Below are 58,770 nucleotides of genomic sequence, written 5' to 3'. Positions count from 1 at the left end.
CTAAACCACTTATTGACAGTCATCTGTGGAGGAAGACGGTGAACTCCTACAAGCTTCACAGCCTGACCCTTGACCTCTGACCTTCATGTAACAAAGGTCGGAGCAGGTGAAAACAGAAAACCCCTGCGTGGGTTTCTAGAGAACTGCATTTTAATCACGACGATATAATTAACTCAGGAAGTTGACTGTGTTTCAGCGCTCGCGGTGCAGCAGCTGAAACCTGCCGGCAGGTGGCGCGCTGCTACTTTCTCCCAAAGCTCAAAGCTGGTTTGTTTCTGACAGGATGACTCACTCCGTTGGTTTAAATGCTGAACAGATCTGATCTCTCAAAGTGGGCGTTCACACCTGCCCGTGCTCCCTGCTGTTTGACCTCAGACACAGTGTGCAGGTGAAAAGCTGTTACCATAGAGACCAAACAAAGCAGATCTGAGACACATGCTCCAGATACACTGGGTTTTAACTGATCTAAAATTATCATGAAATAAATGAATATAGTGATATTTATATTAATGGATATTACACTATTTTGCCAGTTGGCAAGAAATTTTTATTACAAACAAGTCAACTGTCATTTAAAAAAATGGAAAACTTATATCATGATGGATTACTTTATTTCTTCATGATTTTCCTAATAATTGTTTATTTTTCATCAAGCATTTGAACATGACAAAGAAGACAAGTTTGTTATTTATTTATGATTATATATTTTATATATTTTTCTGGTTTATTTCATTTCATCATTGTCATTATTTTGTTTAACTGTTTTTGTCTTTTGTGTGTCTTGTATGTTTTTGTATTTGTTTGTTATTTGTTTGTTTGCCATACCACATCGAACTCGTGGAACTAATCAGGTTGTGTGAAACTGAAGACAAATAAGATGAATATGATGCGGACACGTTTCCTGAGATTGTTGTAAGAGGCCTATGCGTTTTAAGGACTGTGACATTTCGGTGCCATTGGCTGAAGTTTCTGGTCCCCAGAAGCAGCTGCGGAGTGCGAGCTCTTCACTTCGTCGCCCCCTCTTTGGTGAAAATCGTTCCACTACGTCAAGTCGTCCCGTCCGCTCGGTGAAGATGTCTGCGACGGGCACAGGCGGCTGCGGACCCGGACCCGGACCCACCTCGGGCACCGGGTCCGGGGCTTCAAACCCCCGAAAGTTTAGCGAGAAGATAGCGCTGCATACCCAGCGGCAGGCCGAGGAGACAGCCGCCTTCCAGGAGGTTATGATGGACATCACCTCGACCAGGGTAAGTCTGAGACGGAGGCAGGAGGAGGAGAGCTGCCCGGAGGAAGAGAGGCCTTGCCTGGGCTTGCCAGGCTCCAAGATAACGTTATCTGCTACCTGTACATGGCGCTCTGCTTAGATTTGGTGCCTTTATGGCGAATATCAACTTAAGACGACAGAGTGTGTGGTTTTTGTTAGATGTTCGGTGTCAGCAGAAGAAGTTGTAGCCTCTTGATGTCCATTTCCGATACGTCGTTAGCGTAGTTAGCCAGCGTTAGCTACGGGGGCTAACTTGGCTTGTTTACTATGTTACGTGAACGTCGCTGTCACCCTGCTCGCCCCGATGCGTTCGCTCGGCCGCGGGGAGGAGGTCCCGCCGAACTCCGTCAGAAAATCTGCTGCTTTAGTTTCTTATGGACACACGTATGTTTAACTATCACGGCATAGATTTCCCTAATAATTCTGCTCTGCTGATAAATTCGGAATTCATTTGAGACACTTTATAGCGGCACGTTTCGTGACAACCAGAGCTAACTTTTAGACCTGTAAACGCCTCTTTTGCTGTAGCTAAATGATAACTAAAGCTAATAGAAAGGTGCATGTGTTATTTTTTTAAGTTGGAGCTTTGCCGTTTTGAATAAGAGACTCACACGTTGCACTTAATGAAGTTTAAGTTGTGAATTACCCGCCGTACAGCCTTACCGGGAATGCTTACGGTATATTATCATTTTTTTTCAATGGAATTTGGCGTAACGGTTTATGTATTCAAGTTAGGACGTGACTGTCGCGGCTTTTGCACAGCTGTGTTAAGTGTCGTGAATTCAAATCAGTCAGGTTACATTTGGCAGTCAGTTAGCAGTGTAAACACTGAGCATTTAGCAGTTGTTATCTGGCTAAACCAGGATTTGTGGTTTGAGTCTGTAGGGATCCACCTGTGGAGTCAGAATCTAACTCACTTTAATCATTTATTTATGGCACGACGTCCTTAATCAAGACTTGATTAACATTTTAAAGGTAGACACCAGGGGAGCATGTTCAAGCTTGACTGTCTGGGTAAAAGGTGAAGTTAGGACAAGCAGCAGAAGTCCAGCCCAGGTTTGGTGTTAGGTGTCATGTTTACTATGTTGAGCCTTTAAAGTAGAGCAGGTAGGAACATCGACTGTAAGCTCGGCTGTGTGTGTATTAGTGTTGAGGATTTATTATTGTCATCTATCAAGTTAAATGTAAATAACATTTGCTAGTTAAAGCTTCACAAACGCAAAGGGTTTCTTTTTCATAACAGTATAAATAGACTGGTTTGGGCTTTCTGGGCAGATGAAACTGAAACTGACATTTGATCAATGTTTTTGACTTTTTAAAGATGAAGTAAGTGAACATATGAACCTAAAATAGCTTTAAATTTGAGCTTAAAATGAGTCTAACTATGACTGAAGTCTATCCCGTAAAGTTGTTGTTGTTTTGCAGGTGTTTTCTGTGTGACTTTACGCAGCAGTGGTGCATGATGGGTCAGCATTAGGAATCTTTGGGTTTATAGTCAGGCTTCAGTTTAAATGTACACTGATGTGGTTGTTATTCATTAGAGCAGAACTGCACAATGAATCCACAACCTTTTCTCAGATGTGATAGCTGTTGTGATGCTGTGGTGCATCTAGTGGAGCGCTGCTCATGGACAGGTGAACTGTTGGACCAATCTCAGCCTGTGTTTACTTCAGCCTACTGTAATTATCTGCTTCTCAAACACAGATTTGGCTTCAGGCAAGTGTGTTTTATGTGCAACAGACACATAGACAGACAGAATCCTCTTTACAAGGATACTTATCAATATTACTGAGTCACAACTTTACTATTTAGTGTAGGACTCAAAAATTAAAGCAATATGGCCACGTGCAAAAGATAGAGCTTCAGTTTTTGATGAAGGTGAAATGTGTCACAAAAGACAATAAATGAAGAACCGTGCTGCTACAGAGACACGCAGGCCGACAAGTCATATTCTTTACGTTTAAAATATATGACTTTACGTTTTCTTTACATTTAAAGGATCAGGTGTGGTTAGTACAAGACCCAACAAAAATTCCACCATTATTTTTATTTTTTATTTTTTTTCAGTGAAAATGAAATGACAAAAATCACCATTAAAAGTGTAACTCATATCACAGTTGCAATATCTGCCAAAATAATGAAAATATAATTTTTTTTACTTTTTGCATATTGTTCAGCTGTGGTTTAGAGCGTTGTGTGCACTGCTGTAAATCAATTAGCAGGACGGCTTTTTGCCAGTACTGGATTTTGATATGATCTTTTTCAGTGATGAGTGTGGTGAAGTAGTTTGATGTGTCAGGTATTTGACTTGTTGGATTTACCAAACCAGACATCCTTGGCTGGTTATTTCATCCAGTAACAGTCAACAGAAAATTAACCTGCAGCTGTTTAACCTGCGATTAATTGTTTGATTAATTTTGTTATCAAAGCCAACATGTCAAACATTTGCTGGGTGAAGGACTTGCTGCTTGTCTTTGCAGTATCGTACAGTAAACTGAATGTCTTTGGGTTTAGGATTATTATACAGAAAGCCTTGTGAATACTTAACCGCATGCTGTGGGGAACTGTAATGGGCAGCTTTCACTGTTACCTGGCATATTATTGACAAAACAAACAAATTTATAAAGAAAATAATCTCCAGATATATCGACAACACTGAAGCACAAGATAAGAGCCTTAAAATGGACAATGATACAATCTGTATCAAATCCAGTTTAAGACCTTCATTATTTCACTTGATGCATTTTCCTGAATTAAAATGTTTAATCAAATTACTACATAGTAAATCTGAAGCCAGGTAGTAAGTGTTACACAACAGGGGTTAATAAGGGCCAAGCAGTGCAATTTTGCCCATGGGGCAAACTGGCAGGCACTTAACTTAGTAGATCAAAGAATCAGTAAACATGAGCGAGGATCTGACTGAACACTCAGTCAGTTCTCCAGAGTGTTGAGGTTTTACCCCACAGCCCCACTCATAAATGCTTGTGATCTGAGTGGCAAGGAAACGATGTGAGTTATTGTTTTAGTCATGAATCACGCAGCTGCTCCTCTGGAACAAATAAGTCTTTGTCTCCAATGACAGGAAGAAAAAATGACACAGAAGAAACCCAGAGATCCACTGATATTCAGAGTAAAGTTACTGGAGAAGAGCAGCAGAGGTGAAGCAGCAGTGTGTTAATGATGCAGAGCTGATACCACACACACACTCAGGGGCATCACTGTCTCTGTCAGACTGAGCGATTTGACTGAAATCATCATCAATAGAGACATGTTGTAAAATCAATATGCAGCTCACTGAGTGGTCAGTTTATTAGGTACACTGAGCTAAAACTGACGTGGTCTGATCCAGCAGCGCTGCAGAAATCCTGCCGTCAACATGCTCAGGTTTGGTTAAAAATGAGCAATAAGTCTTTCTGGGCTGTGGAAAGTTCAAACAAACATTTTCTACTATGTTTATTTAGTTTTTTTAGCTATGCTAATTTTGCTGCTAACATCACAACACAATACAGTTTGTCAGCAGCACAAACTGCAGCCTCCAGAACGACCATGAAGGTGAATCCACACTTTACTGAGAAGTTTCAGGGAAACTGAAGATTGTAAACTTAAATAAAGCTGAATAAAAATTTTGCCACTGCAGCCAATAACATGGATCACTGATACAAGTCCAGCTGTTCACTGTCTGACCTCAGAGTAACTTAAACCAGAAGCAGCCTCTGCAGAGTGAAACGTGTCCAGCTGGTGATCATCAGACTAACTTCAGCCACTTTTCCAGATGATCAGAGGCTTTTAGTTTTTTTCCGAATGAGACCAGTCCCGATGCATCTCGCCTCTTTCTTCACTGATTTTGCATTAATGGACCAAATAATTCTTCAGTGTATCTCAAAAGTAATGGATGTTAGAACTGCAACGATTAGTCTGTTAATCAACCAAAAGAAATGTTCAAAAATGCCAAGCAGCTCCTCGTTCCAGCTTCTAAAATGAGTTGAAGAATTGATTATTTTCTCTGCTGACAGTGAACTGAATGTCTTTGTGTCCTTGTGAACCACATTTGAAGACGGCACGTTGCATTGTGGGAAACTATTTTCTGTTGTTTTACAGACATAACCATTTATAAGATAGAGGAAATAACTGTCACATTAATCAATAATGATTAGTTGCAGCCTTAATGGATAGGTTGAGTAACAATGTCATGTCAGTCACTGTCAGATTCAGTGTCTGAGAGGAGTTCATGACAAACACACATCCTCCTCCTCGTCCTCCTCCTCGTCCATGTACTGACAGTACCACCCTGTTCAGCTCTGTCTTTTCTGGGAATTTATCTTGCCCCCGTCCCTTACACACACACACACACACACAAACACACAGCAGCAGCAGGAGTGTGTGGGTGGTCCAATCAGCTAATAGTATCAGGGTGTGTGTGTTGGTGGCAGCAGTAGTTCTGTGGCGAAGCTGTTCAGCGTTGATATGCAGCTTCTGTCAGAGTGAAACATCAGACAGTTTGTATTTTCTGCAGGAGAGAACAGAAATCAGAGTCACACAGAGCAGCTTCTGAAAACTTCTTTCACACATCCATCATGTGTGTGGACATGTACTGACTTCATCAGGACGTTTGTCATAAGGTTGTTTGAAATAAATAAAGCGTTATCTGTGCAGCAGCTGTGTCAGGTCGATCCGTACCAGTACATCCGCTGGTGACTGATGGATAGGTCAACCTAATATCAATACATCTATTATTAAATAACTGTTGCAACTAATGATTATTCTATATCAGAGTGCTTATAGGCAGGTCCCTCCATGGCGGCCATCTTGGCTCCAATCTAAATGAATGGGGGGGGGGACTTCACTCTCAGTGGTCACTGGGAGAGAATAATTGCATGGAAAGAATCATCCGTCAAAGCTGATTAAAAACAAAAGTTTGGCCACTTTGCCCCACAAGTTCTGGTGTAAAGCAACTTTTCTCCCGCAGCTCTCACTTGGACTGTGCAACGTTTCACTTCGTCTCTGACTCAGGTTACAGCGACAGAGGCAGGAAACGCTCTCATTTGAGAAGCTGCATTTCAGCTGGAAGAATAACTTCAATGACTAATTGAGTTAGGGCTGCGACTAATGAATAAAGCCAGGTCTGATTTAAGATTGATGATTTTAGTGTTACTAGGTTTTAGGTTTGATTATTATCAGTTATTGATTTCTCTCTTTGCCCCAGAAATCCAAGATCAGGCTGAGCTGCAGATACGACATTTAAGAACCCAGAGATGAGAAGAGTGTGTCGATGATGGTGTTTTAGATGTTCAGAGGCGTGATGATGTAAATGGAGATAAAACGGTGCCACACCCTGCGCTGACAGAAACACTCTGGTTACAGTATCTGATCTTCAAATGAAGCTTTCAATGTGAAATGGAAACGGTGCAGTCATGTTTAGCCTAAGATTATCTATGGTGGAGGTTGTAATTTAAATCAATTGTTCCAGTATAATTCATTAGAAAAATTTCTTTTTTCTTTCAAACCTACAAAGTGATAACAACACCTTGAAGATATAACTTTATTCATCATTGCAGTTATTGCACTTCATTTACTACTTTAAGTTTTCAAATGAGTTAACGATGCTGCTTTATGTGAGACAGTAAACAAACTCTAATTTTGTCTATTTTAAGAAATCTTCTCTCACAGGACTGTGATTCGCAGCTACAGGCAGAACACTGACTGCTGGAGCCTGAGGGAGGAACAGGGACTTTCAGAGGTTTCATTGGTTTGGTTAACTGGGATTTAGGATGTTGCTCAGTTCAGTTCTGTCCTGTCTGTGTGATCTATAAAACTTTTACTGATCCACAGAAGGTCGACCTTTTGAATAGTGTCACACAGACGTCACCAGAACTAATACTTTGTAAGAAAGTCGATGCCAAACTTGTGAAAACATGATGGTACTGGTTTTTCTGCAGAGCTGTAGGTGCTGAAGGTACCGTACAGTAGATGTCGTAGGTAGTAGAGAAGTGTCGAAGGCTGACAGCAAACATGAAGAGAAGAAGAAGAAGGCCGAGCTGAGGCAGTGCTGAAATGTCACTGTTGTTGTTGGTCAACTGTGACAGCTGACGTCTGTCGCAGCAACACTCCACACACAGCGTTAGCTTGTTTGGGCTAACTTTAGCTTGTTTAGCGACAGCCCACAGTGTTAGCTGGGAGCTCACAACATTAGCAGCTACAGTCGTCACTGTTCATTCTGTCAGAATTAAACACTTTTAAATGAATATTTTCACTGTCACCATGTTAGTCAGTTTTAGTTAGTCTGACTACGTGAAGGTGTGTGTATGTATGTGTGTGTGCAGCAGCCTGACTTCTGACATCGTGACCTCCCTGATGTCAAACTGGAAACTGACCAGTACGACCACCTCCACACCAGATTAGTGGTTCCCAAACTTCTTCTGACCTGCCCCCCCTGTATTGGCATTATGCCCCCTCAGTGGGCCTGCCCCCCCCCAAGTATTAGACCCCCTGCATTAGTTGAGTCAGTTGCGGCCCTGCTTCGAACAGTGCAGGGGGTGTCTTTAGTGGAGGTGTGTTGTTTCATGTACGGGTGGGGGAACAGATTTATGTGTGAAAAACGTATTAGATGCCAAAACTCAGCACAGTGGTTTATACTCAGACAGGATTTTACAACTGGAAAGTCATCACCGTGGCAACAGTTTAACCTTCCGTCAGCGTCCATGTTACAAAGTAATCCAGCAGGAATCTGTGCTTGCGTCTCTGCGTGATCGCCCTGCCCGGTGATGTCACAGTGCATTGCAGCAATAGTTGAACCAGGTTCAACATTTTCTACCACACGACACCAAACTGTCTGCAGTGCTGTTGCTTCAGACCTCTGAGCTTAGCCAGGACGAGTCCAACCTGGGAAAGAATAAGATCAAGATGCTGCTTCCATGTGGAGCTGGGGTGTGTTGGTCCTGACACACTGTTGTTCTGTCTTAAGTCTGAAGTGTGTAACAGTTGAGGCTTGTCCAAATTTTGATTATTGTTACAGACGGTTTATAAAATGTTGTTGTGAAATTTTATAATGGAGCTTTATTGAAAACACATCCTGTTTAATGAAGCTGTGTTTTGTAAAACCTGGACTCTCCTGTCATCACTGCAGTCACTTTATTAATCTGCTCTTGAATGAGGTGCAGAGACTTTTTGTCAAGTCATGTTCTCCAGAGACTGAACTGTGCTCTCACTGTGGCTGAATAATCAGTCATTTGGTGTTTGTCACTTTGAAAGTGTTGTGTTGCTGTATGCAAACAGTGGTTACTGTCTGCGTTTGGCGTAAACAGCCTGAAAGTAGCTGGGTTTGTATGAGTCACCGTGAGTTTGTTTTTTGTTTTTTATGGAAGATGTGCTTAAAGAAAAAGCTCGGTGTTTCTTCATCGTCTCATCTCTGCAGATGAGATGATTCCCTTCCATATTTTACTCTTCTTCAGTGTTTTATCTGAAGTGTTGATCTCCATAAGAAGATTTATTTATGGTTTTAAGAACCAAAAGTTTCAATGAGTAAATGCCATCATTGTCAGCGAGCCAATTAGCGTGCAGCATACTTTGACCAAGATCTAATAACGCTGTTGATTGGCTGTTTATTCACACAAACATGTTTGAGGTTGTGTAGAGACCAAGCTTGTAATTTTCTTTTTGTTTAAATGGATTTGACAAAATTGGAATTGAAAAAAATCTTGTGGTATCAAAGTCAACTTTTTTTTGAATGATACCCAGTCCTAAATATATTAAATTAAATAATTTATGTTATTAGAGAGAGAATAGGCCTCCTGCATTAAACCTGATCAGTTGTGACCTGATGAACTACCTCAGAAATGATATTCTCTGGCAGCCTGAGTGAGTTGGTGACAGAACATGTTCAGACAATTGAGTTTCCAGTCTGTAGCGTAAACAGTGGAGTTCTTCAGTAAATGACTCAGCTCCTGTGATTTTTCAGTCTCTCCTGTCATCAAAACTGAGTCGGCTTTTTCTCTGAGTCCTGTTTACTGTCCGAGAGCAGCTCTGCAGCCAAAAACCTATTTCTCTCTCGAGGAGGATGATTAAAGCTAAACTCGACCGTCTGTTTACTTTGGGAATGATTCTCCTCTCTGGACAATGATTAGTTCACTGGCAGCAGCAGGACTCAGACACTGGGGCTTTTATGATGGCTGCTGCATTAACATTAACACTGAAACAGCTGCAAAACGAAGCTGTTGATCTGAGTTTTTTAGTTCAGTAATACTTGCCAAAGAGCCAAGGACATGGACAGATAGAGAAGAAGGACAGGAGAGTAAACAGTTCATCACACTCTCTAAGAAACTGGGCCAGAGCGTGTGTGTGTTTGTGTGTGTTTGAGTGAGAGAGTCCACATGTTGTTAATGTATACCCATATTTGTAGGTTTGCACACTTCAACAGTTTTATGTTTTCAGTCCATTTATAGTTAGATGGAGAATCTGGTTCACAGCAGTTTTAAAGGTCCATATTTGACAATTTTCCATTGTTTTATCTGAAGTGGTGATATGCATAAGAAGATATATTTGTGGTTTTAAGAACCAAAAACCATCTCAGTGTAGTTTTACATCTCCTCTCTCAGGCTTCTCTCTTGAGCTCTAGTAACAACAAGCAAGTCAGCCAATCAGAAGAGAGGATCTTTGCCTCTCTTCTGATTGGCTGACTGTTTTCTGAGTGATCCAATAAAAATATAGCAGATTTCAGGTAAACACTCAGAGAAACCAAATCCTGCAAGCTTGGATGGTGGGTCCAGGTGGGCGGGACTTGGGGCATGGCTGAGAGCAATGACTACTTTGTTGTGACATCACGAAGTTGCAGAAGTCCTGACGGCTGGTTTTAAGGCTCAGTTTCTGAATACAGGCTGTGTGCATTTCTCTGTGGACTGAGGCTTTGATACTTTCACAGTATTAATATAGAACCTAGACCTGCTTTATAATCACAAACACATGGACATCTACCTTTAGACTGGATGGACCTTATTAATAAATCACATGGCGTTAAACGAATGTCAGACAGTTTTATTATTCAAGACACAGAGTCCATACAGCATTTGCTTCATATGTTGTGAGGAGAAGTCAAAGGTCAGAGGTCAGCAGTGAAACTTGTTTTGACCATTTCTACAGCTCTGTGGTCTCTGAGGACTTTTTTTCCACCTGTCATATGATTTTGTGAGACGCCTTGTCGCACAGCAAGCGCCTGCAGGAACCTTCTGTATCTAATATCAGAGGAACCAACACACAGAACCTAAGATGGATTGTATCATATTTTAGCAGTAAAAGCATAACACAGATTTAGGAAACTACCAGTGGATTACCACAGCAGACTGATGAGAATATTTGTACAGTTCATGAATAGATTTAACCCCACTGCATTGTCCTAAAATCAGCAGATGCATCAGTGACGTCTCTTCAGGTGTGGTGATCAGCATGACCCAGACTCCATCATGGTGGAGAATTTGGTTTTGTTTTGGATTCTCTCCGCAGAGCTGATTGGTCTGTACATTGGTGAAAGTTTTTTTTTTTTTGTGGTTTTTCTTGAATAGCTGCTGATTATTCTCACGACAGTGTGACCTCTGACCCTTGGCGTCCTCGGTGCTGGTCACTGTCCTATTCATTGTTAGTTATGCAGTCTGTGTATGATTGAATGTCCTGTGATGTGTATGATGAATTGTTGGCCTGGAGCGCTGGTTGATCTGCGTTATAGTGTTGGTAACGTCTGAGGTGATGCTGCTGCTGACGTCACTGTCAGCCGCTCTGATGACAGACACTTCAGCAACCGCAGAAAAAGTGAAGGATTGCAGGAGAATCATTTATGTGCGGCTACACATGGCTGTCTGGTGAATAGGAGGTTAGGACAGGTCGCCTTTCAGTGGACGAAATCTAAACAGCTTCTGGTGTCTGAGACGTTTAGTTCTACCACGGTGTATGTGTAACTCTCATATAGAGCATATTAAAATACAAAACAGTCACAAACACATAGATACGTAATCTAGATAGATAAGTATAGTTCATGCATCTGCAGGGCTGAAGGAAATGAAAATTAACATCGAAAGAACATAAATCTGATTTAATCAAAAATATTGTAACATAATAATGATAATTGAGTTTATATAAAGAGCAAAATTAATTCATGAAATGCGACACAAAGTACTTAGCACAGACAACAAGAATCATAGCATTTACAATAAAATGATGAAACAAGGATAAATATAATAAAACAAGAAAATAAATCACACAGCGTTAAACGAATGTCACAACTTCGTTCTAACTGTTAATGTGTGTTTTTTTTCCTCTCGTTTGTCTCTGTTGTGTCAGCTTCAAGCTCAGAAGCTCCGTCTGGCCAGGAGTCAGGGTCCGTACTATGGCGGCTCGTTACCAAACGTCAACCAGATCGGAAGGACCCCTCAGGATTTCCAGGTGACAACCACCAGGCTCCACTTCAGATTAACTCAATACCTGCACCTCCTGTGCTTCTTTGGTTTTTACTTGTGTCTGTTTTTTCTCTATCGGTACTACATCTTTCACTACCACGAACATTTCTACTGCTACTACTGCTTCCATCTCTTTAACTACTGCTGCTTTTATTATCTTATTTTACTGTCGATTATAAAGAAATAAAAAAAACAAGTTCTGCTCTAGTGCAACCCCCTTGCAAATTGCTGATGTTTTGCTATCCGCTAATGCTACGCTGTACACCAGAGGTCATTTCTTCTTCACTGCTCTAAATCAGTAGTTGCCAATGGCTGCAGAGCGCAACTTCCTGTGCAGTTTTAGAGCGGCCAAGAAGAATTATTTCCAGGAAAACTGCCATTTTGTTTGAGTGTGAAACTATAAAGTTTGTTAATAGGTTACATGGTACTGGATCGTAGTGGATAGACTCACATTCTTGCTGACACCCAGTGCCGTATTTTGGGCAGCGTCGGAGGCATTTCCGATACTAGAATCAGTATTGGAACAACTCTGCTGCCTCTCGCTTCTTTTACTGGGACCTACTTCTACTTTGAGTGATTTGGTTTCTGTTGTTGCTGCTACCACAACAGCTACACCTACAACCATTGCACTTACCACCAACACTACCACTATTGCTGCGGCTGCTAAAACAGCTACCACATCCACTAAAGTGAAGAAGAAGAAAAGCAAGAAAAAGTAGTTATTATTATCAGGAAGTTGTGTGTTGGCGTTGAACTTGAGGTGTTTTGAGGTCACAGTCTGCTGTGTCACTGCAGTCTGCAGCCTTCAGCTCATCAGCTCTGAGTCATCAGAACTTCCCATCAGCTCTGCAGAGCATCACTCGTTCTGTAATGGAAGTTTTTCATCAATATCATTGTCTCTCTCTCTTCCTCCTCTCCACGGATATCACAGCCGACTCTCTGCCTCCATTCATCTGCACTCCTCCTCCTCTTCCTCTTCCTCTGTCTCTGAGGTCAGACCAAGATGAAATTAATTTGGTAGCAGGATGTTTTTGGCTGCTCTGCTCCACTGAGCAGAGGAATTTGGGAGGTTGACATCGCCACTCAGTGTAATCGCATTTCTTCCAGGTTTTTGATTTTGAAAGAAAGAAGTCTGTGAAAGCGACACTGTTAAAGGAGCAGACCTGGAAGAAGGCTCTGGATGTTGGCTTTTCACCAGCACATTAATGCAACATTTTAGTTTTGACTAAAGAAAAAAAAAACAGATCCTGTGTGGGGATCACAGACTGTCTCTCCAACCAAATCTCAGCCAAATCTGATGCAGATATCACTAACACTGAGTATAGAATATAAAACTATTTAATACAACTTTCATCAAAAAGGCCTGGAAGACGACAAAATTGCCAAAACAATCCTCTCCTGGAAAAATAATCAGGCTGTAGCACTGCTGTATTTCACCTTCAAATGAATCCTATAAATGCTACAAATCAAATGAGCAGCAGTCCAGTTTTTCTTTTCTGAACAACCTTGAAAATGAATGGCTCTCAAATGTCCCTTTATCTGAAACAAACCAGCTTATTATTTTAGAATTCAAATCAAAGCCAACCGCAGTAATTGGTTTTATGGCAGACTTACACGGAAACTATGTCCTCCAAACTGAATTCTTAGAGAGTAGCAGCTCTGATGAGAAAATAACATCTGTGTTACACTTTCTACATGTTGCTGTTTCCTGTTTGCCTTTTTTTTTTTTTTGCTTAAAGAATGTTAAAGCTCCATCCAGTCTAAAGGTAGACGTCCATGTGTTTGTGATTATAAAGCAGGTCTAGGTTCTATATTAATACTGTGAAAGTATCAAAGCCTCAGTCCAGAGGGAAATGCACACAGCCTGTATTCAGAAACTGAGCCTTAAAACGATCTTTAAATAAATGTGTTTTCCTCCCTCTGTCTCCTCAGGGCTCCTTCCCCTCCACTCTGGAGTCCAACCGGTCGACCCGGCATCACGGCCTGGTGGAGAGGGTCCAGAGGGACCGACGGTTCGTCTCACCAGTCCGACCGTACCGCAACCGACAAGTATCCTTTAGTTAATTTTCAGACTTCCCTCCTCTGTCTGTGGCTCTCGGTTCAGTGCCCATTGGTTCCTGTTGAAACACCTCAAATACATACCGTATTTTCCGCACTATAGGGCGCACTGGATTATAAGGCGCACTGTCAATGAATGGTCTATTTTCGAACTTTTTTCATATATAAAGCGCACCGGACTATAAGGCGCATTAAGCGAAACAAAACTGTCAGATAAGTCAAACTTTATTAAACGCGTTCACAATAACTGTCAACATTGTTCAAACATTAATGAGCGTATTCACAATAACTCCCAACCTTGTTCGGTTGTAACACGTAAAAAAAACACAGTCTGATACTGCTAAATCAAACGTTAGCGTATTCACAATAACTCCTTATAGGTCCTTATACACACACACCGTAATATTATGGTGAAGCACAGTATGTATTACTCCGTGACGCTCCTGACTACGATAGCCGTAATGCTGCAAGCGGTGCGGCTTTGTAGTTTACCAAAGTCGTACTAAAACATTTTGACAGAGCGCCGTGAGCGACGTGTACCACACAAAATCGCTTCGAGGTCAGTACGCACAACCAGAATTAATCCATATATAAGGCGCTCCGGATTATAAGGCGCACTGTCGTTTTTTGAGAAAATTAAAGGCTTTTAAGTGCGCCTTATAGTCCGGAAAATACGGTAGTTTTTGTAAAACAGCTGCTCACTGTAGATTCTGTCAAACAAAAGGAGGATATAGTGCATTCACTGGGGACTATTTTCAGCGGCAGATGAATCCACATTTGGCCACATTAGTGAGTGTGAGACTCACTGTTTGTTTTTAATAGTTTCTGGAAGCAGTGGAGCTCTGTGGGTCCGAGGAAGAAGATATATCAGCACCTGTTAGGAGCAGACATTCATGGCTGATTTAAATCTGCACATGAGATTTGTAGAGAAGAAGAAAAATACAGAACATCACTACACTGATCCTTTCCTCCTGTTTGCCCCCCGTCAGTCCCACCCAAACCATTTAAAAATGCACCGCTGTGAAACCTCACACACAGATATTATTTTATCGTGTTTGAAGTTTGCTTTATGACATTTTGTCAGCAGGACACTTATCTGTTCTGAGATCACAGCAACAACACAACGTGCTGTTTTTCCAGAAATCCTCTGCAGGCTTCTCATCGATCTGGACTCAGCTTGATTCTGATTTATGCTCTTAAGCACGACACACAGGGCAGCATCAGTATAATTGAAACTGGAAGTAGTCTAACAGTTTAGTGGGTGATAATGGGATTTCTTTTTGTTTAAGTCGTGCAGTTTTACAGATTAGTCCCAAAGGACAGTAGCTGTGGAAAATCTAGCTGTAAAAAGATAAAAGATAAACATTACAGATTAACCTTTTAATTGTAGTTTTAGAGAAAAAACGACTTAAGCAACAGTTAATAAAACGATAAAAGTCTTGTTTCTGAATGATTGTTTGGAGAGTGGATTTATTTCTCTGTTTAAACATAAATAGGAGTGAAGGAACAAAAGATAACATACATCCAGAGTCATGGGTTCTTCTCTTGTTTCCACTGTTCTCCGGCAGCTTCCTGGAACTAAATTTATGCTCTGCTCAGGCGGTGACACAAACACATCACACATCACAACAAGGACAACAAACACAATAACAACCGATCCTTATGCTGCGTTTACTCCTGGTGTCCAAACTGCGCCGGAGTTTTAGTCTGGACGAGCAGGAACCGAGACTTTTGGAAACGACAACGCCTCCTGGTTGAGCTAAAACATTTGTCTGGACGTTTTTGTTTTAAAATCAAAAAGTATTATTGTGGACGTGTTCTAAATAGAACAGTGAAGAATGACTGTTGGACAAACCAACATGTCCTGAATACATTCAGGTTTGTGGAGAAAAGAGCAGGTTTATTATCAGATTTTGGACCCCTCTGTAAATCATCTTTTAATACATTCAGATTTCCACTTCTTTGCTGATATAATAATCTTTAATTGATGTGTTTCATTGAATTACTACACAACAAAGCTGGGGTCAGTGATAGTACATGTCACACAACAGTGGGTGGGATCGAGGGGTTAAAGGGGCCCTTTGGCTGATTAATCCTGACTCACCTGATTTCAGTGTGAATTTGAAAATCATTGCCAATATTAGCAACACTGCTGTTTGTCCCACAGCCACTGACTTCACTGCACTCACCTTCCAAACAGATCATTAAAGTGATGAGGTCTGTTCAGCTGTTTCATGATGTCCATCCAAAATACCCTGGTCCCATGGTTCTGAGGAAATCCAGGTGAAGAGAAATCCCGGGTTAAAGGATGTGAAGAAAGGATCTCAGAGGCTCTTAGGCCAAATGAAATATAACTCTAGTCTTGATTCACATAAAAACACTGCGAGTCAACATTTAAAGGCAGGAGAAGCATAAAATTTTCTCACCTCCCCCTGAACACGTGCCTTAACCACCAAGTGTTCAGGGGAGCTGCAGGAGAAAGTGTGAAAATGTGGAACTGGAAACAGTTGGTGCTGAAAACTGAAAAAACAAAAAATGTAATTAGACTAAAAGCATTCGTGTTTTACCTCTGATTTTTCAAATCAACAAAAAAAAAAACACAACTTTGCCTTTCAGGGCTGCCGTAACTATCCCTAATTTTTCAACAGAACTTGTTAAAGGACAAGTTTGAAACAAAAAGAAAAAGGTTATAAAAAGGATCATGTGTCATGTTTTTCCTTAACCAGTCGTCTCTTCAGGTGGACAGCTCACCGTATAACTCTGCCTACCTGTCCCCGCCCACCGACCCCAGCTGGAGAAGGTAATGTCTGTCAACCTCCTCTAACCACCTCTATCCCCCACCTGTCTGTCTCCCTGGAGACGAGGCTCTGCGGGGACGCTTGTTTGTTATTCTCAAAGCATCTGGCTGGAGCCTCCTCTGCTCCCACTGCTCCTGAGCCTTTCTGAAGCCTCTGTCACACCTGAGACGGTTTCAAAAACAAACGACATGAGCTCATGAGTAAATCACAGCTGGATGAGAGAAAGAAAGACAAAAATGATGACAGAAACTTCAATGGTTCATCTCCAAGTCAGATTAAAAATGTATCATCTTTTAAATTATCCACAGATCATAGTCTTATTGTTGCCTCCATGTGCTGTTATATGAATCTAGAGCAGATACAATCTGGGTCCTGGCTGCTTCCATAAACACAGTTATACATATTCTACAGTTCAGCATCATAACAATAATCTGATGGTTCCATACAAGTACTACCAGTAAGAAACATGAGATCCTGTGCCGACACCAAAGTGGTATTAGTTTTGATTCCTCACTTCAGGGAATATAGAAATATTTGTTTGTGTAAATGCAACCAACCATAGAGGAAGTGTTCAAATGGAACTGAATCGAAGTAAATGCTCTAGAATAAGATCTGGACGACCTCAAGAGAAGGCTGTTTATAGCTTATTGTCCACTATTTCTATATTTAATAGTTTTCTTAGCAAGTTGTCCACTGTGAGCTCACCAGAGCTTAGCTCAAACTAAAATCACCTCAAATGGGTAAAATTGTGATTTAAATAAGGATTTACCTGATCAGAGAGTTTTATATAAACTATAAAACTGTTTAGTCCCTAATTTGTCTTCAGTATTAAAAAGTCAGTCTCTACTTCAAACAGAAACACAGTAACAGTCTCATACACATGTCCTCAGATCCCTGTTTGATAACAGAGCCTCAGGTTGCTGATAAAAGGGAAGAACAAGCTGCTGTTATATGAGGCTGGAACAGTGACAGAACAAAATCTGAGCTGAAAAAGGAAACAATGGCATTGTTAAACTTTATTATATTAGCAAATGACATTTATAAATGTGATTTTCTTTCATTTATCAGTAGTATAGGGTCTTAACCTGCAGCAACAGTGTGTTTTTGTGATGCCATCTTTATTTAACTCGGCGCTTTGAGCAGCAAAATGTAGCCGTGATGAGAGAAAAACCAAAGCATGGACTTAAGGGGCAGTTACTAGACAGACTGTCCTTCAGCTGAGGTCTCGCTCACTCCCTCCTGCTGAAGTGTCCTTCAGCAAGACATTGAATCCCCACCTGCTTTCTCTCTGGCCTCTGACTGAATTTGCACAAGGAGACCCCTGATCAGGATCATGAGGAGACACTGAGGCTTCACAAAGGTTGTTATGGATCCTACTGAGGCTGCTGCTCCGGTTCATGTGCCTCTCCAGCAGTTACACTAACCTCTACACCACTAACAGGAGCTATCTTAAGCTGGCGTCTCTTCAAACCTGAGTTGGTTTTGGAGAGCCCTTGGTTCTTTTTTTCCCCTCTTCTTTTTTTGCCCTTTGTCCTTCTGGGAATCTCTTTTTTCTTTTTTGGCTTTTTCTTCTGTTTTCTGCAACGTTCAGTCGTTTCATTTTCGCCTGCTCGCCTGCGTTCTTTCTGGTTTTCTTCTAACAGCACAGCAACTGCCCTTCAGAGAGAGACTGGCCTCGGTCTACACTGCACATTACCACACCACAACACACACAAACCACACTCACACACATGCACACAATAGGCTGGCAAATTACCTCAAGCCATTTCCTAAAATCTGCAGAGTAGAGGTTATTCAGGTGCGACTGCCCCGGCTGTGACTTTGTCAGGACGCCAACCACCAGCTGGAGTTTTTCTAAACATCAAGTTTTCTGGTAAAACGGTCAAAGTTCCTGGAAAGCTAGAGAGATATCCCACCTGCACTTTGTCTTTGTTGGTCTGTGTGGAAAACGTTCTGTCACATTTTTGTCTCAGGTTCATTTAAGCCCTGAATCGGCCTGATTTCCAGAGAATCAGAGTTTGGAGACAAAAAGTCAAAGGGAGCGTGTTGATGTAACAGAGGTTCAGTGACTGCTCGTCCTGCCAGGTTGGAGGTTTGGTCAACAAATACGAGTCCAGCTGTTGTGTCTGCAGCTCAGCAGAACGGATCTAGTTATTCCATACTTTTCTCAATTATAAATGCCAAAAAGAAATGTCTTGAAAATAACAAAGCCAATGTGTTTGCACATGTCTCAAGTCTCAAGTCCCATGACTTCCCATCATTAAGCAAGACAGCTGGGAAATATGGAGGAGCCACTGAGTTTGCATCAACAGCAAATTAAAGCAGTAGATCAGAAAACAGGAAGAATTCTTACTAAAATGTGAAAATCTGCAGCTATAAAACAGAAAACGATGAAGAGCCAAACAAAGGTCTGGATACATGAATCATTTACAGTGGAACTACTTTAAGTTCTTGAAGCGTCTGAAACAGTCTTTACAGATATGTTAAGAGGCCAAATGATAACAATCAGAGCAATAGCACACTTGTGTTTAAAAGGCTAAAAATGAGAGAAGCTGTTTTTAGCTGCACACAACACAATGAGGCTTTTGTCCTTCAGTTAAAGTGAGACCAACTGAAAAAGTTCATGGACCAGACCCACTTTCTTCAGTCTCAGCTTCTTATAGTGTGATCGCTGCAAGTAATCAGACTTCAGTTAGTTTTTTGTTTTAATTTTGTTAACGTTAATTTATTTGGTTTTTACATTAGATTATTCGCATTATGCCCCGCCCACACCAGGTGTCCAGGTGAAAGAGCAGAGAGGATGAAGATGGTTAGAGGAGGAAACATTAGAGAGACTCAGCCTCATGTTGGAGCCTCAGTCAGACCCAGACTCAGATGAGGAGTCTGTTGAGACCAGAATCAGAGACTAGCAGACAGATCAGAACTGTTAGCGTAGTTAGCATCTTTTATTTGTTTATGTTGTTTGTTAGCTTGTAACTGGCAGTGGCTGAAACAGTGTTAGTGGTTGTGCTAATGCTAACTCTGGCTCTCTGTACTGACAAGGTTTCAGGTTTATTTAGCCCCACCCCCCCCAAGACAAGCTTTTCCTGTTTTTTGACTTACTGTGAAAACACAATTTATGTTCTGACAATGATTAACTTTGATTAATGTGCAACAATCACCTGAAGCAGCAGTGACTCACAATTTCTTCAGGAAATACAAATATTCTTTTTTTTTATAGATAAACTGTAAATTTATTATAGGTTTTTTATTGTCTGCACACACAAACATACACATGTTGTCACACAAACAAACACTTGCTGTTAGACGAACGCACACACACACAAACTCTGCACTGGCCTCACTCGTCAGACTCCCTCTGACCTTCGCTCGCTGCCTCCGTCTTCCTCCTCCCTTTACCTGCGTTTGCTTTCCAAGGCCACACTCTTCCTATTCTTCTGCTCATAATTTTTTGCCTTCCTCTCGATATTCTTGCTTGGTGGAGGAAAATAACTTTTTTGTTCTTGTCGATCACGAAAAGGAATTGGTCCGGAAACTTCCCCGGGGATAAAAGCCAGTTGTATCGTCTCCCCACCACTGCACTCAACAGGTGAATCCTCCTCATCCTCTTCTTCCTCTTCCTCCCTCTACTTCCTTCCTTTTCTTCCTTCTGCTGGCCATCCTCCAGCTCCTCACCTCAACAGTGGAAGTGAATCTTCTCAGTGACTCAGAGTAGACGTATGTGGATGTCTCAACAAACTTTACTTAAGATTTTATTTCTTCTTTCTGTGACTGACTCAATGAACCTCTTCTGCCTTTTTAAACCATCACAAATCCTCCCTCACTCCTTTCCTCTTCATTCTTGCGTCCTCTTCCTTTTCATCACTCTCTCCGTCAGTCCTCTCTCTTTTATCTGCAGCACCTGAGCTGTTGAGTAAATAATTCTGTAAAGTCTAAAACTCCAGAATCAGCCTGGTCAGTTATCGGCTCACTTCAAGAGACCAAAGAGCTCATTTTCTGTAGCAACCAACCAGAAACAGCTATGGTTTTATTCACTGGCTTCTCTGTTGAGGCTCCAACATGTGTGGAGTTTCCAGAGGAGGCGGTATGAAATGCTTTCAACTATTGTTGGATTTCAAAATGTGCATAAGTTGCTTTTGGTGTGTAGCAGCATGATGTAAGAGGCTTTTTGAAACAGAAAATGTCAGTTTGATTTCTAACGTGCAGCTGTGGATGTGTGTTTTACCTTCACTGTGTTGGAGAGTGAAGACTCAGCTTCTCCTTCAAAAGCTCTTTTCTCTCTGTTTTCTTTTCTCTCTCCCTCCCTCCATCCCTTAATACTGTGTGTGTGTCTGTCTGTCTGTGTGTGTGTGTGTTGCCCCTCAGGACCAACTCCGACTCAGCCCTCCACACCAGTGTCATGAACCCTCCCACAGGAGACCCCTTCACCACAGGAGGACCCACCTTCACCCCCCAGAGCACCAGACGCAGCGGTGAGAGAGCAGCTCAAAACAAACACACAAATCCTCAGCACACTGCAAAAAACAACTAAATACACAACCTGCTTTAGAGCCTAGTACAGGTCAGAGTTAAATACTGAGATGTGGTTTGTATTTGTAGCCAAAGCAAAGACATTAGGGCAGATGTGCTGTGATCTACCTTTCTCAGATCTAGTTGTTTCTGTGGGATCTTGATCTTAGAACAGACAAAGATTCAGGCCACAGAAAAGTCACCTTCACTGGTTGATTCTGGAAGTCGTAAAATCCAATTTTAACTAAGTCACATCAGTGATAAAAGGCAGGTTGGTTTCACTCTTCACGTGAGATGAGAACTGTTCCCAAATTCTTGACTGTGAGGCTCAAGAGTAATGGAAACTTCTGGACCAGCAACCAACAGTTCAGTTGTGCTGCCGTTCAGATGTGGATGTTTTTACACAACCAACAAAAATCTTTACAGTTTCAAAGCTTGAAGGAAGATTTTTCTAAATCTGTGTCTCGTCAGTGTAACAATGATGATTCACTTTATGTTTTTTTTTTTTTGAAGTCATGAAAGAAAAGATGTCCAGGTTCTGATCCCTGTGGGACGCCGCAGCCAGATCACATCTTGCCGGCTCAGTATCATCGATCGTTTTTAGGCGGTGATGTGACTCCCTGCCTCTGGAAACTTCTAAACTTTGTCCAGAGCTCTTAAAAGCACATGTTCTGTGAATAAAGAAAACAGCTGAACTTCACTTGCAACTGCAGTCAGAGGCAAAGACCAATGAAATCCCAGCAGGCGCCTTGTTTATCCAATCAGGAGTAGGACTCGAAGAGTAGTCTTTTACCTACAGCTGTCTGTCTCGTGCTGATTCATATGGGGCAACTTAAAACCACAATGACGGAAGTGAAAGTGGTGTGATGTCTTCAGGCGCTCGCTGGAACAGTCAGACGTTACAGTGACTCTTCTGGCCACAGGTTCCTCAAGATAAAGATCTGAGTGTAAACAGTTTCCCTCTGTCTGCCAGCAGAGCCAGTATGTTCTCAATATAAACTGAAGATCTGTCTGTCTGTCTGTCTGTCTGTCTGTCTGTGATCCTCCAGGTCAGAGTGATGGAGAGGGCAGAAGAAGTGAGTTATACTCAAACACGTTCACACAAACACTGCTGTCAAGTTTTAGTCAAAGATCCAAACTGACGCTCAAACAAACTGAGTCTCCTGGACTTTTTATTTATGGAAAATATGTTCATAAGTAATTTCAAAGACTCCAGATGTATGTCAGTGTTTGTAAATGTAAAAAAAAACTATAAGAACACTTCAGGGTTGTCAGCATTTAGAAAAGAGAAAAATGAATGAATGTCAAATGAATGTCAACATGAAAAAATGAATTTGTGAACATTTCATTTCAAAACTGTAACACTGAACTCGCACACCGGCAATTAAGTTAAAATTTGTGCACATATTTTATTTAAACGTTCTGAAGTCACAAACCTTTTATGCACTTTGACAAACTTGAATTTGTCTTTGCTCAGTGTCTCACAGGTTCGAAAACAACCACAACCACAGGCTTCTCATACACATAAAGACGCTTTAATACTGGATTTTTTAAATGTACATGCAGATGAAACGTGCGTCTTTTGTCCCTCAGTGTTTCCGTACCCAGTTCCTCCCATTGAAGAGAACGTGCTGGATGAGGGGAAACTGCTCAAACCCTGGGACACCAAGAAGGTAACGTCATGAAAATAAAAATCTGAGTTAGTTTTGCTGTTTTTTCTTATCTATGTCTTTTATTTCTCTAACTCTATTTCTATTATTCTATTCTACAAATTAGTTTTCATAATAACCACTGCTGACTTTTGCTCTAACTGTAAAGTTAATTTTATTTGTAAAACAACAAACAAAAAAAAAACCTCATTCTCCAAAAATTTACCATTTTACCTTTAATTTATCACTGAGTATCTTCAAATGACTCAGGTCATTTAAAACCCTGCAGGTTTCAGTCAGAAAATTATTTTTCATAATTTTTTTTAATTGTTAATAAATTAAGGTTGAACTGATGTTTGTATATTATTTCATGTCTCCAGTTGCCTCTGTTGTCGTCCCGACCCAAGTCCTGTGAAGTCCCTGGCATCAAGTAAGTCTAAGGCCACATCCACACTACTATGCTTTAATTTTCTTTTTTATTTCTCCTTCACTACGTTTTCTCCTCCCATCCACACTACTCTGGAGTTTTCGATCCCCAAAAATGGAGCATTTTGGAAACACTGCTGGACCAATTTTAGTCTAAAACCCTTTTGAAACGATGGTGTAGTCACACCTGGTTGCTCGTGATTGGCTCTTATCAGCCTTGACTACCAGTGGTGAAAGGAACATGGGTAATAAATTAAAAATCTCACTGACCTTGTTGTCTTTGCAGCAGCTGTTGTGAAGTGAAGCTCTGCATATTAACACTGTTTCAAATTGAAAACCTAGCAGTGAGGATGTAGCCTAACACTCCTGAACACACACACACACACACACACACACACACACACACACACACACACACTCCATTCATACACATGCACATCAGACATTGGCCTGAAATTGGATCAGTCCTTGTGAACAGTAGTGGTGTCACTGGCTCCCTGCAGACAGGAATCACTTCCTCTGCTGCTGCTTTTGTTTCTCAGCTTTAACTCAAAGTCACAAGAAAACACAGTGTCAGATACCAGACGTTCTGTCAAAGAACCAAAGAAAATCACTCAGACGACTCAGGGACAGAAAGTGAAATGTTTGTGTGTAAAAACGAAGAAGACAGATGTTGAATTATGAAAAGTGGGGTCGGTGTTTTCAGGACGTCTGTCCGTCAGTTTCAGTGTCACGAATCTGAGATCTGAGAAACATTCATTCGGACTCAAGATGTGTTGTCAAAAGTCAAAGGTCACTGTGACCTCACAAAACACATATTTGGCCATAACTCAAGAATTCATACAATAATTATGACACTAGGATAAAATGATGAAGTGAAGTGACATCTTTAAGTCAAAGGTCATCTTCACTGTGACATCATAATGCATCATAAGGTCAATATTCAACGTTGTGACTCCGGAACAGATGGAAGTTGTGATCATAGTTCTTGGCGGAGGGATACAGGTTCCAGTTTGGAGAACTGATCTGCTGTTACTGAAGGGAGCAAAGAATTATATTTGACTGTTAAAGATCTAAACCTCTTCTGCTTCTTCTGTCCCTTTCAGTATCTTTACGTCCCCGGAGCAGCCGTCCACGCCGGCTCACGGTGTCCCCTCTGCTCTCAACACTGGCGGCTCGCTTCCCGACCTGTCCAGCCTCCACTTTCCCTCCCCGCTGCCCACGCCGCTGGACCAGGACGAGCCCGGCTACCCAGGATCCTCCTCTCTGAGTGGGGGGAGCAGCACAGGGAACTTGGCCTCCACCCTTACCCAGCTGGGCATCAACGCTGCCAACGCTCCAGGAGGCAACGGCAACTTCCATCACCACACACCAGGTCTGTACAGTGTGCAGGAGTGTGTGAGTTGATGGATTCAGTGTGTTTCAGTGTGCGTTTAGTCGGCAGACACGTTTTTGGCATCATGACACATCTCAGTAACACCTTAAAGGGATTTCTTCCCAAATGTTCACCTGGATTCTAAGACTAACTTACTGTGACCTCAAAAAACACATGTGTGTTCATAACTGAAGAATTCACACACTGATGAACTGTATCTGGACCGGCAGGCAGAGGAATACAACTACGAGGTGGTGATTCTAGTTTATTTTTAAGGCTGGAAGCAGGATTGGCAGCATCACAAGTGTAAGTGGGGCGAAGTAAAAACAGCAGCTTGGAGACAGAGAAAATAGCACGGTGTGTCATGAATGAGAGTCAGACATCACCGGTCAAACACACAGTTTCTCCCTCCACTCTCCTGGAGGCCGTTCATGGCTTTAACCACCGTCCACAGGTCAGCGTGTTGTGACCTGTGTTTACTGCCTGCTCAGTGTTTCCTCTCTTCTGACTGTCAGAACTAAAAACAATGTTGGTGTAAGTTTGGTGTAAGGTCAAAGGTCAAGGTCATTGTGACCTCACAAAACACTTTTTAGGCATTACTCAAGACTTCACACAGCAATTATGACAAAATTTCACGCAAATGGTTCGTATTTGATCTGACTCTGGATAAACAGGGATGTAATCTGAAACTAGTCTGAGCGGCGGAGGGATACAAGCATGAGGCAGTGATTCTAGTTTATTTATTCATACAGGAAAAGATTAAAAGCAACGTTGTGTTATATTTAAACTGACCTGACTCAGTGAAAGTCTGGTTTACAGCCTGGAATAAGTGCATGTGAAATGAATCTGGTGTGTTCCTGTCTGGTGTTGTGTCTTGGAGGTGGAGCTGAAGGTGTTGTTGACAGTAAAAGTAGATCAGTTTGTTTTAAAAGTTTTATTAAATCCTTTCCATCAGTAATAAAAACTTGATGTGACTGATCTGGGAACACAGTGACACCACTAGAAAACAGTCAGACACAGGTTGAAAACAAAGAGTTCAGTCAAACCTCAAAGAGAAAATGAAGATGAGCAGTAACGTTACCACCTGAGCTGCTCACAGACCCACTTCCTGTGTCGCCTTTGATCTCCTGTATTTACTGTAGGTGTGTTCACAGTTTTCCTGTGCAGGGAGGGATCATTACTGACATTTAAGGTTTGCTCATTGATCTACTGATCTCCAAACAAAGAGGTTCAGATCTTTTTTTGTGTTTCCTCATCCATTAGACTTATTTATAATGTTGACAGAGCTCTGATATCAACTTCATGTGTACAGCTGTAATCACGACTAATAGACATGACAGACAGAAATAAGGCCAACATTATAATAACAGTATTTTAGGATAAATATAGTTAGTTTCATGGGGTTTGCTGATCAAAAATAAAAATGAGTTCAGTCATATTCTTTATGATGAAAACCTTTTTTTTAATTTAGCTTTCTGTCACTGGGCAGACTTAGACTTAATAACAAGACCAAGAGACCTCCATGAAAACCTGTCCCGTTCATCTGTAGTGTCCCCGGTCTGGACTCTGAGCTGCCTGCCTGCTCTGTTGTTGTAAATCTGTCTGGATGAAAGCCTCAGCTCAGTGACTGATGTGAAGCGCAGCAGAGGAAGTATGTGGGTGAGAGCAGACAAAATGAAACATAGGGGGATGTACAGCGGGGGGGCACTCTAAATTTAGCCACAAAGAGAGAGAGGAGTGGATTTTGTTCACGTGGGTAGAGGTGCAGTCGGAAAGTGTAGCCGCGTTTTATTGCATGTGAGGTGACTGTACAGACCGCAGGGAGGAAGCTGCTGTTAGTTCGACCTCAGGCTGCAGCCCGCCTCTCCAAACCTGAACCTGGATCATCATCACGTTACATTTACATTCACTCATTTGTCAGACGCTTTTATCCAAAGTGACTTACAAGTGAAGGGCAATAGTAAAGCTACAGTGCGGTGGGAAACCGTGTAAGTTTTGACTACTACATCTTTCTAATAAGTGCCGGGAGATTGTATAAGGATGTATAGGTTGTTTTTTTAAGGCTGTAAACCACACCGTCAGACAAAGTGTCACTTGGAATCATAGGGGGACGACCAGGCTGAAAAGCTCCAGTTGTCAACTTTTAGTTTGAGAGTGTGAGGAAAATGTATCTTGAGGTATAATAAACATTTGATATTCTTACTTTTCCTAGATCCAGAGAGCTTTTTAATTTTCACTTCCCAGATTAAAAACAAAATCATCATATGTCTAACACAGCTTCTGAGTTTAAAAAGACACAGAATTATCCACCAAGGATCATTTTCCTTCCACAACAATGAATAAACAATAACTTGTCATGACGTTTGTCCATCAACTCTTGGTCCAGAGCAACTAACAGTGAGGTCGACTTGTGATTGTTGATGCTCTCTATGGGAAAAGTCTGTTTGTTAACGGACTTTTCTGCTATCGTCATCAGCGAGGCAGAAATGTCACATTTACCACCAGTGTTCATGCTCCCCAGAGGATCTCTGTCCTTATCAGTCATCTCATAAACTTTCCTCCAGCGCCACCTGCAGGTCAAACAGTCTTCATCGGGCTTTACAGGAAGAAAACTGCATTGTTTTCATTTCTTGATTCATTTATTTTATTTCCCTGTCCACCACAGCATATGTTCAACACTTTATCAGTATGAATGGTTACATCTTCTTTCAAAAGAGGAAATAATTACATATTGACGGGTGTCACAGGTGTGTATTTGTCACAACTCCAGGTGTGTACAGGCCTGGAGCAGGTGGCAAAACAAACATCATGTGGAAAGTAGTAACTTTAGTCTTGTTGAGAGACGTGTCATCCTACCTGGTGTTTGATTTGTTTAAAGGATCCCGATCATTTTTAGCCTCATAATCATGATATTGTTGTAAATGTGTCTTGGTCCTGGTTTTTACACTTAAACGAGGCCAGAAAAGCAGGTTACTGATGGACCTGACCTACTGAGGATATAAAAAGAAGTAAGACAGTAGGCAGGGAAGGAGGAGAGGAGGTGGGGGGGTCGAGAGGAGAGAGGTACAATAATGTAAAGCAGCTTGGAGGGAGGTGAAAGTGAGTGAGAGTAGGAGGGTGCGTTTGGGGACAGAGCTGATGTTTTCACCTGCTCTGATCACCTGTGGCGGAGCTCAGGTGGAAACAGGCCGCCGTCTCCTGGTGGGGCCGAGTTTATTTCAAACTGAAGCCACAGAGAAGAGCAACTCTCCTGTAGCCTGACGTTCCAGTGATTTTAACATATTTTGATATATTTATTTGTAAACCTGCTCATTATTTTATGTTAAATAATGACACAACGTTATGCATTATTATATTTACAGTCCGGAGTTGCACCTTTTCACCATTACTTCCAGTGTAGCAGCAGTTGATGATGATTAATTGATGATTAATTGATGGCTTTTAATGACTTTATTATTGGTTGGTTGTTGTCAGTGTGAGCTGCCTCTAGATAACTGGCTGCTTCTGTCATCGCTCTGCAGGGACGCCGGTGTGATCAGGTCAGCTGATCAGCCTGGATGGATCCTGCCAATATGTCTGTCTTCATAGTGTTTTTGTTTTGCTCTGCCTCCTCAGGTCTCCTGGCATCTCTACAGAGCACGCTCAGTAACCCCTCCCTGCAGTCGTCACTAAGCAACCCCAACATCCAGTCATCACTCAGCAGCCACTCCTTCTCAAACTCTCTGAGCTCCGCCTCTCTGCACTCGTCACTCAGCAACCCCTCGCTGCAGTCGTCCCTCAGCTCCTCCCCCTCCCTGCCCTCCTCCCTCAGCAGCCAATCGCTGCACTCCTCCCTCAGCAACTCCTCCCTCCAGTCAGCGTCCAGCAGTAACCCCAGCTACAGCAGCGGAGTGGGAGGCTCCAGCTCCTGCTCCTCCTCCTACTCGCCGCTGCTCAGTGGACAGGGCCAGCCGTCGCTCAGCACGTCGCCACGGAGACGAGCCCAGTTGTCTCCGCTCATTCTGCCCATGGGAGGGGAGGCGCGGAGGCATCACTCCAAACAGTTCTCCCCCACCATCTCCCCCACCCTGTCCTCCATCACACAGGTAACACACACAAAACAAGACCACCTCATCTCTGACAAGACACTTTGTGTTTGTCGTTACTGCAGTGAATGACCGACAATCAGTCACATCTGGCTGCAGTAACAAAGCAAATTCCAGTTGCATCTTTATCAATGAGTTTCTTTAATTACTCTTCGATTATGGTTTAGTCGCCATCTAATGGATTATAAGAAAAAAAATGGCCGGAGGTCAAACTTACTTCCCGACCACAGATGTAGGTAGTGTCTCTGCCAGATGTGCAGTCTGACAGCTTGACTTAAAACCATCTGGGATTTCAACCAGTTGTAAACGAGCAGGAGGTTAAACATGAGAAAACTTGCTCTGTAACGGCTGCATGTTCAGTGTCGCTGTAGTAGAAGTTCTGGCAAGAATCAAACCAAAAATAGATCATTTTTATTGTCTGATATCTTCTGGTGTTTTATCCACAGAACCTGCGTCAGCTGCAGCTAAACTCATTTATAATCCTCATGCTCGTGGTTTTTGAATGGCATCATTTCCCTTGGGTCAAACAACGCGTAGCATCAGTTAGCTTGGTTTTCAGATCCTCAGTCAGTTGCTTAGAGGAGCCTGTGGTGGTTGAGTGTTACCACAGGGTTTGAAGAGAAGAAGGTCAGAGAATTTACCATCAGCTGATGATAATGACAAGTCCTGACCTGCTTTACAAGCTGGAACAGATCAATTAAGACCAGTTCTGTAGAGAAGCAGGACGCCCAACATTTGCACAAGATTTTTCTACTGGTTAAAATGGAGCTCTTCCCTTTATAACAAGGCATCTGTAGTAGTTGTACGAGGCCGATGTTACAGATCTGTTGTGATCTCCAGGATTTTAGCATCAGTGTGATGAGGTGTGTTGATTTCTTAGGTTTGGTTATTTTACCTCTGAACTGTTTCTCAGCTAAACTTTCTAAAAGAGTAGATGATATGTAGTTTTATTTTTACTGCCCTCCTCTGTTCTCACCTACAGTACAAACTGAGCTCAAGGAGAAAAGAGTTGCAAATCTATTTCCCTACACATACTGTCTAAATTTCCAGTAACGACTGCTGCTAACAACCCGCCTCCCTCCTCAGGGCGTCCCTCTGGACACCAGCAAACTGCCCCTGGACCAGAGGCTTCCTCCGTACCCCCTCAGTCAATCCCACCAGCACCAGCCGGGCTCCCACCAGCCTCTCCCCGGTCTCCCCGGCTCCCAGCCTGGCCAGCAGCCTCCTCAGCTGGGGCAACACCACCACCAACAGCTGCACCGCCTCCAGCAGCAGCGGCCCAACGCCCAGCAGCAGCAGCAGCAGCACCACCACCAGCAGCACCACCAGCAGCACCAGCAGCAGCAGCAACAGTCACAGTCCATGCAGCAGCTCCACCTGCAGAACCTACGCAACCAGCACATGCAGCAGCACTTTGGAACGGTGAGTTTCATCCAGATTAACAGATTTATAACATACTTAACATGTAACATACATGGTTCAGCTCACACAGTGATTATGGTGTGTTCCTCTGCAGCAACAGAGGCCGATGGGACAGCACATGAACGCAACGAGCACATCGCTGATAAAGAACGAGAGCGCGTTGGATCAGTGCATCCAGAGCTCCTCGTCCTCTCAGTGTCAGGTCAAACAGGAAGCAGAGCAGCAGGTGGAGCAGCAGAGAGTCGGCGGCCTCCAGCAGCTACAGCAGATCAGCCACAACCTCGCTACGGACTTCTACAACGTGAGTAACCACAACACCGTCAGACAGTGTCTGGCGGAAACATGGGGTCATTAAAATCTGAAGCAGTGGTTCCCAACCTGTGGTCTGGGCCCCACTGGTGGTCCGCACAGGTACTGCAAGTGGGCTGACAAATAATTTACAAAACAGTACAATTTTTGTGAAAAGACGTATTAATAAAAAAAATTTAAATATAGATGATAAAAATTTTTAAATGTTTTAAAACAAAATAATCTTTTAAAACATTAAAAATTGTTAAAACCTCCTTTCATTGTTTGAACTCTCATATTAAGGCCTAATACTGACAAGACCACTCTGCCACTACATTGTGTGCTTGTTTGCTATCTCAGTCTGAGAGAGAGACCACATCAATGGCAAAAACTGGAGTTTGAAGATGGATAACAAAAAATGAAAATAAAAGTTCTCTGAGAAGGCATCATTTGGTCTCCACAAACAGTGCGTCACTATAGGACCATTTCTTTCTAAAGGTGGGTAAAAAACCAGTGACTCAGGCCTGTTTGACTCCAGATTCAACATCCAACCAAACCTCATAACTCGATTTGAGCAGCTTTGAACTGTTTTTGTCTCTTACGAAAACACCGTCATCTGAGGATGCCTGTGTGTTATTTTTAGTAAGTGGAAATGTTTAATTGGATTTAGCTGATTGAATCATTTTTATTTATTCGGTCATGCTCAGTGTTATCGCTCTGCCAGAAGAACAAACCAGTTCAGTTGTGTAACACAGTCATTTATTTAATCTTGGATGTGTTTTTATTCCATTTCCTTCAGAAGTATTTCTGTTGTGCTAAATGTCATAAACATGCATGGACCAGTATCTACACAATTATGTTTGTGTGGGTCCCACTTAGCTGAATCTCCTCTTAGAACCTAAAGTCTAAAATTTTCTTCATATTAAAGGCTTTGTTTCAAAGGTCTCACGTTTTAACTTCCTCTATGTTTTATCTGAAGTGTTGATCCATCAGAAGATATGTTTGTGGTTTTAAGAACCAAAAAACATCTCAATGTAGCTTTACATCTCCTTTCTCAGGCTTCTCTCTGGAGTTCTAGTAACAAAAGGTCAGTCACCCAATCAGAGGAGAGGATCTGAGCCTCTTTTGTGATTGGCTGACTGTTTTCTGAGTGATCCAATAAAAATATAGCATATTTCAGGTAAACACTCAGAGAAACCAAATCCTCCAGGTGGGGCTTGGGGCATGGCTGAGAGCAGTGACTGCTCTGTTGTGACATCACAAAGTTGCAGAAGTCCTGACGGCTGGTTTCAAGGCTCAGTTTCTGAATACAGGCTGTGTGCATTTCTATGTGAACTGAGGCTTTGATACTTTCACAGTATTAATATAGAACCTAGACCTGCTTTATAATCACAAACACATGGACATCTACCTTTAGACTGTGTGGAGCTTTAACGGGATACACTTCTGGAAAGTTATAACTCACACTCTGATCCTGAGAGATAAGGATGTGCATCAGTGTGTGATGTAATGCTGAGGTGAAATGAAAGACAAACAGCACCTGATTCTATTTCTGGATGTCTGCTGAGGAGACGTCATCGTGCAGTGACAGACTGTGACATTTGATCAGCCACTGAGTAAAAACAGACACCATGAGGCGTCCTGGCTTCTCATGTTGCAGCCTCAGGGAATCACTCAGGACCGAAGCAGCAACACAGAGATCAGACTGTTGTGGAGCTTCTTCACACAACACATTAGAGTCCTGTGTGGGAGGCAACACACTCTGCAGGTCGATTTGATGTACTCTGTTTCACATCTGACAAACTACGTAGTCATCTTCACTCCCCATCAGGGGGTTTCCCATTACAGGATGTGCTCTGTTTATGGTGCATGTTTGGGTTCAGGTGCAGCCAGACTCTGTCTGTTATCCTCCCAACAACAACAAGCATTTATACCTCCTTAGAAAATAAGAGAGAGAAAAAGGGAGAGGAAGAAGAAATAGAAGCAAAATTTAACATAAACTGAAATGACTTTAATTGGTCCATTTTTATTACAATCAATTTACTGCTTTAATAAAACAAATCCTCTGCAGAGGCAGAATCATCAGTCTTCACATCACATGTTGCCTCTTGTTCCGTGGTTTAGTCATATACATCCAACACTCAGATTGTCAGGTTTACAGTCACGTCACTGAGTTATATTAGAAATATTTCTTTTTCTAATTTGCATTTTTTTAAAAAACAAAAAAAAACACCTCGCTCGACCACAGACAAAAATAGGAAGTGAAAACATTTGCTAGATAGTTTAAATTAAAAAATATTAAAGCCCAGGGGGAAAAGGCTTCAGTGTGCAGTTTTCTTCAGTTTCATAGTTGGATCCTTCAAACTTTTCACCAACAAGGAGTGTCAGTCAACTTATTACCAAGTGGCTGCCTCCAATCAGAGGTGTCCTCAGGTTTGCCTCACTAAAAACTCACAAGGCCCCCGGCCAACAATAGGTCCCATAATTTTAACTACCAAAAACAACAGATAATCTAACAAACAGTTATTAATGTGGATCATTTGGACAACTGTAAAACTAATTTCCGCTATGGTCAGCAAAAACCTGCACACTGAAGAATCATCTGTTGTAGTTACATTAAGGGGACAGGTAAGACAGACATGTGTGTACATCAAGCTCCTGCACACACTGAGTCCACTCATTTAAAAATATCAGAATAATAACAACTAATTAAAACAGTAAGAGAACATGTAAGTGAAGAAACACTGGAGGGAAATGGAGGGAAAAGTGTTCATGGCTTCAGTATCTGTGAGGATGTAACCAAAGCTTGTTTTCTTGTTCTCAGGATGCCTTGTTCAACTCTCTGCTGGACGACCCGTACCTGAGCCTGCAGCTCACAGGCAAAACCAACCAGCAGGTAACATCCTGCTCTCATATGATGTCACCTGAAACTGTAAATAACACTGGCTGCAGGGACACTGATGTCACCCACCGGTGTCTGAGCTGATTGTTGTGTTTTGGAACATGTTGTCCCTTTTTGGCACCAGAGCGGCGGCAGGCAGATGGCGGGAACAGGACAAAAATATCCAGGCCACATTCTCCTCAGTGGTAGTTTTCTGGTGCAGGGGCTTTGAGAGGTTTGAACATCCAGATTATAAACCACAACATCGCTGATTCAGCTCTGGGTCGGGATCTTTAGTGAATGTCAGACCCAGTCTCTTCGCTGTCTGGTCACAAAATGCTTTAAAACATGGATCCAATGGAGCTGAACATTTTCTAGCAGCAAAACAAAAGGTGACTTGTTGTTGTAGAGGTGTTTTGTGCTGCAGTGGAAGGTGGAGTGAGAGGAAGGGGACGTGACAGCAGTTAAATATGGAGACACATTTTCACACAGTCTCTCCTAGAAGACGTTTATAGTGTCGCACTCAATTGTTCACCTGAAAAGTGCCACAGGTAGTTGTGTATCAATGAAAGGAGAGCTGGGGAGGGAAGGTCAGTCCTCTGCTTCTTTTCTCACCTCCACACAAGTGGCCAATCACAGCGTGAGATGGGTGTGATGTCAGAAAGTTACAGAAATAATCAGACCCAGACCTCCCTTACTGGACATTTTAAAGATGTAGGGGGAGGAGGGGTTCAGAAGTGACTCGACCATCAGACAAGCTGCTCAGGGGGAGTGTGAAGCCCACGTAACTGTTCCTCTTTTGACAAGTGTTGGTGAAATCATATTGCAGTTATTTTGTCAGATATGAGTCATGATTTCAGTTGAAATTATTTTTTGTGTTTCATTTTCCCTGAAGCTGATTTCTGTTGGGGGTTGTACCAAACAAGCAGGTTCCCCTACATCTGGAGAATATGATCTTTATGTATCTCTGTAGCACCACAACATTTATGGTGCTCACAATGCACAACAATGTTTGACACATTTTACGTTTATCAAAACAAGAACAGCTCCTGCGATCTGGATGTTGCACTTGGCCATATTTCTGTTTCCATTATATTTCGATTAGTTGTGCAGCCGTAGTGTTTATACACTGAAACAAGTATTTCAGCTGCAGACTCACCGACCGCTACAGCCACACAACACAGCTGGTGCCCTGCAACCCAGCAGTCAAGGCGGCAACTGGTTTGAGTCGACCTTCATGTGAGATCGGCAAGAAGCAATAAAATAATTCAATGTGTGTGAAGAGGGATAAGAAGTGAAGTGAAGCACAACAAGGTTATGAGACAGAAGTGAAATTTAAAGAGGACATGAATTACTTCCTTTAAATCTCACTGAAAACTGACCTTGGATGGTCCCAGAAGCAAACACTGGGACTCTGAGTTCGCCTCATAAAAGTTCTGACATCAGACAACTGAAGGAGAGAGGATGAGGTTTAACGGGAGCTTCTCATTGACTTTAAGGCTCAGTCAGAGCTTACTTTGGACTTTACAGGTACAGTTACGTCTCTAATACCAGAAGAAAATCCACCTCAATATTAGAGTCTTACTCCATCACTCTGTTATGAATTTGTTCCTTGAAATCAAATATAGGCACAAACTCTGAGATGAGGGTGTCTGGGATATTTTCTGTCACTGATGATGAAACAAATCCAACTCTGTATTTACTGACATTTGTGTGACAACAAAGAATCCCACAGACTTTCATCAGCTCAAATTCATTTCAGTTTTGTTTCAGTTTCAGGTAAAGTCAAGTTTTTTTGATCCACACGCCGTGTGTGTTCTCTGCCTCAAGTCTGGACCTCTCCTCTTCCTGTTTCAGTTCACAGCAGAGAACCAGGGGGATGGTCTGTCCCTGAACCACAGCAGTCTGAGCTGCGGCTCCACAGACAAGAACCAGTTCCCCTCTAACACCCAGGGGCCCCTGGGCCTGCAGGATCCCGGGGACCAGCAGCTCCTCAACAACCAGAACCAGAACTACAGCAGTGGAGACGGACGACACAACGTGCCCAACATCATCCTCACAGGTCAGTATGAACAAGTCTTTGTTCCCCTGAGAGCTGGTTGAAGACTCTGATGGTGTTTGTTGTTTCTGTTGTTTCCCCTCAGAGTTATTTTTATTTAACATGTCCACCGTCCCTCCCTCCCTGCAGGAGACTCCCCGCCAGGTCTGTCCAAAGAGATCGCCAGTGCTCTGTCCCACGTCCCCGGCTTCGAGATGGACCCCTTCTCCCTGGACGACCCGCTCAGGATGGACCCACTGGCTCTGGACATGCTGGACGGTGACCTAATGCTCGCCGACCCGGCCGTGGAGGACTCCTTCCGATCCGACCGGTTGAAGTGATCCCACCACCCCCTCCACTCCAGGAGCTTGGTGGGAATCCGGCGGAGAGACCACGCCACCCGGACGGAGGTGGAGAGGACACCGCCGACTCACCACTTCCCCAGCCAGACAGTCTGCAGAGCAAGTTTTGGACGCAGCTCGGGAATCTCTTCGTCGTTGAGTGACGAAGTCTCGGAGAGACGGACCTGAGGTTTTGGTCGTGTGTCAGAGTGAACTGATGGAGGGGGAGCTTTTCCGTCTAAGGCACTTAACTGAAAATGCTCTTGTGATGCTTGAAGTCAAGAAAAACCAAGTTGCTTCTCTTTTTAGGCATTAGCTTGTACGAGTCTTATCTGCATGTTAATGAAAAATGCACTCGCGTAAATGCAAACACGCAGGAATTAAACGCTCACGTGACGTCAGCTTTGTGTAAGAAACCGTCTGTAAAAAACCAGCAACGCGTGGAAGATCTTGAAAAGCATTATGCATTTTGACAGACCTTCTCTTGAGCTTTCTGACTGTCTCCTGTTGTCCGTTCCATCCTGCAGCCATGTCGGCCATCACTGCGCAGGAAGGGCGACCTGCAATTGGTTCGGATCGTTTTACCCCAAACTGCCATTAGGTTAGGAAATAACCACCACTCAGAGGCTTTCTCTGCTTTATCAGCCACTTTGACAGGAACTTAGCCATGAATAGAGGATTATATATTTGAAAAAAAAAACTGATGTAAATTCAACAGCCTGAAAGAGGCTGTGAGATTCTCCTCAGGCCAAACTGGTCTGGTCTTATTTGCAGAAATTAGTTCATGAACGAAAAGCATGTTAAAGGTTTGGGATGAAGCCCCCTCAGGAGTGCCGCGCTTAAAACCCCCAACATGCTGCCAATGTTCATCTAACTTGACACAATTAAAGCAGCTTTAAACTGTGATCACATAGGGCACTTTAGAACTACTCTGCCGTTCATCTGTGTGAAATTAACTATAAATCTTGACTGATAACATGATCACCTTTGGAATCACAGTAATATTCACAAATACTTTAGTAATTTTTTAAAGGTCCCATATTTTACACTTCTCCTGTGTTTTATCTGAAGTGTTTATCCATAAGAAAATATATTTTTGTGTTTTAAGAACCAAAAACCATCTCAGTGTAGTTTTACATCTCCTCTCTCAGGCTTCTCTCTTGAGCTCTATTAACAACAGGTCAGTCAGCCAATCAGAAGAGAGGATCTGAGCCTCTCTTCTGATTGGCTGACTGAGGGTGGTGACTGCTTTGTTGTGACATCACAAAGTTCCAGAAGTCCTGACGGCTGGTTTTAAGGCTCAGTTTCTGAATACAGGCTGTGTGCATTTCTCTGTGGACTGAGGCTTTGATACTTTCACAGTATTAATATAGAAACTAGACCTGCTTTATGATCACAAACACATGGACATCTACCTTTAGACTGGATGGGACCTTTAAATTGTTCTGTAACAGTCTTCACCTGCAGACACGATAACGGCAGACAAACTGTTCACACTTTTTAAGTAAAGTCAGTTGACTGAACTCAGCTCTTTAAAAATTTGCACCTTTTTATGATTTTTATGTTTAACTTGTAGCTGTGTTTAAACCCAGACATCTCATCATCAGCCAGTCCAAGCCGTCTGACTCTGATTACACAGCTGGGACGTTGTAATCCAAAACTTGTATTACAGCAGCCCGGGGGCTGTAGTCAAAACCACTCCAGTCCAAGATCATTTTAAAAACATCTTTAGACCGGACTCGAGACGGGACTTGAGAAACGAGAGAATAAGCGCCCTATCTGATCACAGATAATCAGTTCATCCTCTAGTTTCTACGTCACTTCCAGCAAGACGAGAGTCACTGATCAGAGCCCAGAGACTTCACCTCTCTGAGCTGCAGTCTGAAGCTGAAATGTGGCTCTGAAGGTCTGAACAAGGGAAGGTAAAAAAAACCATTGGGAAGTCATTTTTTCAATGCTTGTAGCTCTGACATTTTTAGTAACTGCTCTTGTCTTCAGAGGCAGATGTTCAGATGGACGTCAGCCTCTCAAACGTCTCTGTTTCATAAAGATGCTGAGACAATTACGTGGAGCTGAGCAGCTCCATGTTTCAGCCTTCAGACTGCAGCTGGTTCTGATCTGTAGCTGTGGATTCAGTGTGTTTCAGCCTTGTGTGCCTGACTTCTGTCTGTCTGTCTGTCTGTCTGGTTAGACGCCGTCCACATTCCCTCTAACAGTAGTGTCTTGCGCTGACAATACATCGGATGCACTTGCCTGTAGTTCCTTATGAATCAGCTGCGTTTCTAATCAAATGTTATGCATTGCAACAATGAAGATGTGTGTGAATGTGTTGAATGATGCAGAGACCAAGTGGGTCGACTGGATCAGCTGCAGATGGGAGGCGGGGTTCCTTCACACCTGAGGAGGTTGTTTTAGATCAGCTGTGCCATCAGAAATGATCCTCAGCGAAGTGTGTAGGAACCCCGACGACGCACATCTGCATCTTTTCCCTGTTGAGATGTTCGTCCAACAGCTTTAGAGCAGCTGCCCCTCAGGCTTAAAGCGTTCAGGTTTTTAAAGGGCCATTCCACCAAAATAGACACTGATGTTCGCACTTAATCTCAAAACTGCAAAGTCCTGAAAAACAATCATTTGTATGCACAGTTATTCTCTTCACATGTGAAGGTACCGAGAGCTGAAGGCCTGACGTCACATCTGGACCAGGTTCTGTTCCATTAGCTTCTGTAACAGTCTCTCATCCAGCAGCTCTTTCATGGTCTTCAGACCAGCTGCTGGTAGAAACTGAAACCTTTGTGACAGAGTTAACTGATGAAAAGTGAAGTAAAGGTCTGTGAGGATCAGTGCCATGTCTCCAGCCCGGTCGTAAATGACAGCTGGTGGGTTCAGGCCTGATCCCTGCTGCTTGAAATATATTGTTTGTTGTCACTAGAAAGATCCAGGTATTTTAAAACTGATATCATGACTGGATCTTCATTCATATATCAAGACACAAACATCAACAAAGTCATTGTTCCAGCTGTTAGCAGCTGTTAGCAGCATTCCCCTCTGTCCTGCTTGACTCACTAAAGGACTCGCCTCCTTTTTCAAGCTGTGACGTGTAACCTGCAGGGGCAGATAGCTTTTTTTTTTAAATTACCCTTCACCGTTGAGAAAGTCTCAGATTCAAAGCTGGATTTATAATTAGTGTGGTAACAAAGATTAATTGGCTTTTAAATTAGGTTTTCTTACATCTGGAACAGAACCTGGAAGCTCCAGTTTCACTGTAGCTCTCCATCATCTTCCAACACAAACGTATCGTCCTAATTCGGACGTGATATCTTAACTCGTCTGTACAACTCATTAACCTGTGCATGCAAGATAAATTAGTGTGTGTATTAAAGTAATTATCTGTTTAATGACATGAGATAATAACTGCTCTTAACAAATTTTTCAGGACTCAGAGTTTTCAGAGTTTTCACATTAAATAGGAACACGACTTTCAAATTAAAACCATCTTTCAGCCACAGCTGACGTCATCTCTAAGCTTTATACAATAAACTGCATAGATGCAATTTTTGGTGGCACTGCCCTTTAACCCCAGTCACTGTGATTGACAGCCCTCAGCCCCGTCCCTTTTCTGCCTGCACTTCCTGCATGTGTGTTGGGGCCACAGCAGAGCATAGTGATGTATTTTTGTGTAACAAAGGTAAAAAATGATTAATATTAATATTCTGAGTATAAAGAAGTTTTATTTTTTAATCCCAAGTGGTTTAAATCTGTATGTATATAATTTCTCTGATATTTTCTTTAAAGAAAAAAAAACAGTATATTTAAAATGAGAAGAGGAAGAAAAAGCAGCATGTAGGAGTTTCTGAACAACAGTTTAAATCACCTGCACGTGTCCTGTGTGAGTATTTACATACGTGTCGTTTCAGGACGTTGTCTGGTGCCCCCACCCCACCCCACCCCACCCCACCCCCACCTTCATCTCCAATTTGGAAATACTGTCTGTGAATCCAGATTCAGTTTGGGTTGTTGGGTTCAGTGATGTGTGAGATTCCTCCGGTTCTTTCCTCCTTTAGTAGAATCCAAGTGGTGTTCTGACCTGGTTCAGATTGAAGCAGCAGCTGCAGGAGGACACTGACGGTCTCTGTGGTGTGGATCAGTTTAAAGCATCGGTCTTACACGATGGAGCGACAGTGCATCTGTCTGCTTCTTTTTATTCCTCAGATCATGTAAAATTTAAATTTTCTACCTTCGAAAGATCAAAGTAAAGTTCCATGAATCACTTAGAGATGATTAATGGAAAGTTCAGGTAATGTCTCAACATACAAACCTTTAAAAAGAATAACTTGTTACAGTACATATAATGGTTGTTTTAATGTTGGAAGAGGAATAACAAGACTTAAAGTCATGGATAGTTAAACACGAAGGCAGTTTTATATGAGGCAAAAATAAGTAGAGTAAAATGAGATGACTCAACCAAGATTAATAAATGAACACAGTCACTGAGCAGCAAGAGGTTGCCCCCAAATTATTCATGAAAAATGTTGATCTGACAAGTGAAAAATACATTTTTAGAAAATTGTTTTCCCCTTTTTTTTAATGGAAACTGATCAATGTTTCCCCACAATCTGTTTTAGGTCTGAAAAGTCTGGATCAGGATCAGTTGGATCAGGTCTGTGAAAGTCTGACTGAATGTTTAATGGAGGGATTTTAGCTCATTAAAGGTTTTAATCAGGTGAATCATTCATGTGCCTGAAGTGAGGAAGCTGTAGAAACGTGTGGAGGTTGGTTGAGATGAGGAAGAGGAGGATGACGATGAGGGAAGGACAGTCACAACAGATTGAGACTGAGGAGGGCTCAGAGAGCGGGACCCGGTCTGACTGCGCCCCCTGCAGGTGGGCTCAGGCTGCTGCTGGTTCAGGTTCACCGCAGCTTTTCCGACGTCTCAGAGTCGTAAAAGATCCAGGCGAGATGTTCAGGGGGAGTGTTCGGGGGGGGGTCTAGTTTTAGCAGATTCGTCCTGTCGGCGCTGGCAGCCGATGAGGGGTCAGTCAGAGGTTAAAGGTTAAAGTGAACAAACTAGGAGCTGATGTGTCAGTCATGTTGTGTTTTTATGAACCAGGAAGTGATGTGAAGGGTGGGGTGGGGGGTGGGGGTGGGGGGGGCTTCTCTGTGCAGCCATGTTGGATGTAATGTTACTGTGCTACGTTTTCTCTCAGTTACAGTCTGGATTTAAGACGCGTGTGAGTTTGGTTGTGTGGTTCAGCCGCAGTCAGGTGTTGATCTGATGAATCAGCCTGAAGCTGCAGCTTCCTGCACATTTCACATAGTTTAAGGGAACATCATCAAAAATCTTTATTCATGAAAAGTTAATATCAGCCTCATAAGTGACACTGCACCCGGCACAGTTCAGTCTTTTTGTGTTGGTTTGTGTGAGTTTACAACAGTGCAACAGTTCACCTTAACAAACCATCTGTTAATTCTGATTTTGTTCTTGGCCCCTGAAATCTTAATTTTTATAAAAAAAAAAAAAACTTTTGGTTCAAGTCACCTTCTAAAACCAGTCATCTAGTTTTAATGGATTTCTAGAATCAAGGGTCATTTCAGACTATCAGAGTCCACTTCCTGTCAGAAGGTTTGACGACTCACAAACACCTGATTAAAATCTGATGAAACCTGATAAACCTGATTAAGGTTTTAGTCTGTGACTTATGTCAGAGACACTGAAGAACCCGATGTTGTCACAGGCTGTGGAGGACTCACCAGGACCAGGACTAACGAGCTATTTAGTCTGACTCATTTTTTCTTAATGGATCTTTACTGGGTTGTTTTTTAATCAGTCTGATTTCCTGCTTGTTCAGTAGCTTTGCAGAGTTTTATCACATGAGTAAAATGAGGATTTTCAGGCTTCACATGATCAGTGAAACCTCTCAGATCAAATCACGTGTGGATGGAGGTGAAGCAGTTTGTGTCCATGAGGACGTGACAGAGACGTTTTCCTATGAGGCAAAGTTAACGTGAACTAATTTGTGTTTGAGCAGAAACATCAGCAACACGGAAAAAATCGGTTTGAAAACGGCAGCAGGAGAAAAAAACACATCTTTAATTTGTTTTTTAAAATGAACTTTCACTTTAAAATAAACAGATTCATTTTAGTTTTACGCTCCGTCACTTTTCCAGTTGCTCAGAAGGTCAAAAAAAAATATATTTTTAAAAATCGTCCCAAAATCCACCATCTCTGTGTGTGTGTGTGTGTGTGTGTGTGTGTGTGTGTGTGTGTGTGTGTGTGTGTGTGTGTGTGTGTGTGTGTGTGTGTGTGTGTGTGTGTGTGTGTGTGTGTGTGTGTGTGTGTGTTGCATTTTGCCTTGTTATGCAATAAACCTGTTGTGAGTTAACATGCAGTTCCAGACTCTGCCAGTAGGGGGAGCTGTTGACCAGCGAGGTTGTGTGTGTGTGTGTGTGTGTGTGTGTGTGCAGATTAGGGATCAGTTAAAGGCCATATTTCATATTTTTTTCATATTTTTTATTGATGTATAATATTAATTTCTCTCATATTATTAATGTTATTGTCAGTTTTTTTCATGTTTTTAGGCTCCACAGAAAAAAACGTCTCTCGCTTTGTATTTGAATAATAAATTTGTTGTATTCAGATTTTTATTTGAACTGTTTAATAACCAGGGAACGTTAAGTGTGTTGTACATATTAATATGTTTTCAAACCAGAGGTGCTTCTGAAGCTAACAGAAGAGATTTTTAAAGAGACTGTACCGTCACATTATTTTCCAGAAAATAAACAGATGAAACCTGGAACAGCTGGAACATCTGTCTGATTGTGTACATGTACTGATTGTGTACATATACTGCAGTACAGAGGGGAAATATTGCACTTTTTGCTTCACTAACAGCTGGAGCTACTATCAATTTACAGAATAAGATTTTATGAAAGCAAAAGTGTAATGAGGTCATGAAATACAGCAGCAGTGTGAATAAGTCTGACACCATATAACAGATATGACCAAGATAAAAGATAATAATAATAATACAACCCTGCGTCCCCAGAAAACGGGACTATTGTAAATTACCTGTAATTAGCTTGTATAGACTATCTGTACACATGTACACGGAGACTAACGTTGTGGTTTCTTTGTTGTGGGTTTTAAAGCAGCAGAAATCAATTTTTTTAAAAATCAAAGAGCAGAAGAAACTCACCAAACATCTTTCAACAAGATGCTGATCCTCAGCGCTGTAGGTAAACTGGTCACATCTGTGCGGAGCGTCCTCACGCCTGCCGGTGTGACACCCAACCAAGAGCAGCCCCCAGTGGCTGCTTCTCACCATCAAGCGCCAGAAGAACATCCAGGTCCCTCACCTGCAGCTCAGAGTCTGGATCTCACTGCCGGACCTGAACCAGAACCTCCTCAGGCCGATGCTAACACAGCGCACAGCCCTCACGTTGACCCGGCCGGTTCACGATCTTCCAGGGTGAAAATGGGAGCTGCGGCTGCGTTGACAGGGGGAGCTGTTGCCGCTGTCCTAGCTGCTTGTCCCGAGGCCCGAGCAGCTGTTTTATCAGCTGTTTCATCAGCTGCACGAGTAGCATGTTCGTGCACTGCAGCACGTGATGCTCTTTCCTTCCTGGGAGAGAGAGGACTTTCAGGTAGTGGCTCCTCGGTCCGAGCGGCTGCTTCTACAGCGCAGTCCAACAGTTCCTCTTATCTTTCCACTGCATGGGCAGCATTTCTGGGTGCTGGCTCTAAGCTGCTCTCAGAAATATCAGGTCCTCTGTCCACACTCAGAGCAGCTCTCGCCCCTTGTTTCTCCATCCTGAGACAGGTTCTCATCACAGCAGCAGCGAAGCTTCTGTTCAACATTCACCTCATGCTGACGAGAGTCTTCCCCTCTTCTTGGTACGAGGTGCTTCACAGAGTCGCTCTACAAGTTTTACGCAGAGAGCTGAGGAGCTTCATTGGGGTCCTTGAAAACAAAACCCTGGAATCCATTACAGGACAGTGGGAGGCACTGTAGCTCCACATCTCTATCATCTGACACGTTCACACCTCACAGGGGCCAGCTCAGTTCATTCACGAGTTCACCTTCATTTCTTTCATTTGTTTCTAATGAGCTGCTCTGAGCTTTTCTTCAGAAGCTTCTCCTACCGCCCATGCAGTAGAATGCTTCTTTCTTCTTCTTCTTCTTCTTCTTCTTTGGTGTATATAGCAGTTGGCATTACTGACTTCTACAGGATCACTTTCCCTCCATTCATTTCAGATCTGTTTTCCAGATCCAGTCCTCCTTAAAAGATGAACCCATCATTTCCTTTTTCACCACTGTCTCCAGATTCTAATATGCTTTTAACGGCTCTAGTTTCCATAACTGTGTCATCATTTCTACAGAAGACACTGGATAAAACGCACTGGCTCTTCTTCTTTTTGGTGGTTGGCAAACAGCTTTTTGGTGCATTACCGCCACCTTCTGGTCTGTGATTATATTTGATAGTTACACCAGAGCTGCTTGTAGACGACCTTTAGGTCTCCCACTCGGGTCACCACCAAGTACAGGATGTAATTTGTCCTGTATCCTTTGCTGTAAATAACATAATGTCAGTAAAACCAGACTAGTTTTGGCCAATGCAGCTTCATGCACTGATGGCCCAGGTTCGAGTCCGACTGCGTGTCGCCTGCTTTCCTCTCTGATACAAACTGTACAACAGTCGTTCACTGCATCTTTGTTGCCCTTGATACTTTTGGTCAGCAGCATCTGACAGAGTGTGAATCTTCATCCTGACGTCTCCGAACGTTTGCACGAGTCGGCATCAAGCAGATTCTCTCCTTCAGTGAGAGAAACAGACTAAACCATGAAGAAGAACACGTTCACACAGGATTACAGCTGCTGGAGCACCGCTCCTCTCCCTCCTCTCCCTCCTCTCTCTCCTCTCTCTCCTCTCCCTCCTCTCTCTCCTCTCCCTCCTCTCTCTCCTCTCCCTCCTCTCTCCCCCTCTTCCTCCTCTCTCTCCTCTCTCTCCTCCCTCTCTCCCCCTCTGTCTCCTCCCTCTCTCCCTCCCTCCCCCTCTGTCTCCTCTCTCTCCTCCCTCCCCCTCTTCCTCCTCTCCCCCTCTCTCTCCTCCCTCTCTCCCCCCCTTCCCCTCCTCCTCCCTCCCTCCCTCCCCCTCTCTCTCCTCCCTCTCTCCCCCCCTGACCTGTTGTTACTACAGCTCCAGAGAGAAGCCTGAGAGAGGAGATGTAAAACTACACTGAGATGGTTTTTGGTTCTTAAAACCACAAATAAATCTTCTGATGGAGATCAACACTTCAGATAAAACACTGGAGAAGTTAAACTATGGACCTTTAATCCAAATAATAAAAACTGAAGTAAAGTAAAGCAGATACGTCCTGAAATCCAGCATCACTTTTATTATGTTTGGTTTTGATTGTAAATTTAACTGTTTTGTTAACGTTTAAAATGGAGTAAAAAATACACAGATGTTTGGTGGTGGATGAGTTTGTGTGAAGTTGAACTCTGTGTTTTTATTAAAACCTGAGAACTCAACAGCACATTATTTAAAATGAGAAAACATAATGAAGGAAGGTTTGAACATGTGAGTGTCCAGATATGATGGAGGAGCCTCTGCTCTGCTTCATATCACATCATCCTTTAGGGAGACAAGACAATAGAATTATAAAAGCATTTTGAATTTACTGTAATGTGTTCAAGCAAGAAACAAACCCACTGAATATTCTTGTATGATTTCAAATGTTAACATTCCTATAAGTTTATGAAAGTTAGTTAAGTTAATGAATGTTGGACTTTTATAGGACTCAGTCCTGTAGGACAGTTTTATAGGATTAGATGCATTTTTATAGGGTAATAATATGAAAGTCCTTTTGGTTCTTATGGTGCCATAGGATAATCTCAATCCTATATGTTATATTATAGGATGTAACCTGTAGGATTATATATTAGATTTTATCCTATAGGGTTATGGAATATATCCCATACAGTTATATGTCAGATTTTATCCTACAGGATCTTTTCCTATAGAATTGGTTCCAGAATCAAATAGATGTTTTAACTGGGATTTTCCTTTGGGATCCTGAGGGACTTTTTGAGTAGAAATGATACTGAAGCTCAGAGAAGTAAACTCTGATGAAGCTCTGGAGACAGATCTCATCACCTCACCTGTTGGTGGCGGTAATGCTTCACTCCGGGGTTCGCCATCAACACACCACGAAGAAGAGGAGGAAGAGGACGCTGCAGAAGAGGAGGAAGAGGAAGCGCGCTGCGTGGTCCTGGACGCGGAGCTGCCAGCGGGGCTTCGCACTGACTGCGGCCGGGAGGAGGGCAGCGTGTCGTGGGTGCTGCAGCTGCAGAGGAGCCGCTCCGATGAAGACCCGGACCCTCTGAGCCACAGGAACCCGCATTCTGACACAGTGAGTGCTGACGGTCAATCCGCTGCTGATCCGGCTGAACCAGGATCAGGCCTGGACTCCGAGCTCATTAATAAACGGTATAAACAGCTGATGCGGCTCCGCGGGGCCTGGAGCCTGGAGCCTGGAGCCTGGAGCCTGCGTGACAGTGCGTGGATCTCTGCAAAACTAAATACATGAATTAATCATTACGACTTCAAACACAACAAAGCTACACTGTAGGAAATGTCACTGCTCACATGTGATATCAGCAAAATGTCACTAAGTGATATAAATGACCAGGCTCAGTGCTCACAGTTTAGTTTTTCAAGGTAAAAGACATAAAAACTCAAAACGAGTCGTTTTATTTCATCTACTGAAAGATTTCATATTTCACACTTTGTATTTGTGGTCTGAAGAATCAAAAACCATCTCAGTGGAAACAGGAAAACTGGACTCAAGTCCAAGCAAAGTTACTTGTGTCAAATATAAGTCAGTTAAAATGTTCTCTGAGTAAATGAACATCTTTAAAAGGAGGAAGAAGAGGTGTGAAAATACAGTGGTAACAATAATATATGATAAAACTATTAAATGAAGGAACATCTTCAGGCTACAGGTGTGAATGTACTGATGTGTCATTATCATTACATTATCAGATGCAGAGAGAGGCGATGCTTCCACACAGAACTAGAAGGTAACGCTCATGAGCAAAGGTGTGGAGATCAGCGAGTTTAGCCATGAAAGCAGCACGTGGAAGAGGGGCTGTGGGCTGTGGGCTGTGGGCTGTGGGCTGTGGGCTGTGGGCTGTGGAGGAGTTGCATGTTGTTGGAAGGGAGGGGACAGGTGAGCAGCTTCTGTAGTCCAGAGGGCCCAGGTGAGGGGCATCAGCTGACGACCCCCCCACCTCCACCAGGGGCCTGTCGATGCTGTACGGTGTTGCATACAACTGTCACAGTTACTCAGAGCTCTGTCTCCTCCTGTCAGGAAAAGCAGCATGAAACAGGACGTCAACGATTCATCAGTTATCAAAACTGTTCCTGTTGAACTGTTTTATAATTAACTCATTAATTAACTGATTCATCGTTTAAGTTTTACATATTGTGGTTTAATATTTTACAGTGTATCATATTTAAAAAGTTGTGCAGTTTGTGAAGCATATGTCAGATAAATGTAGCGCCAGTTTGTGCTTAAATACAGTGCTTGAGTAAATTATCACACTCCACCACTGCTGCTGTTTTCATGTTCATGTAAATTAAAGGTCCTTGTTTCTGTGTCGGAGCTGCTGAGCAAAGAAATGAGGTCTGAGAGCAGAGAGGGGAAACTGGAAACACGTTTAGCAGCTTATCAGGTTTCTATTCAGTCAGACTGGTACTGTCAGAGGCCAGGTGAGGGTGTGTGTTAGTGTGTGTGTTAGTGTGTGTGTTAGTGTGTGTGTGTGTGTGGGTGTGGGTGTGTACCCACCAGGATATCCTCCTTCAGTCTTGCATCACCTGGGTTTCTCCTGATTCTCAGACAGACGTTGGTTTGTGTCGTGTTTATTTTCTCTTCCTTCAGTTTCACATTTTACTGCAGGTGTGTCACACACACACACACACACACACACACTCACACACACACACACCTTTGTACATCTTCTACTTGTGACTAGCCTTAAACTTTAGACGAGACTTAGTTCTATTCTTAACCTTAAAACCAGGTTTTAAGGGTTAAAGTCACAGGTTTTATTCTCAAACCGCTGCAGCTGTGCCTCAGTCACAGAGGTTTGCTTTTATTTAGAGCTGCAACCGTTGAGCTGATTAACAGGTTAGTCAGTCAGCATAAAAATTATATTTTGATTAGTAATAAAAACAAAAATGTCAGATATTGACTGAGTGGTGCTTCAACTGTTGGAGGATTCGCTGCTTTGACAGTAAAGTCAGTTCGTTTAATGTCATCTAAATTTAAATATGTATATAGTGTCTATTATTGATGGGTAATATTCTTTATATATTTTGAAGATGGGGGGTTCCATTATTATTATCATTTTTATTATATTCTGTAAATGTGAAATGGAGCACTGCAACATAACAGTTTCCTGTAAGGGATTAATAAATGATTTCTGATTCTGTTTAGTTTCCAGTGTGACATTCAAAGACCTCAACGTTACTTTTCTGGATATTGTGATGATCATTTTTCACTGTTTTCTGACGTTTTATAGACAAAGTGATCAATGTAGGGACAAGTTGTTCTGTCGGTTCTGGTTTTATTCCGCTGCTGACTCTTCTTTATAATGGAGGTGAAATAAACTCACAGCTGTGCAACATGACATTTCCACAGTGGCCCCTCTGTGAGGCTGTTCTCCCACTGCCTTCATGTCATGTGACGACACTTCCAGATGTGTGGAAGCTTTTAGAAAAAACAGACTTCTCTCGTCCTATTTATAACTGGGAAACTGGTAATTACGGTAACTCCAGTACGACATGAATGCAGCATCAGGCACATTTGGTCGCCCATCTAATAAATGTTGAGACGTTGGACCTTTGTCTTCCTCAGAGACAGATTCTTCAGTAGGAAGTTCTTCTTTGACCTTTGACCTGTCTGTTCTCAGGTGATGGACGCAGAGAGCGGCGAGCTGTTTCTCAGCGGTGACGGCGGCGTGGTGGCGGCGGCGGACAGCTGGCAGCTTGACGCTCCGTTCTCCTGCTCTGAACTGGTCTACAGCAGCTCGGAGAAACCCCTGCAGGACTGGGCGGTGGACCCCGACAGTGTGAGTTACCTGCACAGGGCAGGTCACATGATGCAGGATGTTTCAAATCACATGATTGATCTCTGATTTTCTTTCCAGGGAAAAAAAACTTTTCACTTGCGGTTCAGAGCTTCTGCATTAACATGATCAAAACACTAAAAGGTTTAAACCTCAGTTAGTTTGTGGATGAAATGAGTCAAACTTTAAGATGCTGAGAAAAGCTCAGTGTTGATTGGTCCAAATGTGTCAGCATCACTTTAACCTGCTCTTCACTGATGATCTGACTCCGCCTCAGACGCTCAACGACAGCGAATCAGAGGACATCCTCCACGGTGTCGACCCAAACGAGGTGTTTCCCAGCGGGCCGCCCGCCGACCCCTCGTCCGAGAGCGACAGCGGCATCTCAGAGGATCCAGTCAGCATCGAGAGTCCCATCACCACGGTGACAGCAGTGACCGCCACGACCACCCAGCCGACCACCGTCTACCAGGTGGTTTATGACATCAGCGGGCTGGGAGGTGTGAAGGCTGAGCCTGGACAGGAGAACGTCATCTCCATAGAGCTCGGTGAGGACAGAGCATGGTCTGTGGTCTGACAGGGACCCACTGGTCCGTCACTTTTTAGTGTCCCCTGGAAACACTTCTGTTGTGTTGTGAGTATTTGCAGCGTGTGTGTTGTCAAACTGATGAAGATGTTTTCTGTGTGGTCATGGTCACAACATTAACATCTTGTCTGGTCAGATTTTTGTTGTTGTTGTTGTTTTGTTTCTTTGAGCAGATCATTCGAGACCTGTTGAGACAAACTTAAATTTTTATTGTTGCTGCTAAATAAAAAAAAAATTTAAAAAAAAAGGTTCTAGAAAAACTGGAGGCGTTTTAATCTTGTGATTGTATTGTCACTAATACAGATCAGTGATGACCACAGGGGGTCGTAGGGGGAACACAGCAGACTGTGACCCCGGGTTTTGTTGATTTTTCAGTGGAAACCAGAACCTGAACTGGAGAAGGAAAGAACAGTGATGACTGATTCTAAAGACGTTGATGGTATGGTGTCCGTCTCTTCCTCTCCTGCAGACGAGTGGAGCTCTCAGATGCTGTTTTCAGACTCGTGCGTGGTGAACGAGCTGCCGGTGGTCTCTGCCACTCGCCTCGATGGCGGCCTGGCTGTCGTCGACCCTCCCAGTCCTGACGCTGGTTTGGTGAGGCTTTTATAATAAACATGAAGAAGACATTTTCTTCATGTGATGGTCATGTGACCTGGAAGACTGACTCTTCTTCTGCTGTTGCAGCTGTACCCGGACCTCCAGCTGACCGAGGAGGAGCAGAAGCTGCTCACCCAGGAAGGAATTTCTCTGCCCAACAACCTTCCTCTCACCAAGGTCAGAGGTCACAGGGCTGAGGAGACCTTTGTGCTCAACTTAAATAAACTAAAGCTGCTTCATCACTGAAAATTTAACTTTTATCAGGTTTCCACAGCAGGAGCAGCAGCAGCGACTTAACTTTCGAACACACTGCAGGCTTTTATTTTGACAGGACTGAGCGAATCACAGTGTAGAGATGACGACACGTTGGTGGATTTTGACCGAACCTTTTATTTGCAGGCGGAGGAACGAATCCTGAAGAAAGTTCGGAGGAAAATCCGCAACAAGCAGTCGGCTCAGGACAGCCGCCGCAGGAGGAAGGAGTACATCGACGGGCTGGAGAGCAGGTACGAGAACTGACTGATTCACTGAAGCACCTCCTGCACGACTGGAGAACAGGTACAGCTCATGACTGACTGACAGAGACGCTGCAGTTTGTCTGATGTGATGTGAAGTCCCGCCCATCAGGAGCCTTCTGGGCTCCAGAGTCCTGGTCCTGGACTTCAGTGGGTCTGGAGGATCTGGAGCCTGAACCACATCCCTGCATCAGTGGACGACCTGCTGCTTCTCCTGAGCCACAGCTGCCCCCAGGACACATCAGTCACCCACAGTAACACTCACAGGTCACTAATATGTTGTGTGTGTATGTGTGTGTGTGTGTTTACAGGGCAGCAGCTTGCTCAGCTCAGAACAAGGAGCTGCAGAGGACAGTGGAGCAGCTGGAGAAACACAACATGTATGAACATCTTAATTATTGATTATTGATCGTTGCACAGATCTGTGAGGTCACATTTATCACGTGCACGTTCTCTGAAATACGTGTGTCCAGCAGCAGAGGGCGCTGCCTGTCTGCGGTTCAGCTCAATGTGCAGACGTTGCGCCTGTGCAGTGACTGTTTTAAACAATGTCTCACAGTGACGTTTACTCAGCAACAGGATTATTCAGTTAATGTTCAGTTAATGGAGGCAACATTGGTGACTTTGTGCTGTAAATGTGGATTCCTCCATTAATACCACTCTGACAAAGAGAGTTTCCTGTTTGTTGTACTTGATAATGCTGAGTTCAGATTAGTGCTGAGAGAGCTGAATCATGGGATACGTAGACGTGATGTAAACGGACTGTTCTGCTGCTCAGGTCCCTGCTGGCTCAGCTGCGGCAGCTCCAGTCTCTGATCAAACAGACGGTCAGTAAAGGAGCCCAGACCAGCACCTGCTTACTGGTAGGAAACACACGGGACGGTGTGTGTGTGTGTGTGTGTGTGTGTGTGTGTGTGTGTGTGTGTGTGTGTGTGTGTGTGTGTGTGTGTGTGTGTGTGTGTGTGTGTGTGTGTCATCATTTTCTTATTATGTTGTTGCACACGTTTCTTTGAGGTCTGTTTTTCTGTTTTAACACATTAACTTATTGGAGTCTGAACAGCCGATTCTGAAGCTGCATGTTAATAAAACACACACATCAGTTTATCACTGTTGAGCTTCACCTCACTCCAGTCTGTCGTCATGTTAACACAACATGATGTGTGTGTGTCATGGTTCAGTTTTATGCACAACTCTTTGTCTGTTTTGTCCTTGTTGCGTTTCTGCATGTCCTTGTTGAATCTGATCTCTTGTTTGTTTTCTTGATGAATATGTAAGAAGTGTGTTGTGTGTTTGTAGGTTGTTTAAAGACACAATAAAACCAAACCAAATAGACCGAAGCTCAGCAGCTCAAAAATCCATCAATAAAAAGGTTTTCAGGAGCAAAAAAAATTATTTATGAGATTTAACATCTTTAACATCAAATTCTTAATTCTCTGTGTGTGTGTGTGTGTGTGTGTGTGTGTGTGTGTGTGTCTGTCTGTCTGTCTGTCTGTCTGTCTGTCTGTCTGTCTGTCTGTCTGTCTGTCTGTCTGTCTGTCTGTCTGTCTGCGTCATCAGATCATCCTGGTCTCTCTGGGTCTGATCATCATGCCGAGTTTCAGTCCGTTCAGCCGCCACTCGTCTGCAGACGACGACTACAGACCCACAGGAGGTTGGTCCCCTTCGACATCACTTCCTGTTTTTAAAATAGTTTTTAATCCACTGAAGCTCAGACGTTCAGATTTGATCTTTTTGTTCTTCTTTGAGACGAGTTGGTGAACTTGGAGACGTTGGTGAATATGTTCAGAGAAGAGTCAGACTGTGAGAACCAAGACGAACTAATCAGGAAGTGAAACAAAGTGTTTATGTTTCATTTTTGTTTTGATCTTTTCAGTCATCTCCAGAAACATCCTGACAGACCCCTCCTCTTCCTCCTCCTCCTCCTCCTCCTCCTCCCCCCAGCCGGCAGCAGACGAGGTCGAGAGTCCGGCGGTTCAGTTCGACTCCTCGTCACTGCCCTCTGATCTCAGCCAATCAGGAGCTCCAGAGGGCGCTGCTGTCCCACGAGAGCCAATAGAAAACCCTGAAAATGCAGGTGTCGATGGCGCGGTCCAGGACGGGAGCCAAACAGGGAATGGCTCAGCTGTTGTTGCCGGGCAGACTGAACCGCTCGCCCTCGGTCTGAGGTCGGCGGCGGGAAAAGGGAGCCACGATCCGGCCAAACCTGCTCACGCTGACGAGATGTAGTCAGATGGTTTCAGGATTTCAGGTTTGGTGTCCTGCTCGTGGAAACTGTGTGAGGACTGATGAGCTCTAAACACAGGACCAGCTATGCTAACTGTCTCCTGGCTGTAGCCTCATATTTAGCAAACAGATCTTCACATTTAAGTCTTGGTACGAAAGAGAGGATCAATATTTCCCAACATGTGCTGTTTGTGTTAAACAGCACGTTTCAGAGTTTGTATTTTTCAGTCTGTTCTCACTTCACTCTCACCACCTCCCATTTAGAGCTTTGGGAAACACACATCCAAACAAACAAAAAAACATATTGGAGCAATCAGCTGGAGCCTCTTGAAGCTCTGCAAACAAACACAAATCATTTCAAACTCTTGACAGGGAGCACAAACAGGGAGCGGAGATGAGTTTATCTGGATCTACTTCTGCAGAACAGCTAACTGAACCACGTCCATACAGCAAATCGTCATGACAACTGCACAGACTCCGCTACCACATGGACGACATGTGAGGTTGTTTGGTGTACTTCAGTCATTAGAACCAGTCAGAGCTTTTACCCTTCGCCTTTGTTGAATCCTGAATTTTGCATCTTCGTCACTCGGGAGGCTGAGCTGTGACTGTGTGAGCATGTCACACGTTCTCTGTTCTCTAGTTCTGTAGATCCACAGTCTCAGCTGAGGTGTCAGGGCTAAAAACACCTTTCCTGCGGCACCTGGGTCCTAAACTGTTCTGCAGAGAGCTGCAGGGATGATGTGTTGTTGAAACCAGCCTGGATGTTAGCATCACCCTGGCTCCCTCCACAAACAGCCAATAGGATTTCTCCTTTGTGACGTGTCATGAAGCCTTAATACAGTCGGCAAAAGTAAAAAGCTAAAAGCTAATGCTGTAAACCAACGACACCACGGTCACATGACTTCACCGTCACCACCACTCACCTCCAGCCTGTAGTCTGATTCAGCTCTGAGCTCTTCTACAGAAGCCTTTCCTCTGACAGAGTTAGTGACAGTCTGTAGAAACACAGCGAGGCTGTGAAGGTGGACTGGTGATCGGTTTCCATGTTGGACTGATGATGTTTAACGTCCCCGACAACCTCTGTTGTCTCATTTAGACTCTTGTTAGCAACCGGCCTTTTTAACAGACAGAGAAGCTTCAAGAAATCAGGACTGAGGGATTTTATGACGGATTTTATGTTGTAGAATAAAACATGAAAATATCTTGAGTCTGTGTTAAACACAGACCTGATTTCATTCATCAAGCAGAAACATATTCAATCCACTCAATCAGTTAAAAGAACAGTAATTTAAATAATCAAATGATGAAGATATGTATTAGTTGCATAGATTGTTCATTAAATATACTGTATATGTTTGTTTTAGGTGCCATGTTAACAAAGTGGTTTTACTTTTCTGTTTCTTCTGTTTTTACAGTTGTTAAAGAGACAGACTTAATTATTTTTTAAAGCCTAATGTTTTTTTATTGGAATTAGATTTTGTTGGGTTTAACTGAGGATGTGGCAGATATTATTTTCTTGACAATCAGTTAATTTTTTGCTGTTTTAAAGGTTAATTTCATTCACGTTTCTGCTTCTCGGTGCCATAACACATCATGACTGGATCACCTGCCGACCTCTGACCTTTTTCCGCTCCTCAGCCTTTGTTTGTCCACCTTTATATTGTGGACTCTACACCATGTACCTGCAGATCTTTTTTAACCTGTAACCATGAGAGAGAGTGAGTCTAGTACAGAGTAGTGTTGTCATTTATCCAGGGAAGGTTTTCTTCCTGTCTCACACTCCCACGCCGTCCTTTTAACTCCTCCACTTGGGGCCTTTCTCGCAGTTTGGTATTCGGTGCCTTGATTAAGGGCTTTTTTTAGAGCCAAACACAGAGAGATGTGTGTTATGGAAGAAAACGCCTCTGCTTCTGCTTTTTGTAAATAAGGTTGAATATTTTGCATACGAATGGATTTTGGGAGGAATCTGTAATTTTCTGAATGAATTATTGATTGTTGTTTGCGTCACTAAGTGGATTGGATTAATTTATTTTGTTCCATTAACAGGATGGAAAACTGGGGCTTTAATTTCAGCTTGTAACTTTGAGTTCAGCTGTTTTTGTGGTTCAGAAACAGACTTTCACTGGTTTCAAGGTGAACTGTTTCAGCATGAGGGTCAGATGAACCTGGTTTGATCTGCAGTGAAACATTACAGTGGTTAACACCTCTGTATCTAACAGCTTTGTCTTGTTTGTGTGAGACGCCTTCATTCATCTGCTGCAGGCTTTATTCTTCATGTTGACTTTAATAAAAGGGAACAATAAGTGGAGATTGTGTCTGACTTTATTTCTTGATGCAGCCACTCAGTAGATTCTGCGACTGTTTATATTTTTCACTGAGAGAAACGTGTTTCTTAAAACTGCTTCAATGATTTTGACCATTACAGACAGTCCTGATCTTCTGTTTCTACTGCTTCTATTTAAACATCCAGCACTTACAGAGCAACATGATGTCCCACCGGAGTGATGTCTGTGTCCACATGATGAATCTCAGTCCAGTATTCCCTCTCTTTTAGCTCTGTTTTTGGTCTCCACCACCTCCCGAAGGAAATATAACAGGTCCATAGCTGTCACTGAGGATGCTATGGTCATGTCCTTGGTAATTTTTGTGGGAATGTGGAGTTTTACACGACCGGAGGGAGAAACATTTGTTGGATATTTTACAGTATTCTTCTTAGATTCGTTCATCCAGTAATTTTCTGTCACTTATTTTTGGCAGAAGGCCAAAACATCAGATTCAGTATTTCCCCACTCAGACTGTTACTCCTGTCAGTCAGAAAATACGCTTTATATGACATTTAACTTCATAAATATAACAGGGAAATAAAACTAGACTATATTTGTGGTGGTTGAATTTTCAGTCTCCAACCTGAACAACCAGCGCCCCGATGTCGCCCGGTGTTCCGGACTTGGTTGTCATGGTTACCATAAATGATGGTCTGGTTAGGTTTAGGCACAAAAACTACCTCAACATTAGAAGATCTTTGTGGTCATGGTTACAATAATAACAACAAGGTAAACTTTAAGGAACAGTCACCTGTCGCTCTATAAACTACGTCACCGGACTTTTCCCTTTGCTGCCGTCATAGTTACTACGGCCCCTAGATGTCGACAGATGTCAACGAAACGTAACTAAATGGGCCCTAACAAGCTGCTGCACAGACGACCTGTGGGCTTGTTTTTTACAGGACTGTCTCTTTTTACCCTGCTAGCATCATCGTCACCGTCTTAACACACTTAAACAACATTAACATAAACTTTGAGGTATGTTTCTGAAAGTTAGGATATATCTGTACAGAAGAACGTGATCACCACAGTCACGCGACCATCCTGAGCTGTTCAGTGACATGAAGGCTTGATGTGAACATTAGTGTGTTAGCATGCTGCGTGACATTAACATGTTAGCTTACATAATATCCCATCATGAACTAAAAAGTGATGGACAGATAAAATGAGCTGAAGGTGATGGTTTAAGATGCATCATCAGAGATTCATGAACATCAGAACCACGTTGACATGAAACTGAAAATGGTCCTAGAAGAAAAGTCAGCAAAGTGATCTGGATTAATCCTCTGTGGTTCCTGAATATTTGGTCCGAAGTGGAACAGGGTTGACGATTCGATCAGAGTCGTAATGAGATGTGACCAGATTGAATAACATCGAACTGAATAACATTAATAACGTGTCATTAATTGTTAATCACAAAGTGAAAAGCAGGAAGCCGCTGAACGTGTTGTGGCTCTCGTTGTTGTCGTAAAGTCCTTTGTTCGCAGGCAGACGCAGGAAGACGACGTCGCCTTTCTCCAGCTCCAGAGTCACTCCATTCGACATGTGTTCAAAATATCCATTATTAACATTGATTTCATAGGTCAGCATAATTCTCTCATCGTTCTTATATAAAGCCATGCCCATGTGCACCTTGGAGCGGTAGTCCATACCGGTGAATCTGAAGTAGTAGACTCCTTTGATCGGGGCCGTGAAGATACCTGCAGGAAAGGTGATATTTTAAAATACATGAACATAGAAATATATATTTTACAGTGTTGTTAAACACTTGCAGCATTTTGTTGGTACCTGTGAAGGGGTTGTAGGCCTTGCCAATGTTGGTGAAGACGTTGGAGAAGACGATCGTGGTGTCAGTGTTGAAAGGTCCCAGCAGCCCTGAATCAGTCAGAGCAGCGCTGAATGCCACCTTTGAGCTCTCTGAGACAACAGAAAACTAAATGTGTAAATGATAAAAGATAAAAGTTCCCCTGCTTTTCTATTGATTTGTGATTGCTGATGTCTGACACTTTGGTCCAGCAGCAACACCACAATCTGGTGGTGACTGATGTCCAGTAAAATAACCTGAAGATATTGATGTTCCTCAGAGGATGAACCCTGTTAAGCTTTATCTAGCACCACCCTCTCCACAAAATGCCACCTTTTCAACCAAGACATCTGACATCAGGGTTTTCATGAAATTTTCTGGAGATTTGATGATGATCCCCAGAGGATGAATCAGAATAATTTTGGTGACCCCATGACCTTTAGTTTTACCATTATTTGCATTTATAATCTTAAAATCTAATGATATTTTCTCCATTGCCATCTTTTGCACCAGCTTAGTCAGATCTCCTGAACATGTCAGTGGATAGTAAAGGTTATCAGAGGTCAAACTATTTTCCAATCTATGCTCAGTGCCTTTCAGATGACAATATTTATTTAAAATACAATGAATTCCAGTGTTTTATATATTTTTTTTTGTTGCCTGTGAATAAAAATAATGTTTCTGAAATTCCACAGTGAAGTTCAAACAACTTTTTTATTTGCACTCCCACTGCACAGCATCAGGCTCCATCAGTCATTAGCACAGTCTTACGTAGGTTTCTAGTTTCAGATCTTATTATGCTGTTTGGTGTTGGTGATTAATTGCTGTATTTTGGTGGCTGTTTTCTGTTATTTATGGCTTTTGAATTGATGACTGTTTTTGATGGCTGTTTGTCGTTACCAATGACCTCTGTAACTCCACGTTCCTCTGAAAATCATTGACGTTGACGCTGAACTTGGTCATGATAAGCTTGAGTTGATCCTGATACAGGGATAAAAATGATTCCTTGCCCAGCTGGGTACACCGTGTACAGTAAGATAAATCAATACACTGATATCAGTCAATCAATCATCTAATGACGAGCCACTGATCTACCTGCGTTTGTCCTGAGCGTCTGCAGCTGTTCTCTCAGCTCCTGCAGCTCGCTCTCTGTGGACGTCAGTTTGGTCTTCAGGACGTTCAGCTCTGCTCTCTGATCCACCACCAGGTCTCTGAGCGCGCTCACCTCCGTCCAGACGTCAGGCTGGAGCTGCTGAGCTTCGGCCTCCTTCACCTGTCTGTCTGCTGCTGCTGTGCGGGACAGACAGAGGAGGACGACAAGAGACACAAACCTCATCCTGAAAGTGACGAAGGCCTCTGACTGTCTGAATGAGACGCTCTGTGCTTTGACAGAGGACAGACTCAGTGTCATAACACAAAGGTCACACGCTGCATTCAAGTGCTGCTCGTAAACTCCAAACTTGTAGTTGTTATCAGAGCCATTTGTCGGACATTTAAATACTTTTGTGCAGAAACACTGGCAAACCTGCAGACTGCTGCAGAAACACTGCACACTTTGATGGTTGGTGTTGCTTTACTGGCAGTTAAGTTACAAAATAAAGAGAAAAAAAATCACATGAGATATGGAATTAAAGATTTAATTAATGTATTTAAATATTTTTAGCAAATGACAACTCATTTAAAAAAAACACCAACAATGTTCAATGATAATTGTTAAATTTAAAGATAAATTATGAATAAATGCTTCTCATGCTCTCATCCTCTCATATTCAGATATTTCTGATGGCACTTAAAGGCAGCAGTGAGAGTTAATTTTTAAAAACAAAGTTGCAATGTCAGACTTTCCCAAAACTGCACTGCCAAAATCCTAAAGTGATGAAACTTTGGTTATTTGGGTCATTGCATCATTATTTCTGTTAATGTAGGAACAGTAGACTGTGATTTCCTGCACTTCAAACAATAAACATGAGAGTAAAATGAAGAAGGATGCAGCTTCGTCTCTGTTGCTGAGGTCT

At 42.8% G+C, this 58,770-nt stretch overlaps 3 protein-coding genes across 4 annotated transcripts; 2 read left to right on the top strand and 1 right to left on the bottom strand.

Annotated features, from left to right (window-relative positions):
- The first annotated feature begins 1,025 nt into the window (after window positions 1–1,025).
- LOC139612751 (CREB-regulated transcription coactivator 2) lies at window positions 1,026–42,367 on the top strand. 2 transcript variants are annotated; one of them, XM_071468685.1, is made up of 16 exons: window positions 1,027–1,247; window positions 11,588–11,689; window positions 13,636–13,752; window positions 16,500–16,561; window positions 20,080–20,148; window positions 20,925–21,031; window positions 22,118–22,144; window positions 22,662–22,741; window positions 23,098–23,147; window positions 24,250–24,518; window positions 28,134–28,603; window positions 29,690–30,025; window positions 30,120–30,326; window positions 33,138–33,209; window positions 35,052–35,256; window positions 35,383–42,367. In XM_071468685.1, the coding sequence occupies exons 1-16, from the start codon at window positions 1,074–1,076 to the stop codon at window positions 35,571–35,573; spliced, it is 2,538 nt and encodes an 845-aa protein (XP_071324786.1). In that variant the 5' UTR covers window positions 1,027–1,073; the 3' UTR covers window positions 35,574–42,367. The 2 variants fall into 2 exon arrangements, with proteins under 2 accessions (XP_071324788.1, XP_071324786.1); XM_071468687.1 differs by lacking the exon at window positions 20,080–20,148 and having other exon boundaries at window positions 1,026–1,247.
- Window positions 42,368–45,811: 3,444 nt separating this feature from the next.
- Window positions 45,812–54,935, top strand: LOC139612970 (cyclic AMP-responsive element-binding protein 3-like protein 4). Its single transcript, XM_071469179.1, has 10 exons — window positions 45,812–45,984; window positions 48,548–48,706; window positions 48,981–49,251; window positions 49,759–49,883; window positions 49,974–50,063; window positions 50,286–50,392; window positions 50,713–50,781; window positions 51,180–51,264; window positions 51,959–52,052; window positions 52,275–54,935. The coding sequence occupies exons 2-10, from the start codon at window positions 48,551–48,553 to the stop codon at window positions 52,625–52,627; spliced, it is 1,350 nt and encodes a 449-aa protein (XP_071325280.1). The 5' UTR covers window positions 45,812–45,984; window positions 48,548–48,550; the 3' UTR covers window positions 52,628–54,935.
- Window positions 54,932–58,178, bottom strand: LOC139612971 (collagen alpha-2(VIII) chain-like). Its single transcript, XM_071469180.1, has 3 exons — window positions 57,851–58,178; window positions 56,740–56,868; window positions 54,932–56,651 (listed from the first exon to the last, which is right to left on the bottom strand). The coding sequence occupies exons 1-3, from the start codon at window positions 58,164–58,166 to the stop codon at window positions 56,365–56,367; spliced, it is 732 nt and encodes a 243-aa protein (XP_071325281.1). The 5' UTR covers window positions 58,167–58,178; the 3' UTR covers window positions 54,932–56,364.
- Window positions 58,179–58,770: the final 592 nt, after the last annotated feature.

Source organism: Trachinotus anak, unplaced genomic scaffold (genome assembly GCF_046630095.1).
Source record: "Trachinotus anak isolate AG129_WGS33_773 ecotype Australia unplaced genomic scaffold, CSIRO_AGI_Tana_v1 ptg000032l, whole genome shotgun sequence".
NCBI lineage: Eukaryota > Metazoa > Chordata > Actinopteri > Carangiformes > Carangidae > Trachinotus > Trachinotus anak.
The sequence above is the reverse complement of the archived record's forward strand: the minus strand, read 5'-3'. Positions and strand labels throughout refer to the sequence as shown.

Excerpts from the sequence above, each read along its gene's own strand:
- LOC139612751 (XM_071468685.1), top strand. The coding sequence starts at position 1,074 with ATGTCTGCGACGGGCACAGGCGGCTGCGGACCCGGACCCGGACCCACC. Across the intron at positions 22,145-22,661 it reads TGATGGAGAGGGCAGAAGAA|TGTTTCCGTACCCAGTTCCT; the intron begins GTGAGTTATACT and ends TTTGTCCCTCAG. Across the intron at positions 33,210-35,051 it reads CAGGCAAAACCAACCAGCAG|TTCACAGCAGAGAACCAGGG; the intron begins GTAACATCCTGC and ends TTCCTGTTTCAG.
- LOC139612970 (XM_071469179.1), top strand. The coding sequence starts at position 48,551 with ATGGACGCAGAGAGCGGCGAGCTGTTTCTCAGCGGTGACGGCGGCGTG. Across the intron at positions 50,064-50,285 it reads ACAACCTTCCTCTCACCAAG|GCGGAGGAACGAATCCTGAA; the intron begins GTCAGAGGTCAC and ends TTTTATTTGCAG. Across the intron at positions 50,393-50,712 it reads ATCGACGGGCTGGAGAGCAG|GGCAGCAGCTTGCTCAGCTC; the intron begins GTACGAGAACTG and ends GTGTGTTTACAG.
- LOC139612971 (XM_071469180.1), bottom strand. The coding sequence starts at position 58,166 with ATGACACTGAGTCTGTCCTCTGTCAAAGCACAGAGCGTCTCATTCAGA. Across the intron at positions 56,869-57,850 it reads GACGCTCAGGACAAACGCAG|AGAGCTCAAAGGTGGCATTC; the intron begins GTAGATCAGTGG and ends CTGTTGTCTCAG. Across the intron at positions 56,652-56,739 it reads GGCCTACAACCCCTTCACAG|GTATCTTCACGGCCCCGATC; the intron begins GTACCAACAAAA and ends CCTTTCCTGCAG.